The sequence below is a fragment of the Rhineura floridana genome, chromosome 2, assembly GCF_030035675.1.
Source record: "Rhineura floridana isolate rRhiFlo1 chromosome 2, rRhiFlo1.hap2, whole genome shotgun sequence".
Lineage (NCBI taxonomy): Eukaryota > Metazoa > Chordata > Lepidosauria > Squamata > Rhineuridae > Rhineura > Rhineura floridana.
Window position 1 is genome coordinate 141,618,819 of NC_084481.1, and position 72,089 is coordinate 141,690,907.

General features: G+C 42.2%; 1 protein-coding gene across 1 annotated transcript; it reads right to left on the bottom strand.

The window, feature by feature from the left end:
• Window positions 1–2,639: 2,639 nt before the first annotated feature.
• On the bottom strand, window positions 2,640–32,018 carry FGF4 (fibroblast growth factor 4). The gene is made up of 3 exons (XM_061610686.1): window positions 31,498–32,018; window positions 27,410–27,513; window positions 2,640–10,899 (listed from the first exon to the last, which is right to left on the bottom strand). The coding sequence occupies exons 1-3, from the start codon at window positions 31,829–31,831 to the stop codon at window positions 10,723–10,725; spliced, it is 615 nt and encodes a 204-aa protein (XP_061466670.1). The 5' UTR covers window positions 31,832–32,018; the 3' UTR covers window positions 2,640–10,722.
• Window positions 32,019–72,089: the final 40,071 nt, after the last annotated feature.

Genomic DNA, 72,089 nt, shown 5'->3' on the forward strand with positions numbered 1-72,089 from the left:
GGAGTATCATGCAAGATAGCTTCAGACATCTTTTGAGTGATTGGCCAATAGCCTTGGCTCATTCTTTTCTGTGAAGCTTCTGGCTATGTTCATCTGCTAGGATCATGCTGATGGGAAAACTACAGCACAGCTCACATATTGGCCTAAGTCTCAAGGAGTCAGCATGGGTGGGCTGTTATGTGACATAAAACCATCAACTCATACAATTCAGTTAAAGGCAAAATGCTTGTCAGCACCAGATATTTACAACAGGTCAATGCATCTGTTTTATTCATCGAACCTGCTAGGGCCACACTGTGTAACATGCATGCAGCCTGCATCTGCTTAGTGTCACTCATGACAGCACAGACCACCCCTCCCCCCGCTCTGTCTTCCTCCCCTCCTGGAAGGGTGTCTAGATAGATAGAAATCCTTCCAATCCAGTATAAAAACTGGACAATCCCCTAGTTCAGAAAGAAAGTTTATATGGAGGTCTTTGCCATGAGGTTTGAAGCATGTTTTGAAAGCTTTTAAAAAAAAATCCAGATGCCTTTTTATTATTAATTTCTGCTTGTGCTTGCTTATTTGATCTGTTCCAAGTTGTGATGGTCTTAATTGTCTTTTATTGTTTTGATATTATGGCTTGATTGTTCATAGGACAATCACCTGTAAGCTGCCTTGTAAGAATTTCCACATATGCATGCACAAAATGTGGAGTATAAATCCTCAAATCTGTATTTATTTCTATTTTCTGTATTTACAGGCCACCTTTCAGGCTTTTCCTTCTCAAATGTAACAAACAAAATATTTGCTATAGCCTGACAGGGGTCACCGTGGGCAGTCTGTTCCTCCTTGGTACCTTGGCTTCATCTCACCTATCTCCCTAAGGATCCTGCCAGGATGATGACACTGACCACTGTTTCCACCTTTGGGGGAGGGATGTATGCTCCTGATTTAGGGACAAGTGTGGACATGTCCTCAGGTTGAGCCAGGCAAGCAGGTTGGAATGGAGGGATTGGATTTGGTAACTGAGACACGGGATAAGGAAACCCGGCAGCCAGAAGAGGAAGATGGGTGTGTCCTGAGAAGACCTAGTACTTTGGGTAGGGGGTTGGACCTTGAGATAGGAAACCCTCAGGTACCTTGCCTGCTGGAGAAGGTACTTCTGCACTGTTCGGGCTTCTTTCCCTGGCCCAAGGGAGTCCCATTGAGACTGGGATAGGCTGGCCCCTAGTGGAGAGGCTACCAGCCAGGAGTACCCAATTTAACTCCACTGCCATTGCTGGAGGAGGAACCCAGGAAGACAGTGTGGCGGTTGCAGAGAAATACCATGGATTTAATTTCCATCCAAGGGTGCAAACTCAGTGAGGAGACAGACCATGAGGAAGAGAAATTTTTAGCTATGCCTTAAAGACTAAGGACTCAAAGATCAAACAGGTTGTGGATGTGTGACTCCATCCTTTGATAGCATTTTTCAAGGGTAGTTGATACTCAACAAGACATCTTGGGGTTCTTCTATATAATCCCCCCTTATCTCTAGTCACATCGATATTGTGTGTGATCTATTCAGATGTTTCCAGTCATATTTGTGTGCCTTTTCCACACAAACTTCATTGGCATAAATTGGTGCAGCCCCAGATCTACACCTTTCAGCACCTTTGCACCATCTTTCCTATGATTTTAACAGTAGCAAGCATCAATCATGCTGTAAAATGCCTGCAGTGTAGAACAAACATGTCACTTTATAATTGGAAGTTGCTTTGAGACATTTTATGTAGTAAAACAAATAAATGCAAACAGCAACAACAACTTTAAGGTATTTATGGAAATGCTGTTGCAGGCTTCTCAGATGTTCTTGCTTCACTCCTCTTCTGCTCTTGCTGCTGCCATGCCACTGGGAAACACTGGGCTCCTACAGGGTGGAAGAGTGGGATATGAATCCAATAAATAAATAAACAAGTCAGATCCAAACCCAGTCCAGTGGTTTGTTTCCACTAAACCATAAGCAGTAATCAAATAACAAACCTAGGTTACAGGCTGTGGATCCAAATGTGGGTTTGGACATCATGACAGTCTTCTTTCATGGTGCTGCAGCAAGGTTGGAGACGGAGCAAAGCAAGAACTTTTCAGCTGTGCGTACCAGTACACAGTACATTCACATTAAACCATAGCTTGTTTTTGTCTATAGTTTGATATGATATGCCAACCAAACCAGTAAGACTTGCTTCTGAATAGGCTTGCATAGGATTGCACTGTTAGAGAGTGCAATTGCAGCCATTCCCTGAAATTCCTTATAGCTGCATGCTTACCTAGAAGTAAGTTCCACATTTCTGTATGAGCATAAATTGTTAGTCATTTCATAAAATGATTAGCAGCATGATCCCATGCATGCTTATTCAGAAGAAAGCCACTCTGTGTTCAGTGGTGCTTGTTCCCTGGTAGATGTGTTTAGGGTTAGGGAGTAAATCCAAACGCACACAGCAGGCCTTAATTCAGCATAAAAATGCATAGGATTGTGCTGTAAGTGAAGCAGTCATTTTATGATACTTTTAAAATGGGATATAATCATTTTGTTTTCTACCTCAGGACATACAGGTATTTTAAATAATTTCAACCAATGCACCATAACCTTTGTAAACATTTATCTATTTATTATGCATTTAAATGTGCACAGCACATACACCACAATATTAAACAACACCTGTATAAAACTACAGACAGATCTGGTAAATGGTGAAAGCTTGTACCATGTAACATTGATATCAAAGTTTTATAACATTATCTGAACATTACAATATAAACTACCTCATCAAGGGTGAGGCTGTCAGCTGACAATTGAAAGAAAGTCAACAGTGACACTGAAGGAGAACTGTCCACATCCAATGGGTTTCTGGGTCAAGTCAATGCTTGTGATTGTTTTGATTTTTGAAACCTAGAAATACTTTGAGCTTCCAGATAGCCATGATGGCTATGGATGTGAATACCCACACATGAGGGAGAGAGAAAACAAGGAGGGAAGGATACAGAAATACCTCAACAGAAAAACTTTAGCATCCCATGTCAAGAGCTTATTTTACTTAAAACAGCAAGAACAGCAGCAAAATGGTTTGAAGGATGGGTGAATCTATGGCCCACCAGATGTTGTCGGACTCCAACTCCTATCAGCCCCAGCCAGCATGGCAAATGATCAGGGATGATGGAAGTTGCTGTTCAACAACATCTGAAGGGCCAGAGGTTGCCCATCTCTTGTTTAAAGAAACCTGGTCCTATATTCTGATCTCACTGATAAGTGGTGATAGATGACTTAGCTCTGTTCAAAATCATCTGATTTCCACTCCCAAACTATCTCAGATAATGCTTGGGGGAGCCCCTTTGGTTATTTCAAGGTTTCCCTGGAAAACTCAGAAATAAGGAACAGGAGAAGCCAAACATTCCCTTCCAGTCCTCCCACATTCTGAATGAAAAATCTTAAAAGGGCAAGCTCACCAGCAAAGGGAAAGGCCAACTTGCAGACCTCATCTTTAGTGGAAATGATGCTTTGCGTCATGTTCACAGGCTTCAGTTAGGTATGAGTTCTCTAGCAACCTCTCTGGTCTCTAGCAATGCCTCCCTACTGGCCAGTGATGCTGTTGGGACAGGACTTTGAGGCAGAAGTCCAGTGACCCACTCATCAGAATAGGCAGGAGGCTTCCAAACATAGCAGGACTGGCTTACCAGATTCTGAAGGGAAGTAATATACATTCCCATCCAAAGATGGGGAACCCTGTAAGAACATGAAGGCTATGTACAAACCATGCATTTAAAGGATATGATTTGCCCCATAGAATCCTGGGAACTGTAATTTACCCCTCACAGAGCTACAATTCCCAACACCCTTAACAAATGAAAGTTCCCAGGATTCTTTGAGGGGAATTAATGTGCTTTCAATATCCTTTCAATATATGGTGTATACACAGGATAAGTCCAAAATAGCAAATAACCTAACTGCACCATTGCCACCATTGATTACACCTTCCCCTTACTCAAGGGTAAGGGTTTTTTTTAAAAAGGGGAACTGGAGAGGGTAAGGTTTTTTAAAGAGAAAACTAGCTAGCAGCAGGGATGAGGCCAAACCCAAATTTGGGGTAAATCATCCAAACTGGAAGAGTTTGTATTCCAGACTCCCCAGATTCTGAATTTGCCTCCATCAGTACCTATGGCTAGCTTTATTCTTCAAGATCATCCATTAAGTACTGTATACATGCAAGTTATCTGTCAGTACAATATTGTATGTGTAACTAGTAATATACAGGAATGTAAAAAAAGAAAAGAAAGATGAACTCAGGTTTTCTGCAGTCTTGGCATTTTGCTGATGTACAAATTTACGGATCATTCCCTAAGATTACAACTCTTCAACAACCACTCTGGTGTGCTCTATTATTTTCAGTGGGGCTTCTAGGACTGCTGTGGAAGGATATGTCTGCAAGAACAGTTGTCCTGGGTTGATAATTCAACCTTGGATTTGTTTACACACTGAATCAAAAGCTGAAGTATGCTGCGGGAAAGAGAAAGAACAACCTCTGACGAGAACAGGCAGCTGGATTCACCTCTCTTTCCATCCTAAGAGATGTTGCCAGGTAAACATTGTTAGAGTTATTACTTCTGCTGGGAAGAGATGCCACCAGTCCATACACAGACACCTTAAAATTCCTTGTTTGTATAGAAAAGGATAATTATCTCTGGATAACATTGGGCAGAGAAACTGTGAAATTTGTTTGTGTAAATCAGCACTAAATTATCTCAAGACTGCAAATCTCGTCAACTGGCAGAATCCTTGATAGTGAAGATGGGATGAGAATAGCCTTTCAAGCTTATCCTTGAGCATATGCCTGAGATGATAAATGAGAGTGATATATGATGGCAATCCTATCCATTCAAGTAATCAAGTGATGGCTGCAACAACCATGTGATAAATATCAGCTACTATCTTGCTCTTAACATCCCTGACACTGAACATTTGTAACACTTCTATTTGTAACAAGACTGCATTAAAAGACCTAAGGGGTCCAACCCTAAATCATATTTGGGGGCATTCAAACCGCTGACTCCAGGACATAGGGCTTTTTTAGATGTCGCACTTAAAAACTTGCTGTGCATAACCTTGTATGATATGTTCTGGCTTGAACATTCCTTTCTCCCTTCTCTGTGGCTATGAGCAAGAGATTAAAAGTTTTTACTTTCACTTGTCAGCTAACCAGAATGTTCTGTTATGTCCAAACTTGGTTCATTTAAACTACCACTAGTGAACCAGCCAAGTTTATAAACCATAGTTTGATCCTGGCTTGTTCAAACAAATCAGAGTTTGAATAAGCCAGAGTTAGGAAGCTGCCTTATCTTCTGTTAAGCTGTTAGTAAGTCAGAGCACTGGTCCATTTGGCTCAGTCCATTTAGCTGCCTGCAGCAGCTCTCAAGGGTTTCAGATAGGGGATAATCCTAGCCCTACTTGGAGATATTGGGGACTGAACAGGGGAAGTTCTGCATGCAAAGCAAATGTTTTATCACTGAGCTACACTCCTTCCCCATGAATTTTTCCAGGTTTGGGGAGCACTGATTACTTTAAAAGCAAAAGCTTCCAATGTCCTCATGATGAAAGGAGGAAAGCAGAGGGAGGAGGGAACAAGCACAAGGCTCATGCATTAATGCTGCACCAGTATTACATCCTAAGAAAGGTGCTATTTCTCTCTGCTGACATGCTAACACAGGAACAAGTTCCCATACCTCATCTCAAATCAGTCCTTTATATGAACCTTTCCAAAGTCATTCATGTTGCCCTGCAGACGGGGCCACAGCAGTAGTGGAATGGCAAATTCAAAAGTGCAGGGTTCCTTCATCATAATCATAGTCACACTCTTCCCCCCTTTTTTGCTAAATGAGATCCTTGTTAATGTCTTCTCCCACAATAACAGATGTCCCTAGGAACCAATAAGCATGAAAGGGGAGTGTTAGCTACTGAAAAGAGTCTTCTCAGTGGCCGACTCACCTCCTTTCACTTTGATTGGCTCCAATCAGCAGGAAAGGACAAGGAAGTATGTTAGAAGACTCTTCTCAATGGCTAACACACTCCCCTTTCATACTGATTGGCTCATAGGATGCTGGGGACACAAGGACCCTGCTGGGACCCGCTCCCAAAAAAGTAAAGGGTCTAAGACCCCCTGGGACCCTGGACGACTACACCCCTGGGCCACAGTCAATCTTCTACTATCCTATGATGGACCCTGCCACATTCTTCAATGTGAGGAAGTTCAATAAAGCACAGCCTGGAGAACAAAGTAGGCCCATCCCAACACTGTAACTCACAGGAGGCTCCCCAGCTTGCTCAGTCTGTAGCACACTAAAGATGCTGGTTAATCCAGCCTTGGCCTGTCATGGCACTTCTGCTGTGATAATGACCACATCAGTGTCTCAGAATTTGTGACATTGCATTGAGGATTTAGTCGACAAGTTGCACCCCAAAGGCTCACTTGCACAGCTTGTCTTAGGAATGGGACATAAGGACATACTCAGAAGGATGCTTCCCATGTTCTTAGTTTAATGTTTTAACATCCACTTTAGAAAATAGAAACCTGATCCAGGGAAAAGAATGTGCTCTGTGCTGTGGCATCACATTTCGTATGCCAATATCTCCCTTCCAGACTGTGCAGGGCTACATGTCATGCACAACCCACATCGAGGGAGATCCTTTTTTTTTTTGCTTCATTTTGGGATTTGCGGAGGGAGGGGCAAACCACCAAACTAAATGAGGTAAGAGGGAGGCATGAAATTATTTGCTCCTTTTTAGGAGAAGGGAGAAAGTTACAATGGTGGTGTTGGAGATTACCTTTCTCCCCCTTTCTTTTGCAACATTTTAAAGCCAGGAGCAACTGGGCTCTGGATGCTGCCACCCTTCATTCCCAAAATACAGTCTCATCAGCTTTTAAAAGTTACAAAAGAAATGGGGGAAGGTAAGCCTCCACACACACACACTCCACACATTAAGCCCCTCTCCTCCAAAAAAACTTTCAGGGGCAAATTGCAAATCCACTAAAATGTTGCCAAAATGACCACGCCCAGTTTGCCACCTGCCAATGGGATGGTGGATCAGGCTCAGTCATTTTGATCCACCCTTCCCTTAGGACCCTGTGGGATGGGACCATAGCTCAATGGTTCAGCACCTGTTTTGCATGCAAAAGATTCCAGGGTCAGTTCCTGGCTTTTCTAGTGACAAGGGTCAGGTAGCTGTGGATGGAAAAGACCTCCGCCCTGAGGCCCTAGAGAGCAACTGCCAGCCAAGGCAGAGAATTCTAGGCTGGACAGACCAATGGTTTGATTTGATATGTCAGCTTCCTTCTTGCCCACCACATAAAGAGGAAAGGAAACAAGACAGATCAGTGGAAGCTGGTGGCTCCAAAGTCTGTAGAGCAGTGAATCTGCTCCAGATTGTAGTCCATACTTTCAAGGAGTTGTCAAAGGTGCTTTCAGCCAGCCACCAATGTGGCAGGCTATACACAGACACCATGCGACTCAAAGGTCCTCAAGTGCTCTAAATGCCTCAAATTGAAGACATGAACTTTGCATATTTACTCAAAAGAAATCCCACTGAAAGTCAGTGGAAATAGTTTCAGGATTCTGGTGTAAAGCAGCCCTACCAAGAGGACATCTTCGAGGGCATCAGCTTGCCCACTCCAATCATAAATCTTTGTGGCAGCAAGACTACCTGAAATAACAGCACCATAACATTGTATTTGAGATATTGCCCTGATGCAGCAACTAGCATACCTTGTCATAAGCCTTGATTTGCTCATGCCACAGGTCTTATACTCAAGCCATAACGGTGTGAACTACTACTAAAGCATCATGAGGCTTCCTAGATGTTGGTTTCACAAACATTATATTTTGCTTTTCAAATATACACTTTCGTTAAAAAAAAACCAATCAGCCAACAACTCAAAACTTAGCAGAAGTTTCAGACTTCCCCTTATCTCTCCTTCGCCATCTCCCTGCCATCATTCTCAACCTGCCTGTTCATTCTTTGCTTTAAAGACATGGTTTACATTCACAAAATATATAAAGAAAAATATAGGGTTACTGGATGACCATATAGTGCTGCAGCCTGACAGCTGTCTGCAAATATTTTCACCATGATTATCCTTACTAAAAGTAAATCACTGGGTAAAGATAGCACAAACGTGACAAGGCTCAAATTGGATGCAACCAACACTATCTGGAATACTTCTGGCTACATATGGAGGGGAAAAAGTAGGGATTCTGGGAGACCCCACATAATTTCCACATGGAAATTATAACACTGAATTAACCGGGTGGGTGGTAGGAAGAAAAGAAATGTATGCACCTTCCATACAGATTTTGTTAGGAAACTGGCTTCAAGAATGAGTGAGGTAGACATGAATCAGTTATGTCAGGGAATGAAATGCTAAGGCTGCAACCCATAAGCCTTTTATATCACAGTAGTCCAAAGTCAAGAAAACTGTATAGGGAATAATCCTGCACCTACACAACAAACAGACAGAGTAATCCTAAAGTCTATTTATACTTTGGGAGCATTTATGCGGGTGCAACACATCATATCCTATACTTCATCATCTCATTATAGGGGGCAGTTTCTCTCTCCACTGCATCCTAAAGATGGGATTTTCCTTATGCCTGCTCAGTGGTCCATGCAAAGTTGCACTGTCACTTGCAGCATGGTGGGGCCTGATGAGTTTGGCATTAGAGGTCTGTTTCTTTTCTGTCCCATTCCCTTCCTTTCCCATGCTCAATGCTGTTTTGGGCCTTGCACCAGCAGAACTGATGTGCCAATGTATCCATCCAGTTGCACCAGATAAATCCAGTAGCAAAGACATAATTGCCGATGCAGCAAGCTTCCACTTCATCCTGCAGCCCTTCAACTGGCATATCCTGACTGTAGAACTGCACTCTAAGCTGAGTTTGGTTTCCCCAGGCTTTCTCACAAAACTATAAAAATGATTAAGTTCCAATATACCCAGCTATATTACCTGCCAGAAAATAGGGAAAACTGTGTTTCAAGCTGCTAGTAGTGCTGGTGACGAGTGGTCATTGGAATGATTCATTTATTAGATTTATATCCCGCCCTTCCTCCCAGTAGGAGCCCAGGGCAGCAAAGCATACCACTAACAAGCCCTTTTCCAGCTAGAGACTGTCCATGTACTTCTCTGGTAATCATTCAGATGATCACATTGCTGCAAGCACAACTACCAACAGGAGCATCTAAGCCAAAGGTGGGGAACTGTTGGCCCTTCAGATGTTGCTGAACTACACCGCCCATCATCCTCGACCATTTGCTATGCTTGCTGAGGCTGATGGGAGCTGTAGTTCAGCAACATCTGGAGGGCCAAAGGTTCCCCACACCTGATCTAAGTCAATTTCTGTTGCAATGGTGCGTTCTGGCCTCCTATGGAAACATAGACACAGCCATAGTGGGTTATGGATTGCAACCTGAAAGGCAGCAGCATGTTTTCTTCTTCAAAATATTGTATTAAAAATAATACATAAATAAATAAGTAAATAGAGGAACTTCAGTCATCTGTCCATATCGCAGAGTTAGAGCAGCTAGAGAGACAGAAATCCTTTTTGATGACACACTCTTCAGACATTGCCCGAATTATGCATTTGGCAGGGAGGGGAAATGGAATTATCACATTGAAAAATATATAGTTTTCATTTCAAAAATCAAATGCTACTAGTTAATTGTGGCCTACTTGTTTCACAGTGTGAGAGTTGGGGGGACAGGGAACGAAAATAAGCAAACACTGTCCAGACTCAACCAACCAACCAGTCAAAACGTTTGCTTTTGTCCAACTTAAAAAAAAGTTAAAACACAGTAATAATCCTGGAGACTTAATCCTGGAGTTGTCTGCTAAGGGAACAATTCACCAAGCATTGCTGCTGTGCAGCCTTCAAGTTAGTTCAAATGGGTCTTTTCAGCCATATTACTTGGTGGACTGAGTCCCACGGGCTCCAAAGAGATTGACTGCAGGGAAGTTCAGAGTTCAGTAATAGCAGATATAAAACAGCTTTTCAGGGTGGTACTTCAACACTGCACTTTCTGCACCAGAAGTAAACTGATACCTTTTCAATGAAATGGCAAAGCTGCACAAAAGGAGGTCAGACATTGTATGTTGCGTGTGACAAGCTGGCATCAGAACTGAGGAAGGTTTGCCCAGTCTTTCTTCAAAGACTAAGTCCTTACCTGGCAATTATCATTGGTTTCTTTACAGAAAAAAGAAAAAAGGACAACAACTTCATGTTCACTAACACTGTACAACACAGAGAACAGTGCAAAACATTGTAAATATAGGAATCAGATTTCACGTTTTAAAAAACAACACATAATAGCAGCACACCTGTGATAACGTACCCAAAACAAGGTTAAATAAACCACAATGCAAAAGAGTCCTCTGTTGTTGCATTGTGCAACAAATAGCTTAGGCTGGAGGTTTTTTGTTTCATGCCAGGTCTGTCTTTTCTCTCTTTTTTTCTTTTTTAGGAATTTCTTTTTTAAAAATCAAAACTATAAATAACTTTCTGGCCATATATACAGACTTAAATAATTTAAATATCTTACACCTACTCTTGCATAAAACTCTCAAAGAAAAGTGCACCATAGATTTTCCCTCCTGCTCTCCTCCGCCTCGGGTCATGCCTTCTCCCGCACTTCCCTGAGGTTAAATCTGAAGGGACAAGCACTCAAATCCTAGGAAGAAAGTGTGTCACTGTCATGGTGGGAGAGACTCTGTTGCCTTTCTTTGTTCGTCCATTTTTGCTCAAGGCTATGTACATCCCTGGGAAGATCTGGGACTCATAAGCGTTGTAGTTGTTGGGCAGCAGGATCTCTTTGAATTTGCACTCATCGTTGAAATGGCTCTGAAATAAGAATTTGGGACAGGGAAGAGAAAGGGGGAGAATATGGTACAAGTTATTTTATAAATATAAATGAGAAGTTAGATATTTCTGTTGAAAATTAAGTGGGATATCAATTAACAGAAATAAATGTTCAATTTATTATTTATTTAACAGATCTCTTTCCCAAAGTAGTTTACAAGCCAAATTAGAGACTGCCAACTCCCCACCTCCACCCTGCCTCACCCCTTTTAATAGCTGCACAACAGGCAGAAAGTTAACTTTGCATAAGTGCTATTTGACACTCCAATTTATAAGTGTCTGTGCATATGTCCTGTGACCCACAGAGAACAGCAGCTCTTTCTTATACAACAGGGAGTTCGATGGGGAAAAAGCTTTTTGCAAAACAGGAGCAGGAAAGATCCACCTTCTAATTCCCTTTTCAGGCCCCCATTTTCGCTGTATATTTAAAGCATTATTATACTAATTTAAATAGCCATGGCTTCCCACAAAGAATTCTGGAAACTGTAGTTTGTGAAGTTGTTAGGAGCCCCTATTCCCCTCACATAGCTATAATTTCCATAGTGGTTTAACCATCAATTCCCTTTCCCAGGAAACTCTGTGAGGGGAACAGGTGTCTCCTAACAACTATCATCACCCTTAACAAACTACAGTTTCCAAGATTCTGTGAGGGAAACCATGGATGTTTGAAGTAGCATAATAGGGCATTAAATGTGTAGTGCAGATGAGGCCCAAGTTTATCACTCAACTGAGGAATCAAACAACTGTTTAGAGACAAAGACTATGATCAAAAGCCATAGGCTGTGAGGCAGGCTTGGAGGGTTGCTCAAGGATCTAGTCCATCATCATTTTTAAACAAACTGATTTGAACTTCTTATGGTAAATATGTGGATTGGAATGCAGTTATCCTTTGGTTTTTGCACTTCTCTGAATTTTGCAATACAATTCATGGCTCAAAAATACATATTAAAATACACATTAAATGTGTACTTTAGGTTGCAATACATTAAAATATGCATTTTGGAATGGGACAATACAAAAATGTGTGTTTTAGAGTGACATGTGCATGGATTTTTAAAAATTAATGTGAATTTTCAAGTGGTTGAAAAAACCTATGTAGATTGATAAGGAAATGGGACAGAACCGACTTATGAGTAAACATACACAAAATTGACATGGATCAAAAATAGACTAATCCATTCCTAAACCAGGAGCATTTCCATATGGGAGGGTTTTTGTTTTTACGTGTCTTGGACATTATTTGTTCAGGCTCACTCTTCTGATACTCACAAGCAACTCAAGAGCAGCCTGTCCTAATCTCCTGTTAACCACATGGTAGATGAGAGAATGCAGGATAAGAACGGGTACCTAGATTCCTGCACAGGGCCTACAGTCAGTCCGCAGTGGGTCCTCTTAAGTCAAAGACAGGAAACCTTTTCCAGCCCAGTGCCATAGTCTCTCATGGAAACCTCTGGATGGCCACATGTCAATGGTTGGTGTGACCATAAACAAAAAACAACAGCTGTGACTCTCACCTTTATACATTAGGCTGCATTCTAAGCACATAAAAGTCAGAGGTTTCTATGAATATGGACACATCTCTCCATCCTGGCATTTCACAGGTTAAGGATGCATTCCAGCCAGGAAAAGCACTCAAGGTGAATGTGGAGCAGGAGAAGTGAAGGGGTATGGCCTGGGAAACACATTCACTCCTGTCAAATCTGCTTTGCATTTCACTTTTTTGTGCCAATTGAGCAGAACAGAAGCCTGAAGATGTCTCCTCCGCAAAAAAAAAAAATTCATTGTAACTCCCTTGTCCCTTCATCTATTCTTCTGAAATTTTACAGGTTACTTTGCTAGTGGCACCTCTATGATGTATTCAATTTTCATACTAAGTTCATTGCCCACGAAACCACAGGGAGGGAACTCCTCCCCAAAAAATCAGTTTTAAAGGCACCTAGCACAAAATCCCTAGACCTATCTATCTGTAAGTTGGCAGGTTTTTTACATAGGAGCACTACATGATATATGCTATATTCATACAAATTGCCCACAAAACAACAGAGGAGATTGAATCCTTTAAAAGAAAAGAAAAAAGAAAAAAAACTGCACTTGCAGGAAAACTGCTGCAGCTTTCCTCCTGAAATTGGGCAGGATTTATCCATGGATAAGTTGCTAGCATGTCTGCAAATTTTATCCACTTCTGCCAACAAATAAATAAAATATATAGTTTCTTTTTAAAATAATAATAAGTAAGGTTCCTACAATAAAAAAAACTATGGACCTATTTGTCTGTAATTTAACAAGCTTTATCTACACAGAAGGGGATATTATGCCTCAAACTTTCATCCAGTTCTGTCAAAAGGCTATTGCCATTTTTTAATTTCCCCATATTAGCAAATGGGGGAGACCTGAAGCTTCATTTTTCTGAACAGGAATTCAGATTCAGACCCGAACGAAATTGGTCAGCCTCCAAAGTACTTCAGACAAAATTGGACTGTTTTCCAAAGTGCCAAATGGGGGCCTGAACTTAATCTTTCGTTTGGTGCACACCCCTGTCTCTCACTTCATGCTGGTTACATGAGAAGGTTAGAAGCAGCACAAGAAAAATCTGCATTATCTCCAACCTTTTCAGCCTCTTCCTGGTGGTATTCCATGTTATGTGTATGGTCTGAGCTGTGTGTGCCCAGTGTGTGTATTTACCTAAGAAGCAGGCTTTTACCCTGCAATTAAATAACTGAGACTTAAGACTTAGTAAAATAAGAAAAAGCTACTTTATTTGTAGAAATACATAGTAGACAGGAAAGACATACCTAGTTCTAACTAACTAACTGGAGTTGGAGGCACAATGCCCAGATGTGGGTATTGCCCTCATGGTTCAGGAGAGAGAACAAAGACAGAGATGTCTCCTCTGTCCTTGGACAGTCAAAGAAGAAGACAAGGAATAGGATTGCCAGGGCAGAAGCATCCCAAACCCTGAGATTTCAGGGGCTGGGTCCTAGTGATGTCACAGGATGGGGTGGGCCCCTAGTGATGCCATGGGCCAGGGCCCTAGTTATGTCATTAAGCATGATATGTTAAGCATCAACCACAGTTGCTTGGAGCATACCACTCCAACAAAAAAAATATCTGATTGGAGATTAAGATAGAAATCTTAGCTAAATGAGTGTGTTCCCAGGTCCAGCTGAAGTGATGGGGTCATTCCTTCTCACTTGTTTAGGGAGCCTGGGTAGAGAACATTTAATCTAGCCTACTTGCTTCTGACAAGAAGGGTTTAAGTGTCCTCAGGCCAGGCCAGTCACCAGAAGGCCATTGTAGGAAGAAAGGAGCCTAGTGTTGTGGAGATGTTAGATGGGAGCACACAGGAGTATAGATGGATGTCCCTGAAGGCTGCAATTCTAAACACATTTACTAAGGGACTAAGCCCCATAGAACTCAACAGGACTTACTTCTGAGTAGATATTGTTAGGATTGTGCTGTTGGTAAGGCTTGACTAGGGATCCTCTGCAACAATATCCATATTAAAGCAGGGTTGGCAACCCCCTGCCTGGAATGCTCTGCCTGCCTTTTAACATTGCTGTTCCAAACCTTTTTGCAGACTTGACCCTTCACTGCAGAGAGAGATTTGGGAAATGAGTAAGAGTTAAGAAGTTTCTCTACCCTTTCCGGCTTAACCTGTGAGCTGCTATGAACTCACTTTGACAGCCAACCAAATTCCAGTGAGTAATAACTGAGAGAGACAAAATACACATGGTTTCATCTAGCTTCACAGGCAGTAGCTTGGAAACAACAGCAATTGAAGCCACACTTCCCAGTATGTGAATTCTCTTTTACCACTATTAGGCAAGAAACAAACCATCATGCAAACAACAAGGTGCATCATCAGTGGATTTATGAGGGTTGAGCTGAGCACACGGAACCACTGTTATTGCTTGTATGAATGTAAGGGCCTGAGGTCAGAGGTAAATGAAATGCAAATAGAAAAAGAAAAACAAAAGACAGTGATGATTTCCTAAATGCAATACTACACTAACTACAACAAGATTCCTGTGAGTAAGGCTCAGCATCAACTCAGCATCCCTCAAACAGTCAGGGTTCCTAACCAAAAACCAACACTAAAAAATCCTGGCAGCCAGTCGGCCAAAGTCACAGAAATCCCCATGATTTCTGACCTGGGGGCTACATTTAGTGGAGAATGTTGCCACACGATTGGTGACATGAGTGAGACTCTGTCAGCACATAACCTCTGCTCTGAAATCTGCATTGGTTGTTGATTTGCTACCAGGCCACAGTCAAGGTGTGCTTTCCATGTTACAGGTGCCACATAGTACTTGTTTGCCTATTATAAGAAATTGGTCCTTTAGTGTGACAGCACCTATACTTTGGAACTCCCTGTCTATTGACATTAGGCAGGCGCCTTTATTGTTCTTTTTTCGACACCTGCTGAAAACCCTTTTTGTTTAGGCAAGCCTATGCAGGCATGTAGAAACTATTGTACTTTTTATCTGTTTTTAACTCATTGTTGGCTTTGCTATTTTGAATGTTTTTGAATACCTTTTTAAACTGTTTTTGCCATTTAATTTTATTGTTTTAATTCTTTCGGTAAACCTCTTTGAGATTTTTACAATAAAGTGGTATAGAAATGTTATAAGTAAAATACATAAGTAAATTTCAGAGTCACTGTGGCCCTTGGGTCTCTTTTCTCTTTTAGGAACAAAGGAATCTGCCTTATACTGACTCAAGCCATTTTGTACTATCTAACTCAGTACTGATGACATAGACTAGCATTGGTCTCCAGGCTTCCAGGCACTAGTCTTTTCCAGATATTGGATTTTGGACTTTTGCATGCAAAGCATGTGCCCTACCTCTAAGCTACAGCTCTTTCCCTGTTTAAAAATTACCTTCTAGAATTCTTCTTTTCAGTTCACTAATGAATGCACAACATGCCTAGGACAGATCCACACCATGCATTCAAAGCACCTTCAACATACATTTGAAGCACATGAATCCCCTGGGAACTGTCATTTGTTAAGGATGGTGGGAACTTTAACTGTGAGGGGGAAATTACACTTCTCAGGATTCTTTGGGGGAAGACATTATGTGGATCTGCATTACTTCATAAACTTTGCCTGCATATAAGTCATTTTAATTAATTTTTAAAATGGCAACCAGCTACAAAGTTTACTTGGTGACCATGGGCTACTCACCATCTCTCAGCCTAATTTGCCCCTCAGGGTGAAAATAGTAGAAGGGGACTATGACCACCCCAAGGAAGAAGGGCACACTTAAAATGTAGAGGAAATAATAATGTAAAACTATAATGTGAAATCAGATACATATCGAGCCACAGTATGAAGAAATATTTATATTAGCGTGCATGTCAAGGATGTTTATTATTTACACAACCTGTAAAGATATTGATAGTGCAATCCTATGCATGTTTACTCGGCAGCAAGTCCCAATGTATTCAATAGGGCTTACCCAAACAGGGAAGCGTGCACAGGACTACAACCTCAAATGATAAGGACCTTCGCTCATCCAACCCCAAATTCACAATCATGCCACATTAATCTGTTTTGCAACTGTTTTATACTTGTTTTATGGTGATTGGATTTTAAATGGCTTTATTTCTTGTTGTGAGCTGCCTTGTTTCCAACCCTACCTCACAGTGTTGTTGGAAATATTCCATATACACACACACTGGAGATGTAAAAATACATACACCCCCTATAATAGTTTATTGTCAAAACCAGTTGGCCATTGCAGAACATTTTGTTAAAAAAACAAGTATTAGTTTCCTGCCAAATAAAAGCATTGACCTTTGAGTGAAGGGCAGGTATTTCTAATTCTAATAATTCTAGAATTCTAATTCTAATAATAATTCTAAGTAAGCTCTGCCTAGTTGCTTTAAAAAAAAAGGTTTGGAGTGGGAGAGAAAGATTTACAACACAATCCTGTGCTATGTTAACTCAAAAGTCCCACTGAGTTACAGCACAATCCTAACCATATCTTCTCAAATGTAAGTCCTACTGAATTCAGTGGGGTTTACTCATGTGGGATTAGCATTGCAGCTTTACTCTCAGAAAAGTGGGTATAGGATTAAAGCTTCATATGGGGAAGGTTTTCAAAACAGGCTATGAATTAAACAAATCAACTACCCTCTTCAACAGTCCAGTAAAATTTAAATTTGTTTGACTCCTTATAAGTAGAAAAGTATAACATATTTTAATGGCATCAGCATGTTCACCTTTTCAAATTTCTGTTCAAAAATTATTTGAAAGATAAAATGTATAATATGCTATTTTTGCAAGTAATTAAAAAACCTGCATATACATTTTTATTATAATCATAATAACTGAAATTGTTTACTGTGTATGCCTACCAAGATCCTGCTGTGATCTTCAGTTATAGATTTCCTGGTATATTATTGTAGAAAAGTAATATTGCTGCTGCTGCTGCTGCTGCTGCTGAAAGTTTTACACTCACTCAACTTCTGATGTGCAGACAAGCAGGAAAAGGAAACTATTTTCAGGATTTGCAATGGGTTCTAGCTATTGCCTGGAGGTCAGCAAATCTCTTGTCAATCACAACCCTGACTTCACTTATTAGCTCAAAACCTGAAAAGGCAGGGATTAGAGCAGCCAACTTCTAACAAGTTGGGGGGGGGAGAGCTGACATTTTGCTGTATATCTCTTGAACCAGACCACCTAGAAATTTAATTTGTTTTTAAAATGAAAGCTAAGAGTCCTGAGATTGGGGGGACTCACTTGGAGACATGGAGAGGACCCCAAAACCAGAGTCTCTGGGTGAAAACTGGAGACCTGGCAACACTACAAAGGAAGGAGGGGCAGGTCAGCTACCCTGAGCATATCAGTTTACAGTGGAAGAAAGTTAGGTAGAGAAGAGCACAGGTAAAGGTAGGAAAGCCTAGCTAGCTGGTCAGAGTATGGGGCAAGGTCAGTTATAGGATTACAGGTATGCTGTGAACATGGCTGATTTTTAATTAACAATGATGAGTCCACTGACAGAAAAAAGCCCAACAGGGGTCTGGATATTTTTCTCTCTTTTTACACTTTGAACTCTCAATTCTCTCTGGGTGTTTTGTGTATCACCATGAAAACACAGAGGGTTGTTTAAGGAAGAGTTTCTGAGTCCAGGAGTCTAAATTTGTTACGGGTTTGTTTTGAAATGAGCTTATGGGAAGCAGCAGAATGGCATGGGGGTATTTTCAATTTAACATTGCGGAATACAAAAAATCCATGCTGACTGTAGTATACAGCCACTCTCCTGGCTGTATAATTGGAGTTTTTAAAACTCTAAGGAAACATTGTCGGGAGGGGGACTGAGGAGATGCTGCATCTCCTCCCCCTACCGCCTGACTGAGAACAGGAGGGTTCAATTCTGCAGGGTGTTACAAAGATAAGAACCTAAGAGGAGCCTGCTGGATCAGGCCAATGGCCCACCTAGTTCAGCATCCTGTTCTCACAATTGCCAGCCAAATGTTTATGGGAAGCCAGCAAGCAGGATCTGAGCACAAGAGCCCTCTCCCCACCAGCGGTGTCCAGAAACTGGTATTCAGAAGCACATTGCCTCCGACTGCAGAGGCACAGCATACCATAATGTCTGTGAGCCCTAGTGTTATGAGAGAAGGAGAAAAATTCTCTATCCACTCTCTCCAGGCCTTCTATCATGGCCTCTTATTCACCTTTTCTCTAAACTAAAAAGTCTCAAATGCCGCAACCTTTCCTCATATGGAAGTCGTTCCATCCCCTTGATCATTCTGGGTGCCCCTTTTTGAACCTTTTCCAACTTTACAATATCCTTTTTGAGGTGAGGTGACGAGAATTGTACACCACAGTATTCCAAATGCAGATGCAGCACAGATTTGCATAACGACATTACGATATCAGCAGTTTTATTTTCAATGCCTTTTCTAATGATCCCTGGCATGGAATTTGCCTTGTTCATAGCTACCACACATTGGGTCTTCATCAAATTATTCATTCGTTCCTGGTCATTCCTGGTCAGTCACTGCCAGTTCAGACTCCATGAACATATATGTGAAGTTAAGATGTTTTGCCCCAACATGCATCACTTTACACTTGCTCACGTTACATTGTATTTGCCATTTACTGCCCCTTAACTCAGTTTGGAGAGGTCCTTTTGGAGCTCTTCGCAATCTCTTTTTGTTTTAATGAGCCTGAACAATTTAATGGCATCAACAACCTGAGCCACCTCACTGCTCACCCCTAACCAGACCATTTATAAACAAGTTAAAAAACACAGGCGTTGCATGTTTGTGAGCTCCTTCCCTGCAGAGAAGCCTCTTGTGAAGGAGCAGCAACTTGCACCCTGCAGGACAGAATCCTCTGCTGACCAGCTGGTGCTGCTTCTGGGAGGCAGGGCACTGGTCAGGAAGAAGGAGAGATCAGGCAGGAAAGCCTCATCCCACATCCAAAGCCATCCACTCCACATCCCCACCTTCTCCTGGGAAGTTGCAGCTGGTCAGGTAGGTCCTCCCTAATTCTCTCCTTCTTGCCTCATGCCTGGCTCTCCTTCCTGCCTACCCTGGATTGCTCTGGGCCGTTTGACCCAACCTGTGGTGTTCTAGGGATGTCTCAACCCGACTCAATCAATGTCCAGATCCCCCTGAATCAGCCCAATTCAATTCAGGCCTCAGCCAAATTCAGTAAAATGTAAATGTACTGCCTTCAAGTGGATTCCGACTTATGGCGACCCTATAAATAGGGTTTTCATGAGGCTGAGAGGTAGTGACTGGCCCAAGGTCACCCAGTGAGCTTCATGGCTATGTGGGGATTCAAACCCTGGTCTCCCAGGTCGTAGTCCAACACCTTAACCACTACACCACACTGGCTCTCAGTACACAGCCCTATATTCCAGCACCTTCCATCATGTTTCCTTCCAGCTATACTGCACAAACTACAAATATCCTTTGCTGTCTTCTGATTTTCTGGGTAGATTTCAAGTGATTGGATTCATGGTGACTCCACTACAGAATTCCACTACAGACCTCCAACTTCATTTATGCATTCTATGCATTTAAAAATATACGCTAATTCATACATTAAACTAAATTAATTTGCTATTTGAAGAGTATGGTTGCATACATTCGTCCGTAGGGGAAAGTCTCCTCTTACACTTGCAGCTGTAGACCCTCTAGGATCTGTGCAAGCATGGAAAATCTTCTGGCAGCTGCCTTAAAAATGAAGTGGGCGGGAGGCCTCTTTCCATTACATTAAGGATGTTTCAAAGAAGACAAATCATGTGCTTAATCCTATTAAATTGTGTGAAGGATACCATTTTGGATACAGATTTAGAAATGATTGTGACTCTTAACAGTGGCAAAAATTGAAATTGAAAAAAATTGGAAACAACCTAAGCCACCTCTAGCTTTAGACTGGTTCAACGGTATATGGGATATTATGAATCTGATAAAACTTAGATATTATCTAAGGGGGGGAAATGGGCAAGCAAATAAATAAATAGAAAAATTGGCAATTTTTGTCTTGATGTGGAACCAGAAATATCGGGAGAAAAAGTACCCTGATGAATTATTTTCATTAATTTAGTAAATGTAATGTATTTATTTTATTAAACATAGTTGTGTCTTTCTTAGTTGTTAATATACAGTATGCTGCATTTTAATCTTTCTTTCAGTTAAAAAAAACACATAGGCTCAAAGGGAGATTTATATCAGGGCAGATGTGCACTCCAGCGCTTGAAAAGGAGATTTCTCAGCCCTGAAGGACTAAACTGAAATGCATAAAAACAATGGGCTGTATAATGTGGTGGGACATTGCTGGGAGAGGAGTGGGAAAGCTTTGCTTGTGCTCCCAGTATTTGTCCTAAATATAACTGCTCCCTGGCATGCGGAAATAGTACTTTTAAAAGTTACAAAATGGCATAGGGAAGGACTTGTGCTGCTGATCACCATACACATCACAGGCAAAATCTGACAGGTGACCAAATGACACCTGCACTACCACATTCCACATGGCAATCCTAATTGCATTGATACACTATCTTGGGTGGGGAGGGAGACAGAATGGTGTTTTCCCAGGTACAAAATATATAGCACACCGAATGCTGGAAGGGTGGGGGGAAAGGGAAAACACCCATGAATCTCCCTGCCATACAAGGCTGAGCACCACAAACAGCCAAAGTCAGAACTGTTCATTTATTGTATTAAATCAATTTTCTGAATTTTCTGAAACTGACAGCAATCCTCTAAGCAAACAGCACAGAGTTAAAGATCGGAACAGCATATTTATTATTAAAATTACTCAACCTAATTGGTAGGTTTAGTAACATGGGAAGATGGCAGAGTTGCTGACAGGAACACTATTCTGAGCCTGCTCCGTTGTTTTATTTTGCCTCATCTCCTGGAATGTCAGGTCCCTAGTCACTGACACACAGCCCCTCTCTGTCCTCACAATAAGTTCACCCCTGTCTGCTAGATCTGTTATTATTATTATTTATTTAATTTGTATCCCACCCTTCCTCCCAGCGGGAACCGCGGGGGGCAAACAAGGCACTAAAAACACTTTAAAACATCATAAAAACAAATCTTAAAATACATTAAGACAAAACAGCGTTAAAAACATTTTAAAAAGGGTTAAAAACATTATTAAAAACATATTAAGCAATTCTGACACAGACACAGACTGGGATGGCTCTCAACTTAAAAGGATTGTTGAAAAAGAATCTGTTAAGTAGTAAAGCCACCAACTAGCTGATCTTGGCTGTCTTTCAGTTACATCGTTCTGCAAACAGAAACATCCCAGCTGGAGGACACATTATTAACAGGCTACTTTAGCTTGTGGGAGACACTGCAAGAAAACACCTTGCACCATTCAAAACCTCCTTTGACCTCAGCCTTCTCTGCATTTATTTCACATGCGTGCTAACTTTATAGTGCAATCCAAAGGCTACATATGTCATCGCTCAATATACTACTTAAATGCGGTTGGGACACCTCAAGGGCCTTGCAGATCATATGTTCAAACTGTCATCCCCAAAGGACTTTCTCCAACTGAAACAATGTGGGTTGCATGTTTGGATTATTTATAATCTTACGTTCTTATGTGGAATGTACTGCCACAAGATGTGGCGATGGCCACTGGTTTTGATGGCTATAAAAGAGAATGAGACAAATTCATGGAAGATAAGGCTGTCGATAGCTACTAGCCATGCTGGCTATAAGGAATTTCCAGAGGCAGTTAAGTCACTGAATGTCAGCTGTTGGGGAGCAACAGTGCAAAAGGGCTACTGAATTTTTGCCCTGCCTGTAGGCTTCCCAGAGGTATCTGGCTGGACACTGTGGGAAATAGAATTGTAGATTAGAAGGACCTTTGAGCTGCTACTGCGGGGGTGGTTCTTGACACAGAGCAAGGATGTAGCCTTTATTCAAGCACAAAAATTTATAATAATGCAAAAGGGAAAGGGTAATTGATGACAAGTGCCTATAAGCACAGGAAACAAAAGGAAGCATCACACCCAGTTATAGCCCCCCAAACAAAGTGACGAGAAAGAATTTTAGGTTAAAGACTTTTACAGTGAAAGCCTTGAGCCCTTTACATCCATAGACTTATCCTCAATTATTTTCAGGCAAGTCAGCGTGCAAGTGATCTCTTTGCAGAATCATTGGGCTAAAAGTTCTGCCCACACCAGCTTATACAAACAGTAAGGCCACAAGAGGACAGCTGGAAATGACCATAAACAAGACTTGTATTATTTTTAGTAACCAAGTGAGCCTCAAGAAATAAAACGTGTTTGACTATTTGTTCTCAAGATTGTGTATATTTTTTAAAAAAAATTACAGATCCTCTCCAAACAACTAAGTCTTTCCACAAAAGATCAGATGAATTTATGTGTATCTGAAGTGTTTACATCTTAGTTATCAATAAGAGGTTTGCTTTGTTACTTAATCAAACAATGGCCAGTACGTATATGGTGTGATTCATCACCAGACTACAGTACACTGTGTTTTCCTCGCTTTAGATAACTGAAGTACACTTCTTTTTGAATTAAAATTGGACACACAGCTTCACACTGACTTACAAGGAACTGAATTCGTGCTGGAAACAAATATTATTAGATTTTATATTTTCAAAATATGGGAAGTAGCATGTATTTCTTCTTTGTTTCAGCAGCTCTTTGTGCAATAGAAAATCATTTTTGAACTTTGCAGAGATCAGTCTAATTAATGGTACTTGGTGCTACCAGACCTCTGGCCAGGGAGGGGGCTCTGTGTGCATGTTTGGCATATTAGCTTCTACACATTCTTGGGGTTTTTTTTCTGTCATGAATCTTCATTGCTGTTCTACTGCTTATCATCCATACTAGTGGGTGGAGCATAATGGAATGTATCCATTGCCTTCTACTGTTCTGGGGCCTGCGCATAGGTATTTCTGTACATGTCAGTGTGCACCTAAAATTCCCAGAGAGCACACAAGAGCAAATGTTACCAGCCTTAATGATCATATTTCACAATTGGCAAAGTGGAGAACTAGTATGGAGGGTGGTGATGGAATACTGATTTCCATTTGTGTTTTTGTTTTGTTTTGTTTTGTTTTGTTTTTAATTAATACTGAGTGCTCAAGGCTTCTGTATTTTTTCCCTAAAAAGGCTGATTATGTACTGCAGTTCCTGACTCCAAGGTAATCCCCAACATGTATAGTGTGGAGATTTAGAGAGAATGTCTCCTTCTTGCTAGACTGTTGCAGTGTGAATGTTCCTTCAACATGCAGCAATTGGTGGAAATAGGCACGCCACTATCATTTGGGCCAGAAAATGTACTCAATGAGGACAAAATGGAAGTACAGATGTAGTATTAGAGGCCACCCACAGAAACATCACCACACATGTGACAATGAGCTTCCACCTCCGCAGTGACTGCAGATATAATGAGTTATTTTTACTTACTGGGGAAATGCAGATTCAATGTAAAAAAATATGGACCAGCATTTTGATGATGACATCATGTGAGCATTGCAAAAACCTGTGTGCATGAGCAGCACCAATTCCACAATAAACTCCCATCAGGACCCTCCTTGAGTCTACCTGAAGCAGGGATGGAGAACTTTTGGCCCTCCTGGTATTGTTAAACCCCAATTCCCATTAGCCCCAGCCAGCATGCAAATGGTCAGGGCTGATGGAATTGGGAAATATCTATTTTTTTTTACAATAATTTTTATTCAAATTTTCATAAAACATACAAAACAAAATCATAAAACATTCAAAGACAAAAAACAAAAGAAAACAAAAATGATTAAACAAAAAAATAAAATGTTGACTTCCCATTTGTCGCAGATCAAATCAGTTATAGGTCTACAATATATAACAATCCTGTCTCTTAAATTATATTATAAAATCACTTTCCTCCAGTAGTTATCTTAATTAATCATCAAATCTCATAAACATTACTTTATTCTTTCCACAAAAAGTCAAAGAGAGGTTTCAATTCTTTAAGAAATATATCTATCAATTTTTCTCCAAATAAACATGTCGATTAATCCATCTCGTTAATAATAATAATAATCTTATTGTCATAACCATAATCCAAATAAACATATCGATTAATCCATCTCATCAAAATCTGTTAAGTCCAATAATTTCAATAGCCATTATTCCATTATCCATATTAATTCCATCTTCCATCTTCAATAGTCCTGTTAAGTCCAGTAATTTCAGTGTCCAATCTTCCATTATCAGTATTCCATAATAATCTTGCTGTCATAGCCATAGTCATATAAAAAGAGTCTGATGGGAATTTCCTCTATCCCAAATATTTTCTTGCCATCAATTCTGAATAAGTTGCTGAAATATTGTTGTAAAGTCATATCTCTGTTCTTCTTTTTTACAAAATGCACTGGCCCATCTCTTGAGAGTTTTTCCATTGTCACATGGCTGCAGTTAATTCCATAGATTTTCTCTATATCAAGCTCCATCATGTCATTCCAGTCCAGAAGATTATCCAAGCCATTGATAACTTTATCTCTAATATCTTCATTAATTTCTTCAGAGATAACATTAAATTCCAAACAGTAGATTTTATTTCTAATATCCATAAACTCCAGATCTTTTTCCAATTCCACATTTGTTCCAATCTCCAAGGCTTGTATCTTCCCTTTATTTTTTCTTTTCTCATCTCTGATCTCATTCTCCTCCTCTCTCACAGGATCCCCTATTTCTTTAAGCTCCTGCATCATTTTGCTCAGTTCAATTTTCAGCTCCTTACTGCCCTGTCGCAGGGTTTGTTTCATTATCTCAATCTCATCCATTATTTTCTGAAACATAATTACTTCCAGATTCTCAGCCACTTTCTTGATTGCCATTTTTAAAACCACGAAAACAAAACAAAACAAAAATAAAGAAGAACCACTTCTTATTTCAGCAACAATTGGGTTAATATTCCAGGCTTGATGACATCACAGTATAAACAGAGCAGCCTGCCTTATCTCTCTATGTTCAAGAATACAAAACAAATTTAGTTCCCAGCATCAAAACAGTTAGTGGCATCGTGAAGAAGCAGATTTGTCAAAATAAAATAGACCAAAAAGAGAATAGTCCCAGACAATATAATGTTCCTCGGAATAGAAATCCCTCTTCTGTTTATATCTTTAGAATGCACTTCCAGGACAGCTTTTTGCAATAGAAACAGAGATAAGCTGTTAATTTCGTGAATAACAGAGAAGAGTTATAGCTCACCCAGAAGTTCTTTAAAGCTGATTCATTTGACAAATCTCTTTTTGCTGCAACAATTTAAACCAAGTAAAAAAAATAATAGAAAGAAGGGTGCTTGCCTGTTAGTCCGTTTTCTCTTTGAAGAAAAGATAAATGTATCGCATTAATCAGATAGAGCTTGTTCGGAAGTCTGTCCGGCATTGCTGGCTGGACCTTTTCTCATAAATTAATGAAATCCAGTCCTCCCAACAAAAACAGGCTTTTGAGGTTGATCTCTACGTTTCTCCCTGCCCGGGAGAAATTTCATCAGTCAAAAAAAAAATGTTCTGACTGATTTATATCTGAATAAGCTTCTTTTGAGGCAGGAGCCCGTCTCAAAAGCAGGCACAAGCGAAGTCACCCTTCCCGGAAGTCGGAATTGGGAAATATCTAGAGGGCCACATGTTTCCCCATTCCTGGCTGAAATCTTCCTGCACTCCATCTTAAGACTCTTACTAACTGCAGACTTTGGCAATCTTTTCCCCCTGGTTTTTCCCTTCCACTGTTGTACTTAACACCCAGCCAGAAGAAAAATGCCAGAGAACTTGAACGTTTCCTCTATTCTGTAATGTTTTGGTTGGTCTGAAAAAAGCAGGGATGGATCTTGCGTCCCTCCATGGAGTTGGTGTCCAACAACATGCCACTGTTCTGTATATACTTTCTCAGAGATCAGATCATTCTGCTGGACCTCTGTATTTGAATGATTGATCTAATCACACCCTAATTGGAAGAAGATAAGACCAGAGCTACAGCACATGTTGAGGCACAGGCTGTAAGCACACAAGTCGCCTACAGCAAAGCATTTCTATTGGCCGCACCTGGAGGGGGAACAGGTTGATCTGCCGATCAGTTGTGAAATACCTTTGAAGCTTTTTTATAAAAAAAACTTGCACTCAAGCTGATCCCCCCAGATTTTACAGTACAAAGGGGTGGTGTTTGACTAGCATTGTGTGCCCCCATTTTCAGAAAAGAGGTGGAGACACACTGGAACCAGCAGAACAGTGAGTGTGTCTCTACCCACAGTGGACACACCCTCCTCTCTTTACAACTGCTTTGACCTCATGGGAGATTCACAGTACAATCCTATGTGTGCTTACTTCAAAGTAAATCACACTGTGTTCAATGGAGCTTGCTCCCAGGTAAATGTATACAGGACTTCATCCTTAATTTTTAAAAAAGCTGATTATGCAATAACACCACACAAATGTGTTTCTGGAACAAAGTTTAGAATTTATTTTCTATTGCCTTGTAAAAATGTGTATAAATTGATGCTCTTTATATTGTCCTTTAACTTGCCAAACTAAATTATGACTGTCCTTTTAAAGTTTTTTTGTGCATTGTATGGTGCAATCTGCAAGGTGAATGTGGAAGTGTTCTAGTGGGAAAAGACATTTCTAGTGCTCTACCACAGACCTCATCCAGGATAACTAAACAGCTGCCACTGGGGCTTGCTCAGTAAGGAAACCTAATCTGATTATTAAAATATGCATTTATTAAAATATATAGCATTTTAAAGTGTTGGTCATCAAAGCAAAGAAAAAATGCATTGGTTGACACAGTAGACCCACTAAAATCAATAGGCTTAAAAAGCTTTCACTGGATTTACTCTGAGTATGGTTTCCATGTTTCATTGGTTCCCTGTTTATATATTTTGAGAGGTTTCTATATAGGGTTGATGTTTCCATTTTATATAAAGCGAGCACTTCAACACTTTAAAGGGGTGGTGGTGAAAGGCACTTAGCAAAACACTTTCATAATTGCTACTTACAGATCCATAGAGTTTGCCTTTACTGTTCATGGCTACAAAGAGTCCACTTTTAACACCAAAGAGGCTCACCACTCCTCTTTCCACAGGAGAGATTTCAAGCAGACCTGTAAGAGGGGAAAGTGCATAAGAAGTCAGCTAAGAGATATATGCATGTAGCTATTCCTGTTCTCTTAAATCACAACTACCTGTGACAGAGAATAACATCTCATACATCTAATGAAGTGAACCATAGTCCATCAAAGCTTATGCCATCCTAAAAACAATAGCATTTAAGATGCCGCAAGACTCTTTGGATTGTCACCTTGTAGTGGTGAGTGGTCTTGTGTCTTCCAATGAACCCTGTGAGCGATGCCCGTCAGGAGTCATGTACTTCCAGTAGGGTCACCCCTTGCAGTAAGGTCAAGGGAGAGAAACCAGACAAAGAACAATCCAAGGATGTCCTCAACGGCAGAACAGGCGGAGGATAACAATGTGTATGTTACAAAGGCTGTGAAGGCAGATAAAGGCTGCCATTGGATCAAAGCCTTTTTCTGTCAAGATTGTGTGTTGATCGTTGTGTGCCGATCTCCCCACATAAAACAATTTCACGCGCAGGCATATTCCAACATTTTGGAGCCAATCTTACTTAGTCACGAGTGATCGCCACTGAGTCTCAACTGCTTACTATCACACAGCAAGCTGTAAGGAGCATGCTTGGTGTGATTTTCTTCAGTGTGTGTGTATAGTGGAGTGCTGAATGCACTACCTTATTGCTGCCAGTGTGTGATGACAGAAGGGGGGGTAGAATGGGGACATCCTGCTGTCACTGGAGACGTTGCTTGGTGGTGATGCAAGCAGGGGCTGTCCCATGATACAGGCTCAACTACTAGAAAGTAGCTTGCAGCGCCCCACAAGAGTGCAAGCTAATGACACAATAATGCTGGCCAATGGTAACCAATCTAGGTGTTGAGCCTGCTTTCTGCAGCCTGGGACACTCCTTGCCTCCATCAGTGTCAACCACCATTCTCCAGTAGGGCAGGGCCACTCTCCACCCAGTTATCAGTCACTCAGTGGCTCAGTATAGCCTTTCTGTCCCCATATGCACCTACTGCATGCACCACCAATGGTTTCCTCCATGACAGCACAGACATCTGAAAAGGAATGATTTGTGTGGACATGGACAAGCCATCTCTTCTAGATGGCCATGTGAATGACTTACCACATGATAACCCCTGCATGTAGATTGGCTGAAAGTGGTTCTGTGTAGTGGTTGCCATGTGCAGAGTAGGTTGGTTGCCTAATGATCAATTTTCAGTGGCAATCCTATGCATATAAGTCCCATTGAGCTGAATGGATTTACTCTCTGGTAAGAGCATGTAGGATTCCTATGCAACCCCATACACATTTACCTGGGAGTAAGGTCCATTGAGCTTGGGCTTACTTCTGAACAGACATACATAACATTGCAGTTAGTGTTCAGTCCATAATCTTTTGCCTCCACGAAGCTGATTTCAGATGTGCTGAGCACTTTAAATCTTTTAGATGCCCTCCATTCATTAAGTGACTGTATAGAACTACAAAAGTATGCAGATATGCTTAAAAGGACGTTGTGGCGTTTTTGTTTTTTTTATGGTTAACAGCGATCCCCCACATTGCTCAGGTTAAAATAAGTAACAATGTGTTTCAGGACACGTGAAGCATTTGTCATGGTACTGTCTCTAACCCCTCCTCCCCAGCCCTATTGTTTCAGTTGGATTGTAGTTAGAATTAGAGCCACAGGGCCACGGGGTTAAGTCACTAACAGATGCTTTTTCTAGTGGACTGCCCTAACGTCCTGGCAGAGTTGCTGTGGGACCTGAAATCCCAAATTAACTATTTGCAACCCTGTTACAAAAGGAAGGAGGGGCATTTGAGTAGCTGCTCACTGCAAACCTGGAGGCATCCAGGGGTGACAGTGAAACACACCTGATTCCTTGGGATCTGCAGATGCAGTGTTTGAAGGCTTGAAGCCCATTCATAATTTGGTTCAAGAAAGCTTATAGTGATCAGAGTGGGAGTGATGTAGCTTTTTATTTCTATAGGATCAATTCCTGAACTCAGAGCTGAGGATGAGCAAGGCATTGATTTTCTCTGAACTCCAATAGTAACATCTAATGCAACCAAACTGCCAAATAAATGATTTTGGAATACTGTTTTAAAACATTTGTGTTGCTGTCCTTACACATCTCACTCTAGAGCAAGAGTAGCCACAGAACAAAGCAGCCTTCCTCAACTTGGTGCTCTAGAGACATCTGTGCTGGCTGGGGCTGATGGGAATTGTAGTTCAAAACATCTGAAGAGCATCAGGTTGGGGAAGGCTGTTATACAGAACATAAAATGAATGATCCCCAAGGTGGCACTTTTCATTAGCTAGTTAGTATTTCATTAGCTATTTTAGTATTTAGTATTTCATTATACTTTCCTCATGCAATCATGAGGACTAGTAGCTTTTTAAAACGAACATATTCTTTTAATTTATTTATTTATTTGTTTGTTTGTTTCATTTATAGACCGCCCATAGCGAGTGGCTCTCTGGGCGGTGTACAAAAAGGTTAAAATACAAAATATCAACAATAAAATCAGACAACAAACAATAAACACAAGCAGCAACTAAAGAAAAAATAAAAAATAAAAAAAATAAATTATAACATAAACGCTTAAAATGCCTGGGAGCATAGCCAGGTCTTAACCTGGCACCGAAAAGATAGAAGCGTAGGCGCCAGGCGTACTTCTTCGGGGAGGCTGTTCCACAGTTCGGGGGCCACTACAGAAAAGGCCCTAGATCGAGTAACTGTCCTCCGGGCTTCTCGATGGGTTGGTACCCGGAGGAGGGCCTTAGATGCTGAGCGAAGTGACCGGGTAGGTTCATAGCGGGAGAGGCGTTCCACAAGATATTGCGGTATAATTTGATCATACTCTTCTGTTATGTATGAATGTGAGGTGGCTATGGTTTTGCAGAATGGGTATAGAAATAGAATTCCCTAATACAGCCCATTAAAGAGCCAGTGTGGTGTAGTAGTTAGAGTGTTGGACTACGACCTGGGAGACTAGGGTTCGAATCCCCACACAGCCATGACACTCACTGGGTGACCTTGGGCCAGTCAGTGCCTCTCACCCTCAGAGGAAGGCAATGGTAAACCCCCTCTGAATACTGCTTACCATGAAAACCCATTCATAGGGTTGCCATAAGTTGGGATCGACTTGAAGGCAGTCCATTTCCATTTCCATTTCAATACAGCCCATTAAGGGACACTTCACACATTACAATTTCCAAAAAAAATCTACACACAAAATCCCCAAAGGAAAAGCTCTTCTGTACTGGAAAACAGCATGTATCTGACATGCAAATCAACATGTGTTATTATCACATGCATGCATTTTGCTGCATGTGCGCCCAGCAGTCATGCAACACACAGTAAAATCGCCACACCTGACAAACCGCATGCCTCCCCGCCCCCCTCTATGGAAGAGTTTTCTAGGCAGAGAATCCTTACGAAATGCTCTTTAGATACACAGATTTAACTGAGCCTTCTCTGAAGTTGGTTGCTCGAAGAGCGCAACCCTAAACTGTAATTTGCCCTTCGGGAGGCTGGATCAATACTATCGATCTAAGTGACTATCACCTAGGTCGAATCTAAAGCAGTGGAAATCAGCTGTACTTTGACCCTGCCGTCTTTTTGAGCGCTTGGCTAAGAAATCGGGGCTTCCGTCTAGACAAATGTGTTCAAGATGGAACTGATGAGAGCATATTATTATTCCCACACCCTTCCGTGGGTCCCCGGAAAGAACTGTCAAGTGAGCCCTGAAGAGGCAACGTTTCACCCTATCACTAGAGGAACGCCAAAACTTCCCCAGAAGTTTCTGCGGAAAGAAAAGGCAAGAGGGAATTGACGGGGGGGGGGGTTACATTTACCACCACCACCTCTTCTGTCTCCCAATGAGAAGGCTCCAAAAAGATCTCAGGTCACCAGAGGGAGGCCACAGCCGTCGTCTCCGGTGGCTTAGCTGGCGCTCCTGAAAGTGACAAGGTGGGCGAAAGTGGCGGAGGCGCCCAGCGGCCGCGGACTTACTGTGCCGATTTTCGTTGTGAATCCCGTTGATTCGGCCGTCTGGCAAGACCTGGATGTGAAACCCGATGCCGACGTTGCAGTAGAGGCGTCGCAGCCTCTTGATGCCCAGCAGATAGTCCCCGTCCCGGTTGGGCTCCTTCCTTTCCCCGGGGAGCCTGGCCATAGAGCGCGAGAAGAGAGTCTCCCAGCGCCACTCCAGGGTGTCGTTGTGCTGCTGGTGGTGGGGCTGGGCCAAGGCGGGCATGCAGCGCCCCGCCAGCCAAAGCGAAAGCAGTCCCAGGAGCAAGACTGGCAAACAGGCTGAAGAGGGGCCAGCAGTCATCCCGAGCAACATGGGCAGCACACGTGGTTCCAAGCAGGGAGGCAATCGCTCTAAAAATATACCCTCTCCGCGCAGAGAGCTCCCACTTCGGACTTAGATGGGGGGGGGAGAGAGAGAGAGAGCCAGAGAGGAGGGCAAAAGAGGGAGCGAGCGAGGGAGCGAGCGGGGCAAAAGAGAGAGCCAAAGCCGCTCAGTCTCCCAAGGAACTGGAGACGCTCTGGTCAGGTTGCATGGGCGAGGAATCCTGTGAGCAACGTTGGGAAGGGGCTGGACGAAGACCCAGGCAGGGGGGCGCCAGGCAGAAGGGGGGAGATCGACTCAGCTGGAGCGCCGGCTGCACTTGATCTCAGTCCCAGAGGGCTTCTCTCAAGTGGGGATCTTCGCCTCCCGCTGCTCAGCCGTAAGCCCCTTGACCCCCCTAAACGACGACATTTATATATTCGTGGGCCTTGGTGCACCCATTACATCACCACCTACTGCTGGAGGCAGCAGCGGCGTCCCGGGGAGCCGAGCTGAACTCGACGCGATCACCCCGAGATGATCCACCACCACTGCCAAAGGGACCTTAGCAGAGAGGGAAGGAGCATTTTTTTAAAAAAAAAGAAAAGAAAAGAAAGGTAAACTTTTAATAAAAGAGAGGGCTTTCCTCCTCCCTTTTTTAAAGAAACAAGCAGCGCCCTTCCCGTTCGCGTTCAGTCTATGCCCCTTTCAGCATTTTCCCAAGTGGGTGCAAAAGGCGACGAATGTCCCCAAAGATACAACGACCAAAGAATGCCCAACACACGCCTTCCCTCCTCCTTCCAACAATGTCGTACTTTGTGGAAATCTTTGGAATTTCAGCATCTGCTCTTCCCAAGCATCATTGCTTTATAGAGTTTGCGAAAATAAAACAAAATAAATTTTAAAAATTCCTGCACGAAAGGCCGAAACAGTTGTAGCATGGGAGGTTGAAAACATTATAAAAGATAAAGGAAACTTCCAAAAAGATTAGGAGGGAAACCCCCTTTGAAAAAAGGGAGATAAAAGTAAAAGGGCTCAAGTGCTCAAGAGAGACGAAATTAAGCAAGAATCTAAACAGGACCTTTAAAACGGGGGAGGGGGAAAGCGGGGGGGGGAGGACAGAGTTTGGGTCAAAACTGCACTCTAAGAAACGAACAAAAAATGCACTCGCGCATCAGAGGGTAAGGAGGCAAATTCTCGAGCGATCAGCCGGATACATTGGAATGGTATCTTACAGATACTTTTGGTATCTATCGTTTTAGGTTACACAGACGCTTCTTCAAGTGTGAGGCTAACAGCCCAATGGAGGAGCTGTTCTCTGGTTACATATATGCTCCTTGGAGTCATTTTTCTGCCTATATGTATGCATATATATATATATATAGACTACTGTATATATATACAACTCTGGTAGCACGATTCCAAAGACATTTTCCTTGGAAGTGAATCCTATTGATTTCACAAGGCCTTCCTTCCACGGAACTACGCTCAGGACGCTATCTCGCTACGGAGAATAAGAGAAAGGTCTACACGGCGAAACCTTTCTTTCATGACAGCGAAACTCTGGCATTTCCATTTACCCGCCCCTTAATTCTTAGGTCCGCCAGAATCGGAGCCCGAGTATGGTGGGGAAATGACGGAGCCGCGCGTTTCAGACTGCCGCCGTTATTACCGGAGCAACCTCATTTGGTTCCTGGTGGGCGAGCAGGACGATTTGAGTTCTGTGGTGACTTGCTTTGGTTTTCACATGATAAAACATATCTGGAGTAACCCTGACTGTGGGCGCACTTGGAGGCTGGTTTTGGCACGTTGATGTGGGCTGGGAGTAGTAAATGGAGGGTCATATCTTCAGGAGTTGGACTAAATCGCCTTTCCTAGTTTGTGATCCAATGATACGACACTTTTAATAAAGAAATAAACGATTTCCCCCTCCACCGATGTGATACTATCCGCCATTCAGTAGTTGTGAACCAGAAGGAAGACCCCGATGCGAATCCTAGCCTCGGCCTGGAACTCCTGAGGTGGCCTTAATGCAAGCAATATGGGGATAAGGACGCTGACCTACCTTACAGGGTTGTTGTAAGGACTATGTCTGTCAACATTTTACATCTCGATAAATTATTCTCCTCGTCACCACCACCAATGGAATTTCATTCTGAGCTGCAGACCAGTTCCCTTGGAAGCAAGGGGCGGATCAGCTCTTTCTTTCCCGTCCACCTGCTGAGGATGGGGGAGGGGAGCGTCTAGGGTTCAAGGACCAGGCTACACCGCCACGGTCAGAGCAATCCTAGGAGTGCTTACTCGGAAGGAAGGAAGTCCCCCTGCGCTCGACGAGGCTTAGGCTGCAACCCTCGATACCTATTTCCCTGGGAGTAAGCCCAATTACACGCAATCGGGCCTTGATCATGCCTCTTCGGGAACGCGTAAGAAGAGGCCTTGAGGATCAGGCCAGTGGCCCATCTAGTCCAGCATCAGCGGGCAACCAGATGCCCGTGGGTGGGTAGCAGGGCACGAACACAACAGCCCCTTCCTCACCTGGGTTCTCCAGCAACTGGCATTCAGAGGCATAGCACCTTCGATCAGTAAGGTCAGAGAAATCAAATTGTTTAACTAGATACTGCTTTCCCAGTTCTAATGGTCCTTTACAAATACTACTACTACTACTAATAATAATAATAATTATTATTATTATTAATAATAATAATACTAATAATACTAATAATACTAATAATAATACTAATAATAATACTAATAATAAATAGGCACGGATGGATGAGAAGGGAGGCCAGACTCGTCCTTCTTTCCCTTCAGAAACCATAGGTGGGAGAGTCAGAATAATTCTGCACTGTGTGAGCGGCAGGCCTTGCTGGCTTCCAGCAGGCTTTCGTCTGTTTCACGCCAGCGAGGTTCCCCGCTGGTCCAGCACAGATGCGAGAGGAGAAAGGGAATTGCCCATAGGCAGATGACAGCTCACCTAGGTGCGAAAATCTTCGACCTGCTCTAAATCCCCGCGCATAGCGATGATCCCCGCCTCCCACCCCCCTCCCCCGCCCTTGCTGAACTCTACCGCTGTGTGACTCAGCATCACATTTCTTTTCTTTATCGCCCAGGATTCATACTCTCTTTAAAAAGTCCGTGCACAAAGTAATTTTAAAAAGAATTTCTTGATGCAGATTATTTCTGTTTCTATGATGAATTTTAATTGTTCTTATTCTTTGTATTTTTTTTAAAAAGCACGTTTTATGTACACCTTAGAAATTCTAAATATTAAGTGGTGAATAACTACCTGAAATAAACAAATAAATATTTAGAAGATTTATAAACCAGCTGATCAAAAGAACTCTCTGAGCAACGTACAAACAAATGGTAGATTAGTTCTCCCTCTTGCGCTACCCTTTTACAGTGGCGCCGCTCATGTATTCAGTGGAGTTAAGTGGGGATTCATTAGCAGAAGAAGTGATCCTGGCTACTAACATGAACAGCTCTTTCTAAAGATTGGGTCTATCGATGGTTTTATTAGCCATGATAGCTAGATGTGTAGAGACAGCCAATCCTGAGGACGACTCATAGATGATGGCTATAGTCATCCTTGCTGGCCTGCCAGACTTCTGGTTGACTACTTTTTGAAGCAGGTTTTTGCTAGTTTAGATCAAATTTTTGGTCTGAAGGAACGAGGCAATTTGAAACCTTAATGACTGAAGGTTCCAAAAGTTATATCCCTCTCACTCCCACATGAATTAACAAGGAGATCAAAACTGTGAAGAAATGTGTAATCTAAATCTATTGGTATATGTAATCCAGACTAAGCCACAGGAAAACAAACTGTTACCCCAAATCTATTGAGAGGTGCCAGGCTGATAAGGTTATTCAATGGTAAGTGGAAAATTCTCTGCACATGCATCAAGGCATTTTCTCTTTTCAGTGTTCTTACTTCACAAGCTTCAGAGCTGCATCTTGGCATTTATCATAGTCTGTGGGTGAGCCCTGGCTGACCATGGCTGAAAGACTAGGATTTGGATGGAGATATGTTCCATGTGGAGTTGAGCATGCAATCAAGCAACCTTTTTTATGATGTGCTGAATTCTGGACAAATCCACCACAATTTATTCAGCTACCTTTGGGAAAGGCAAATTTAGAATGGCTTCAACATGTTAACAGAATTTCATGAGCTCATATCTGTATACTGCTAATATTGGTGGTACTCTTGTAAAATAAGAGAGCTAAACAATTAGAGTTTCCAGTTATATAAACACACTGTCAAGAAATGCTCTCATATGGAATATGTGTGTTCAACTGTACACACACACACACACAAGCAAACATACCTAATACATAATTCCCACCAGTTAGAATCAGCGTAGGGCTGTATTTCAATCTATATCAGATGTGGGTAGCCTGTGGCCTCTAGATGTTGCTGGACTACATGCCAAGGATCTGCCTTACCACTGAATTAGGCTTCCTCCATAAGAAAATAGCACACATCTCCAGGGCTGGGGACCAGAAGGGGACATAGCCCAAGGTACAGCACATGCTTTTCAAGCAGAGTGTCCGGAGTGCAGTTCCTGGCATCTACAGGTAGGGTTAGGAAATATGCCTGGAGAGACACCATGGAGAGATCCTGCTAGTCAGTGTAGACCAGAGTTCATCAACCTTGAGTCGCCAAGTGTTGTTGGCCTACAACATGCATCATCCCTGACCAGTGGCTAAGCTGATTGGGGATTACGGCAGCTGAAATCCAACAATATCTGAGAACCAAACGTTGAACAATTCTGGTGTAGGGAAAACACAATAGTAAGCTAGTTTGGTGTAACTCCTATATAGACAGCTTCCTGTATTCCCAGATAATCAGGCAAGTACAGCCGAACAGGCTGCAAGTAAACACCAAACCTGGCTATTCCTGAGGGGAGGGGTGTGTCAGGAGAAGGAACTGATACTGGTTAATATTTATTAGTAATTTGTACTGATGTAACACTTGTATATGTAACTTCGTGTATTTTTGTACCATTTGTCTGTTTTGGTTTTGCGTAAACTTTTTATATATATTTTTATAAGTATATGAAATGATATTCATTAATTAATTAACAATAAATGAACAATATACAATATTCAAAAGCAAAAACTGAACAGCCCACTATATAAAGTGAACCATGCAGCCTGGAAATAAAACAGGATAGTTAGAGAGTCACATAACCAAAACCATAAAAGTCCAGTGGTTCCATCCAGTTTCTAAAGACCAAACCGCTTTTCTAAAGAGAAAGGCCTTTGCACTGCTGCAACAGGGCCTTCAAGGAAAAGGCAGGGCAAGTTTCCTTGGGCAGGGAGTTCCAGAGGCTCAGTCACTGACAAGGCTCTCATCCTCGTTCTAACTGAACATGAGTTTGGGATAGACAAGAGGACCTCTGATGATGATCTTAATATAGGAGCAAGCTCTTACAAGGTCCTTCAGGTACCTAAGTCTAGGTACCTAGGTTTTAAAGGCCATAACCAACACTCAAGGGAGGGGGTCCTCAGGCATGGTATTCTCAGTGGGGACCCCTACCCTGGAAGAGGTGGAACCTGCAAACTGAGAATTCTCTTAGGTGGCATCCACGCTTTTTGGATCTTCTGTGCAAAGTGTTAATGTTTGCATTATTAGGGCAGTGGCCCCTCTTGATGGTGTTGGGGCTCTGGCAAGTGCCCAGTCTTGCCAACCTCTGGTACTGGTCCTATTATGGCCCCACCAGCAAGGAGAAGCACAGCATGGAGATCTTCCTTCCCCTTCATAATGTTCCCATATAAACCTCTTATATACATGTGAATCTGTCCATCAAAATGAGGGGTTTGTGTGCATGGGAGTTCTATATTCAAAGAGCTGTATGGGGCTCTGGAGCAGACTGAGCAGATACAGTTTTCTGAAGACATGCAAGAGGCTTCAGTAAATGATTCCGAAGCTCATCTATGAGTGTAAATGTCTAAACTTTGCATTATCTGCCTATCTATTACATGCCAATGTACAGTGTATATATTGTACAGTATACTATCATCATCACACACAGACATTTATCTATACTGACAGTATTTTGAGTTCATTTTATTGATTATTCACTCTACTTAATACATGCTAAATTGACACACTTTGTGAACTCGGAGACTGAAGGGAGAATTGTCCCACTACCCTTTGATCTGCCTTACTGAGGCCAGTGGGATAAATGGATCGACCTTTCGTTAAGTACTTTGTCAGACAGATTCCCCTCCACCCTATATTTGTATGTAACTAGGTCAATGCAAACAAATAGGTCCGTTCCTTGGCTTGCGCCTCACAGGCCCCGTGTTGCACACGCCTCTTTTGATGATTGTCGTATGAGAAACCACGGAGCAGCAGCAATCAGTTGAAGAGACTCGTCTGCCAAAGCTTTCTCACGTTCACGTCTGACTGATTCTCTATGTTCAAGTGGTGTGTGTGGCTGGGAGAGGAGAACCAGCTGGAATGCAGACCAGTATTGGGGACCCAATGGCTAGCAAGGGTCACTCGAGACCCCTCACCAGCTAGGCTTCAGGAGTCTGCACCACCTACAGATGCACAGGCAGATTCCCGCACATGCCGACAATCTGGCTATATGAGCACACAAACTCCCTTTCTTCCTCTCTTCCACGCCGCCGTCCTATTTGATCTCTGTGCTTTTGTTGCCTGCTGTTGTTAATGTCTTGCCCTGATCAAAACCGTATTACTTTGGTCGACATTGCACTGTAATATGTTGGACAGGGGCAGTGGAGTATAGCAAGGGCCCGCCACAATAGAGCACTGAGCAAACAGGCAGCAATAACATCGACAAAATATGTTTAAAGAAGCACAACGCCTTAATGAGACTGTCTCTCCCACCCACCTCCCCCTTTTTTTGTAATGCATATAGACAATCTTCAGTAGCTATTACCTCATTCTTTGCCTTGGTGAAACTGAGCAGGTGCCTTTAAAAGACATCAGTTATCAAGGTTGTGGAAGACTAATCTGTCTCTGTGTATTTCAAAGCCCTGTCTACATGTTTAGTGACTCTTATAAACGTATTGGATGGTACACAACGCTAGTTCTACTCAGATCAGACTCGTTTAAGTTAACAGACATGACTAACTTGGGTTTATTAATTTAATGGGTCTATTCTTGAGTAGGACTTCGTTGACTTGAATTCATCCCTTACAGTTTCATTAGTAAGGATGCTACTCTAATGTTTTGCTGCCTGAATGAGGTGTGAGGTGACTTTCAAGCCATTTTAAATATTCTTAGTGATGCCATAGAAAGTTAAACAACTGCTAAGGCTCAGCCAACCAACACAGGTGGGAAGCACTAGGCCTAGGCCAAATTTTATGGCCCATCATGTGGTCTGATCGTAAGCATGCTCCCTCAAAAATAAGTCCTATTGGCTTCAGTGGGGATTATTCCCAAGAAAGAATACACAGGGTCACTATGCATTCTTTGCACTATGTATAACCTTGCAGCTTGGTCAAAGTAATTGCCACTGCACTGAGTAGGGCTAAGGGTTGAAACTGCAGTCAGGAAAATCAGTTGACATGATCATCTTAGGATTGTCTGTCCATGCAATCAATGTCTCTTATCTACATCCATCCCACCTTCTGCATTTGCTTTGTCTCATGCTTTGAATAAATTGTTAGTGTGGGCACTGGCCTAGGTACATTACGTCTGAGGAGAAAAGTTTGGAATGAAGGGTTTCCACATTCCATTTTTCATTAGATCAGTTCGAACATATTTACACAATGGCTACCATTTAATCTTCTCTGAAGAGGGAAGTCAATAAAAGATAGGGAATTGTTTTGGTAAGGAATGGCATGACAGGGCAACATGGAGTTGATAGCTTAGTTCATCTGTGATCATTCAGTTTCTGATTGTTTGTTCTTTTCTGGCTATTTCTATGTCTATTACTGTTGTTGCCAAGAGCCCTTCTAGCCTGTATTTCTGTTATGCAAGAATACTCAAAGTGGCTAAGAAAATTAAAAGTATTTTAATTCAAAAGTGTATTTGTTTTTGGACTCTGTGCTACAAAATATGTCATTTAAATAAAACCCACCAATGAATAACTTATTGTGTAGTAAAAACAAAAAACAAAAAAACCCAGCAAATGCCAATTACAGCCAAAGAAAAGGGTATCCACTCTTGTTCTTGAAAAATGAGGTGGGGTGGTTCCTGCTATGCTTGATCTCTAAACAAGAAAAAAGGTGGATCCTATTAGTCTTGCTGTTCAAAGAGAAGGATAGGTGGAATCTATGAGTCCTCATTTCTAAAGAGAAGCTGAGGAGGCTCCTGCTATCCTTGTTCTTGAAAGAGAAGAGAAGATGGTTGCTGCCACTCTTGGTGTACAACATCTGCTCATGTGAATGTACTAGTTTAATATTCACAGAGCATTTCAGGCAAAAGCTGTGAGGCAAATTTTACTTTGGGTTGTACTATGAACTACGGTTATGTTTCTGTTTTTCATATTATTATTTTAACTTAAAGAAGAGACCTGTGATATTTTATTGTTCCACTTAATTATGGGCATAATTCTCTAAGAAGTTCCACTGCATAGGCGCCATTGAAATGGATGCACATCAGTTTCCTTGCAAAGCTTCTATACATTTCAATGCTACAGCAGGAGAACTTCCCCATGGATTGTCCTCTTGGTCAGTTTAGTTCTCTGAAAACAATAATTTGTTCTTCAGATCTGCTTAATTACTACTTTGTTGAAATAGTACAAAAAAATCTGTCCTCCAGATGGCATTTTATGAAATACACTGTCAGGAGTGCAGCCCTGTATCCAGCCTTCCTTGTTAAGTGGGACAGCCACATTTGTAGATGGGGTATTTGGGGGCAAAAGGCACATAGCACCAGCCAATCCCCCCCTCACTGATAGAGAGAATGTGAGGGTTTGGCCAGGGCAAGTGAAAGGCAGTGATTTTCCACATCACTCCTCTATCCAGAGAGTGTGTTAATTTACATTAATGAAGTTTAATCTGTTGAATTGACTCACCCTTTTTTGAGACATCTCCAGGAATAGCAGACTCAAAAGTTTGGCTTTCCCTATAATTCAGTCCCCTTTCACCTGTGGTCTGTCCCTGTGTTCTGACTCTTCATGAACTGAACTACTTTTGGCAAAGACAGTGAGCTCCTGAGCTTGGCTATGACGCTGCATTAGATATCTCAGTTTTAGATTCCACCTGAAAAACAAACTTGTCTGTAATACATGTTTAGAGAAGGGCAGAAAGAAAACAAATACTATAGGGTATGCTTGTTAATTGTTCCTTGAGAGTCCCTCCTTCTAGTCTTATTCCTGGCCTTTAGATTTTCCTTCAAGTTGGACAATCTGGGGGGGGGGATTAATTGGATGCTATATAAAGGGCAAACTAAGCAATTGGAAACTATTTGTGGAAAGCAATTGGTTTCTTTTTTTCTGGTTGCTGGGTTGGTTTTTCTGTCCAGAAACTCTGAAAAGGTCTCATGCTGAGCTATACATATTGGGGAAAATCAGAAATTAGGCTTGAGTTACAGTTTAGGTGTCCAGTCATCCAGTCAGCTAACTGTAGTGTACACAGCAGAGTTTCTATTCCTCTAGGGCTGTTTTCACCTTTTGCCTTAAAGTAATCAAGAAAAATAAGGGGAAAATATAACCAACATGGGATGCCTTATGACAGAATTCTATCACATATTGACAGAAATCACCTCTTGCTTGGAAGACAAACAGAAAAAGCAGCCTGCGGGACAATTATACCACTTTCTTTCACCACTGTCCCAGCCGTTCTTGGGTTCCAACAGAAGGTCTGCTCTGTTCTTCTGATGGACTTTTTTGTGGGGGACCCCGAGAGCAGGAAACGAAGCTTCGGAGGCAATCCCGACGTGAAAGGCGGATCCGCGGCTAGACCTCCATTTTCAACCCACCCCCTTCAGGACGGGGGGGAAAGAGAAGAACGAGAACAGCAGCCCCCTCTTCCCCCAGGCACCTGGTTGGCCACTGTGAGAACAGGATGCTGGACTAGATGGGCCACTGGCCTGATCCAGCAGGCTCTTCTTATGTTCTTATGTTCTTATGTTCTTATAACCACTATGATTGTGAGTATAACGAGTGTTTTTAAAAAGTAAATGATAGCCATTTTTCAGATGCCTTTAAAGTATCTCTTTATTTCACCTTTTAGCTATAAGTACCCAGTCCTGCTCTGCTCATTATAATAACTGCAGAATAAACAAACTCTTACTTCTCACTGCAGGCAAACAAACATGCTTCTTTTTTGCTGACTTGGTAGACAACACAACTGAAATTGAACACAAAAAGCAGAGCAAATGAAAGTCTAAGGGGCGGAGTCTAACTCTAGCCTATAATACAAAGCTCTAATATTTAATTCTTCAAGGGTCATGTTACTATACAGGCTAGTTTTTTTCAGGATCACTCAAGTAATTATAGCGTGATTGTGATCATGAAAAACCCACCCTCAATCAGGACAATTCTTGAATGAGCAGACTTTTGGGAACTCTCCCAGATGAGGCTTTTGTTGTGCACTTGCCCTGCCTTATTCACTGAATTTTTGCCGCCCTGGGCTCCTACTGGAAGGAAGGGCAGGATATAAATCTAATAAATAATAATTTTTCAAAGGGTCCTATCCTTAAATTGCTCCTGCTCTTAAAACAAGCTATCATTCTTTAAATTGGAGTTATTTTCTGTCACACCACAAATTAAAAAGAAACAACAACCCCCTCCAAAACATCCTTGGGGGGGAAATCACAGCTTGGGCGGGTGCCCCCATTTGTCCCCACTGTCTACAGGCCTGATGGGGTGTTGTTAAAGGTAGGGCCCAGGAGCATGAGCCTGTTTTTTTTCTGAGTGTTTCTGAGTGCGTAATGAATTCAGGGGGAATGAAACTGGGCTGGGGTGATCTGAGTTACTAGGTAGCACATTAATTTGGAACAATAATTAAGATGACTACAGATTATTTGGGGGCCAATGCAGGGAAGTAATTGAAGGGAAGCTGTACTGATTTGGAGTAGGATCTGTTGGGAAATTAGTCATTTATTTGATTTCTGGTGAAGGGTGGATTACAGCTATTTAAAAATACAATATTTAAAACAGTTTATGGTCATGAGAACAGGGCAGGTCCTAAAATATATGTCTTAGGTGTCAAAGGCAAGTGTAAATAGGTTCATCTTCAGCATATGACAGAAACTACATAATGAAGGTGCCAGATGTACATCTGTGGGGAGGGAATTCCACAATCTACCAGCAGCCACAGACAATGCCCCTCCCAACTTCTGAAGCTGGAGGAACTACCAAGAGGGCCTTCTCTGCTGATCTTAACACCAGAGATGTTGGCAGGCTGGCTACGAGCCTACAAACCTGAGAGACAGCCCACCCCAACATGGCTTATATGACTTTTAAAATGGTTTCAGTTTGGTTCACTTTGCAAAGAGGCTGCTTGAGACCTCTCATCTGAGAGGGTGTTGCCAGTCCTATGCAGAGGACATGGCCTTTGGCAATCCAATCAATGCAATCCCAAAAGTAATTGTAAAGGTTTGCCCCTCAGGAAAGGAGCCCCATTGTTCAAATCTGTATCTTATCAAGCTAGCTAAAAAATGAATGCCACCACCTGTCTTCACAAAAGAAACGCCCATTACCCTGACCATATGACTCATAATATGTATGGAAATTAAGGAAGGACACCTGCCGGGTCCAATCAATTCTGCATTCTCCTTTGAGGCTTTTGTTCAGAAAGGTATAAAAACTGGACTCCTAGAGCTGTTTCGGTTCTGGGTATGATTGTCAGGTCTCCGGGTTCTGCCTGGAGATTCTGGTTTTTGGGGGTCCTCTCTGGGTCTCTGGGTGAGTCACCTTAATCTCTGGACTCTTAGCTTCCATTTTTTTAAAAAATTAAGTTTCTAGGTGGTCTGGTTCAAAAGATATAAACCAAATTTCAGCCACCCCCCTAACTTCTGTTAGTACCAGCTGCTTTAATTCCTGCCCTTTCAGGAGTTTAGCCAATAAGTGAAGTCAGGGTTGTGGTTGATAAGATTTGTTGACCCCCCAGGCAGAGCTTGGACAAGTTACTTTTTTTGAACTACAACTCCCATCAGCCCCAGCCAGCATGGCCACTGGATTGGGCTGATGGGAGTTGTAGTTCAAAAAAGTAACTTTTCCAAGCTCTGCCCCCAGGCAATACCTAAACCCCATTTCAAGTTCTGAGAACAGTTTTCTTTTCCTGGTTGTTTCACATCAGGAAATCTAACTAGTCTTCTAACATGCTTCCTTGCTCTTTCCTACTGATTGCAGCCAGAGTGAAAGGAGATGAGTCAGCCAGCACTCTCCCCTTTCATGTGTATCGGCTCCTAGGGATATCTGTTGCTGAGGGGGGAAGGCATTAGCAAGGATCTCATTTTCAACCCAGCAGCCAAAAAAGGAGGAGGGGGTGTGGCTGTGACTGTCATGAAGGGACTCTGAACTTCTGAATTTGCCACTACACTACTGGGTATATCTTGCTCTCTATCCTGACTTCTGGAAATCTTTTACCTACAAATTGTAGCCTCGACATCTGCTCCCTCTGCCTATCTTTGGCTGTGTATGTGACTGTGTTTCAGAAGCCATATTCTGGTCCTCCCTGCCCATCTGCACATGACTGAGGCCTAGTCTGCAAAGTGAGCCCAGAGAGAGAAAGGGCAGGCTAGTGTGCCTTCCTTAGTTGTGCTGAACTCATTCCCCCCCCATGTCCTCTTATGTGCTTTGTGCTTGAATGTTGAGTATATGTGAGTTCAGTTATGAGTAGGTTTTAGGGTTGCCAGGTTCCTGGCCTGAGACTGATCCTGTATCTTTAGGAGAAGAGAAAGTCAGCCAAGTGCAGGTGTTCTTGCAACCCTGTAATGGGAAAAACCACAAGGTGGAATTCTCCCTCCCCCCTGCACAACTTTTAAAGATACTGTATCTTTAAAAGTTGTGCAGGGGGAAGGGAGAATTCCACCTTGTGGTTTTCCCCATTACAGTGTTGCAATAACACCTGCATTTGGCTGACTTTCTCTTCTCCTAAAGATACAGGATCAGTCTCAGGCCAGGAACCTGGCAACCCTAGTAGGTTTATTTAGCTAATTCCCTCACACGTATTGTTACTGAGCTATCCCCACTGATGTCAGTAGATATGTACTGTTACTGAGCTATTGCCCATTGAAGTGTTAAATGTGTATATTTTGATTATGTGTGGGTATGCTCAATAAATATCCCCATGTTTAAGACCTGTCTGAGTGTAAGTTACTGGGTAAATCTGCCAAGACACACTATTGCCAATGTCTAAAGATCTAATTCACAAGACTCCTAGAACGTGTGAATGTGAAACACATCTATGGAGGAGCAGTAATATAGTGGCAAATTCAGAAGTACAGGAGCCATACCCCTCCCCCTTTTTTCTGTGATTGAGCATGAGATCCTTGTTAATGCCTTCTTCTACAATAGACATTCCTAGGAGCCAATAAGCATGAAAGGGGAGAGTGTTAGCTACTGAGAACACTCTTCTCAGTGGCTGACTCATCTCCTTTCACTCAGATTGGCTCCAATCAGCCGGAAAGGTCAAGGAAGCATGTTAGAAGATTCTTCTCAGTGGCTAAGACACTCCCCTTTCATGCTGATTGGCTCACAGGATGCTGGAGATACAGGGACCCTGTTTTTAGATGTTTGGGATCTAAGTTGTTTAGGGCTTTAATGTAAGTACCTTAAATTGGGCCCAGAAACAAACTGACAACCAGTACAGCTGTTTTAAAATGGGTTATATGTGATCTAAATGGAACCCCAGCCGGTAATATAGCTGCTGCAGTTTTGGACCAGTTAAAGTTTTCAAGTTGTCTTCAAGGGCAGTTCCATGTAGAGTACATTGCAATAATCCAGTCTGGAAGTTACCAGAATACTGTGGCCAATGATACTGCTTAGGAATGCAAAAAATTAAGTGGTATATAAATGTTTTGAATAAATTAATAAATAAATAAAAATAAAAGAATTGATTTGGGGTGGGATGCAAATTAAGTGAAGAATTTATATGGGGTGATTTGGATGAGAAATTAATTCGCTCTTGCTCTCTTCAACATTTACATTCCAAATGTGCATGTATATGACATATGCACATTTTATGCAAATTAGTGTATATGAGTCCATGTCCCAAATCTTAAATATCTAACAAGGAAATGTTTCATAAAACGCTAGTCTGGAGGACAGGTGTTGCTCTTTCCCCTGGATTTTGCAATGTGTTCTGTTTGACACAATCTCAGAGGCGTCACTACCGGGGTGCAGAGGGTGTGGACCGCACCCGGGTGACACCCTGAGGGGGGTGACACCCAGAGCCGCCCTGCCCCGCGCTGTTGGCCAGCAAAGGAGCCGAGAAGCACTCCAGGTCGGTGCAGCCAACTCCTCCTCGGAGGCAGGCGGGCGAGACCAATAGCAGGCGCTCGCCCACCGGTGGTGAAGACGGGACGGCCTTCCACCACCAGCCTGGAGCACGTGGTGTGTGTGTGTGTGCGCGCGTGCGCGCACGCGCCAGAGGTCCACACCCCCCTGCATTCCCGCTAGTGACGCCGCTGCACAATCTTTGTAATAGCTCATTACCATATTGCATTAAAAATGTGCTAACTCCTCTTAGCATTACTGCTGATCCTTTTTTTAAAATGTCTTGTGCTTATGTTCAGTGCTTTTCAAACTTAATAAACAATTTCTGAATGAAAATATGCATTCAGCTTTATTGCCAGCTTATAAAATATATTCTCTTCCTGATCTGTTACAGCAAGAAAGTAAGAAAAATAATGTTACTATTGTTGTTGGAAATAGTGATCAAAGTTAGTTTGGTGAGATTTATTATTTTGCAGGTTGATCTTACAGTACAGCATCAGGTCCTTATACAAGTGGCATTCTCCACATGGGATGAATGACTCATCTTTTATGACTCATCTTCATATACTTACACAGCACACTAGCTGTTGTAAGCAAATGACGTGTATTGCAGTTTTAAAAAAACCTGCACCATATAGCTCAATGTATAATCTGTCACTACACATATAGAGATAACCATGGAATTCATAACCATCTTGAACACAAAAAAAGATTCTGCAGTTGACATTTCTTGCCACAGACATGAAAAAAACTAAACTGTTTTTCATTTAAATTTGCCCATCCATCCATGCATCCACCTATCTTTTAGTGCTGTTGCAGGATTAGCCATAAATGCGCTATACAACTGAGAACTAAACAGCCACAATGCAGTCCAAGGATCGTACAGGGGCTCTGATTTCGAGATAGTGATCTCAGAAGTTTGTTTGTGTATTTATTTATTTCACAAAATGTATATACCACTTGATCAAAAAAACCTCAATGCTGTTTACATAAAATGGTATTACAATAGCAATAAAACAGACTGTAAAAATAGTAGGCATAATAAAATTATCAGCATACAGATAAAGTTAACACTTTTTAAAAAAGAAGCATGCATAATAAATGAAAAAATGGAAATGGACTGCCTTCAAGTCGATCCCGAATTATGGCTGCCCTATGAATAGTGTGTTCATGGTAAGTGATATTCAGAGGGGGTTTACCATTGCCTCCATCCGAGGCAAGTCCTCCCCAGCTGGCTAGGGCCTGCTCAGCTTGCCACAGCTGCACAAGCCAGCCCCATCCTTGTCCGCAGCTGCCAGCTGGGGGGCAACTGGGCTCCTTGGGACTATGCAGCTTGCCCACGGCTGCACAGGTGGCAGGGCACGTAACCCCTGAGCCACTCACTGTGGGGGTGATCTTTAGCTGGCCCTTTACACCCAGAAGACACGAGCGGAGATTTGAACTCACAGACTCTGGACTCCCAGCCAGGCTCTCCTCCCCAATGTGCTATACCAGCTGCTGCGTAATAAATAGGGTTGCCTAAACAAAAAATGTTTTTAGCAGGCATCAAAAACAATACAAGGAAAACACTTCCTAATTTTAATAGGCAGGGATTTCCTGCAACACTAGCTGACCCTCCTTAGTTCAGTGTTGCATAGTGCCCATCAGGCACATGGACAATGGTGAAGGAAGCAATAGTGGGGGAGCATCTGCCTTGCATGCATAAACACACATAAACATACACAGGTAACCAAAGGGGAATAGAGACAATATAACACATAGTGAACAATCTCTTCTGTCTCTCTGGTCACAAATGCATAAATATTACAGCATATCTCCCCTCCAAAAAACAACCACTGTAAATGGCATGCCTTCCTCATCACACCAAGAGATCATTTCAAATAATAGTCCAGAAGATAATAATCAGATTTAACAGAATAATAAAATAGTGAGAACGGCAAAGTTTGAAATTAGTATCTAGTTAAGAACAGGTCCCACTCTTTAAGTCTATTTTGAATACGCTGTTCTGCAGCTATAGGAGTAACAGCCTTAAAGACATTGGTTTAAAGGCATACACTAGCCAAATTTTATACAGATCTATTAAAAATTTGTTCCAGATAGTGTTATTTAGGCACCTTATGTCAGTCCTATGCTATCATTTGACCCAGTCTGAATTCAGGACAATACTGAAGAAACCCCAACCTCAAATTTCATCATAGCAATAGGAGTGCCATGTGGTAGGTTTAAGAGCAATCTCAAAAATAAATTTTCATTTCTATCCCAGAGTATAGTTCTCAATCAAAAATATTGCTTGCTGTGCATTTGTTTGTGTGAATAAGGGGCAAACTACATGCTACACTGCAACCATGTGCATCAAAGCTCCAGTGGCCCCTTCTCCTTTTCAGGGCTCCTTCAGGAGGGCATGATTTGCATTAGAGAACAAACAATATAGAGAAGGAACATAGAAAACTTCCTTACACCCAGTGGTGCCTGGTGGTTCCATATCAGTGTGGCAGTGGTGACTCCATGTCAGTGGAGCAAGGAAATCTGCTCTGTGTTTTAGTCTGAACCTTCAAGGAGCTGTTCAAGGTGCTTCAGTTTGAACTTAAACCCAGAGGGGATTCTTCTGCCACACTGACATGGAGCCACCAGCAGCCACCACTTACATCAAGACAGACAACCGTTGGTCCATCCACCTCAATACTGACACTGGTAGTGACTCTCCAGGGCTTTCCAACCGGACCTGGAGATGCTGATGGCTGAATCTGGGGCCTGATGCCCCACCTCTAAGTGAGCTGCAGCTCAGGGGGATGGGAGAAAAGGGAATGTTTAACCCCTCCTCTGCCAGTCATGTTTCCCCAAAAAGTTCCCTTTATTGCTTTTACACCTTGCAAACATGGGTCTGGAAGTCCATGGAGGTAAATCATGATCAGGGTATATTTCAAGAAATACGCAACTGACAAGGGCAAAATAAAGCCCTGCTGTTTCTCCTCTGATGTCAGACTCTTGATCCCAAGGATCCTTTGCAAGGGAGAAGAAGCTGCCAGAGCATCACTACATGTGGTTGCAGTGCAATGCGCAGTTTGCCCCTGATCCAGTAAGTATAGCATCTGAACCTGGTCCTCAGTTCGAGCAAATCTCTATGCACAATTTTTGTCCATTGCTGATATGAGTCATGTGCCTGGGAGAGAGGACTCAGAGCCAAGTGGGGAGATATGAGGGGACCCCAATTACTGTAGCGATGGGTAGAGGGAGATATGGCATTGTGAGGAGGACTTGCCAGGTAAGGGGAATACGGCCCAGGCAGTTAACGGCTATGCCTTGTTCCGGTCCTCCCCACACCCGCAGGTTTGTTGGTTGCCCTATCAGCCAGCTCTCAGGCCTCCGGATGCTGCTGCTAAATGCCAGATCAGTGCATAATAAGATCTCCCTCGTTCATGATTTAATTGTGGATGAGGCAGCCAATCTGGCATGTATAACTGAGATCTGGGTGGGTGAGCAGGGAGGAGTCAGTCTCTCCCACCTATGTCTGCCAGGGTACCTGGTCCAGCATAAGGGTAGACCTGAGGGTCAGGTCAGGGGGGTTGCTCTGGTCTATAGGAGCTCCATCTCCCTCTGGAAGCACCCTGTCCATGTGACTACTGGTCTGGAGTGTTTGCACCATATGTTGGGTCAGCGGGACAGATTGGGGATTCTGTTGGTGTACCGCCCACCCTGCTGCCCAACAGACTCCCTAGATGAGCTGACAGAGGTGGTCTTGGGTGTACTGTTGAGATCCCCCAGAATGTTGGTTCTGGGGGATGTCAACATCCATGCCGAGGCCGCCTTATCCGGGGCGGCTCAGGATTTCATAGTCTCCATGACAACCATGGGACTGTCCCAATATGCCATTGGCTCAACACATGTAGCAGGGCATACTCTAGATTTGGTTTTTGCATCTGGACATGGAGTTGGTGATCTGAATGTGGGGGGCCTTACATCAGTCCTTCTGTCATGGACAGATCACTGCTTGCTGAAGTTTAGATTTACAGTGGCTTTTCCCCTCTGCAAGGGTAGGGGACCTATTACGTTGGTCCACCCAAAGAGACTAATGGATCTGGATGGTTTCCAAAGGGCTCTGGGGAGTTTTCTGGCTGATAGGGCTGGTGCTCCTGTAGAAACCCTGGTTGAACTGTGGAATACAGAAATGACCCGGGTGGTTGACATGATTGCTCCTGAGCGCCCTCTCCTGTGTAGAGATCATATGGCTCTATGGTATACCCCAGAGCAGAGAGCGATGAAACAATATAGGAGATGGCTTGAGTGCAGATGGAGACAAACTCCTGGTGGATGCAATTATACATTGGTAAGTGCCTATGGTAAGCTGTATTTAGGGGCAGTGAGGGCAGCAAAAAAACAATATTTTGCTGCCACTATCAAATCATCAATCTGCCACACAGCAGAGCTCTTCAGAATTGTCCGGTGGCTATTACACTCTGGCTCCAGGGACATGATAGAACCATCTGAGGCCCGCTGTAATGAATTTGCTAGGCACTTCCAGGATAAAATCTTTAGCATCCACCAGGACTTAGACTCCAGTGTTATAGCACGTGAATCAAGCGAGGTATCCAGAGCACAGCCTTGTCCCGATTTCTTGGATGAGTTTCAGTTGGTGCAGCTTGAGGACGTTGACAAGGTGCTTGGACAGGTTCGTGCAACCACTTCTGTGCTGGATCTTGCCCTTCTTGGCTAATAAAAGCTAACAGGGATGGAACAGCCGGCTGGGCCAGGGAAGTGATTAATGCCTCTCTGCGAGAGGGGGTGGTCCCTGGCTGCCTGAAAGAGGCGGTAGTGAGACCACTCCTGAAGAAACCCTCCCTGGACACAGAAAATCTTAATAACTGTGGGCCGGTAGCAAATGTTCCATTCCTGGGCAAGGTCCTTGAACGAGTGGTTGCGGGCCAGCTCCAGACACTCTTGGATGCGACTGATTATCTGGATCCATTTAAGTCGGGTTTCAGGCCTGGTTTTCACAAGGAAACAGCCTTGGTCACCCTGTATGATGACCTTTGTCGGGAGAGAGACAGGGGGAGTGTGACTCTGTTGATTCTCCTTGATCTCTCAGCAGCTTTCGATACCATCAACCATGGTATCCTTCTGGGGAGACTAGCTGAGTTGGAAGTGGGAGGTACTGCATTGCGGTGGTTCTGCTCCTACTTGGCAGGTTGCCACCAGAAGGTGGTGCTCGGGGAACATTGCTCGGCACCCTGGACTCTCCAGTATGTGGTTCCGCAGAGGTCAGTTCTGTCCCCCATGCTGTTCAACATCTACATGAAACCGTTGGGTGCGGTCATCCAGAGCTTTGGAGTGCGTTGCCATCAGTATGCTGATGACACACAGCTCTATTTCTCCTTTTCGTCTTCTTCAGGTGAGGCTGTCAATGTGCTGAACCGGTGCCTGGCTGTGACAATGGACTGGATGAGGGCTAATAAACTGAGGCTCTATCCAGACAAGACTGAGATGCTGCTAGTCGGTGGTTCTTCTGACTAGATGGTGGATGTCTAACCTGTCCTGGATGGGGTTGCGCTCCCCCTGAAGGAGCAGGTTTGTAGCTTGGGGGTTCTCCTAGAACCATCTCTGTCACTTGAGGCTCAGGTAGCCTCGGCGGCACGGAGTGCCTTCTACCAACTTCGGTTGGTGGCCCAACTACATCCCTATCTGGACAGGGATAACCTGGTTTCAGTTGTCCATGCTCTGGTAACCTCCAAATTAGATTACTGCAAATTAGATTACATGGGGCTGCCTTTGAAGATGGTTCAGAAACTGCAGCTTGTGCAAAAATGCAGTGGCCAGATTGGTAACAGGGACCAGATGGTCCGAAAATATAAAACCGATTCTGGCCCACTTGCATTGGCTTCCTGTATGTTTCTAAGCTCGATTCAAGGTGCTGGTTTTGACCTATAAAGCCTTACACGGCTTGGGACCACAATACCTGATGGAACGCCTCTCCCGATATGAACCCACCCGTACACTACGTTCAAGATCAAAGGGTGCCTACTTGGGGGGAAGCTGGTAGGCTGGCAACAAGGGAGAGGGCCTTCTCAGTGGTGGCCCTCAAATTATGGAATGCTCTCCCTGACGAAGTGCGCCTAGCACCAACACTGTTATCTTTTCGGCGCCAGGTCAGGACTTTCCTCTTCTCCCAGGCATTTGAGCATGTGTTTTAAATTGTTTTAAATTTTTAAATTGTGTTTTAAATTGTTTTTAAAAGATGTGTTTTAAATTTGTATATTTGTTTTAATGTTTTTGGTTGCTGTAAACTGCCAAGAGAGCTTCAGCTATGGGGTGGTATATAAATACAATAAACAAACAAACAAATAAAATAAATAAATAAATAAGAACTGAATTGTTAAGAATCACTGTAAAACATTGCAAATGATGGTTTAATGAAGCAAAAGTTCCCTGCTTAGAGAATTCAGACCAGTGATGGCACAGTCACTGTTGTGTTATTTGCTACATGCTATATACAGGCACGCTGCTGATATAGCGCAATGGGGAGGAGAGCCTGGCTGAGAGTTCAGAGTCTGTGAGTTCAAATCTCCTCTCGTGTCTCCTGGGTGTCAAGGGCCAGCTAAAGATCACCCCCACAGTGAGTGGCTCAGGGGTTACGTGCCCTGCCACCTGTGCAGCCGCAGGCAAGCTGCATAGTCCCAAGGAGCCCAGTTGCCCCCCAGCTGGCAGTTGCGGAGAAGGAATGGGCTGGCTTGTGCAGCTGTGGCAAGCTGAGCAGGCCCTAGCCAGTTGGGGAGGACTAGCCTCGGAGGGAGGCAATGGTAACCCCCCTCTGAATACTGTTTACTATGAACACACTATTCATAGGGTAGCCATAAGTTGGGATCGACTTGAAGGCAGTCCATTTCATATACAGGCACAAAATATTCCACTCAGGGACATGAACAGAAAAAGCACTTTGAACCCCAAAATCTCATCATAGTCTTAAATAAGTTAAATGTACCACTCCTTCTACCTCCCAGAAAACAAACAGTGGTAACCCAGTTTGTTCAAAAAGAACAGATTACATAGGTTTTATTCAGCTATATTGAGACTGGAGCAATCCTTTTCAGAAGATAAATGCCTGGGGGGGGAGGGAAATATTGTTCTCAGTGGTCATACCCACATGCAGCTAAGCATGGAACGTCAGTCAATACTGGTTTGAATAACTTAAGATCTTGATTACAACACAGATTGTTATATAAAAGGCTGCTTCCAAATTGCAGCGGTTATTGGTTTTTGCCTCAGGGCTGCATGTCAGTGGTGGGCAGGATCAGAGGCAAAAGTGAGTGGAGTAACAGCTGTGACTCTTAACTGTATACAATCAGCTACATTCCAGCCATGCAAAAGCCAGAGGTTTCTGCACATAAATACACGTCTCTCTCTTTCCAGGTAAACAAGAGGCATTACCACAGGTTGAAGTCACTTTCCAACCAGGCAAAAGCACTAGATTAGAAGATGGTTGAGAGCAGGCTGGTGAGAGGTGAAAGAGGGGGTGTGGAAAGAGGGGGTGTGGCCTCAGAAGAGTCAGAGAGGCCTGGAGGAGCACATTCTGGTCCTGGATCTGAGGGTCCCTATCTCTGGTTTAGAAGAACCAGTGATGAAAATATGGGAATAGATAATATCTAGTAATGAATACTGGTGTGAACTTTAGCCATAGAATACTGTGGTTTTAATATTTATTTTATTTTATTTATTTAATTAAGCTTATATACCGCCTGACTAGCAACAGCTGTCTGGGCGGTGAACATTAAAAATACAATGAAAATAACACAATACAGTATATCACAATACAAAGCTGTACAAAAAACTGTACAGTCTAAAATCAAATTATAATAATTTAAAATTAACAGGAATTAAAATGCCTCAGAGAAGAGAAAGGTTTTAACCTGGCGCTGAAAAGATGATAGTGTCAGTGCCAGGCGCACCTCCTCGGGGAGACCATTCCATAGTTCGGGGGCCACCACTGAGAAGGCCCTAGATCTTGTCACCACTCTCCGGGCTTCCCTATGAGTCGGAACCCAGAGGAGGGCCTTCGCAGTAGACCGTAGTGTACGGGCCGGTTCATATCGGGAGAGGCGTTCCGACAGATATTGTGGTCCCGCGCCATATAAGGCTTTATAGGTAAGTACCAACACTTTGAATCTGGCCCGGAAGCATATTGGAAGCCAGTGCAAACGGGCTAGCACAGGTGTTATATGCTCAGACCGCTTAGTTCTTGTTAGCAGTCTGGCCACCGCATTTTGCACTAGCTGTAGCTTCCGAATCGTCTTCAAAGGTAGCCCTACGTAAAGCGCATTGCAGTAGTCCAGACGCGAGGTTACTATAGCATGTACCACTGATGTGAGGTCCTCCTTACTCAGATAGGGACGTAGCTGGGCTACCAACCAAAGTTGGTAGAACGCATTCCGGGCCACCGAGGCTACATGAGCCTCAAGTGTGAGGGAAGAGTCTAAGACTACAGAGTGGGCAAAGACTCTCATATAAATAAAAATAAATAGTACCATTATAAGCTGGATTCTTTTCAGGACCTTTTGGCTCACTGATGTACACCGGCTCACTTTGTTCCTTGGGTATTTCTTACAACATTTTTGCTGTCAGTTACTTAACTGGGGAATCTGCATGTAGCTAAATATCATAGCCCTTTTACTCTAGCCAGATTTAATGTACTACCATCCCTAATGGTTTAGGGTAGAAATGCTGATGTTCCTCTCTCTGTGAGGGTATGTCCTTGTAACAACCAGGAGGTAGAACAGGTGGAAGCTGTCCTTGACTTCTGTAATTTTTATGCTGGAGTTCATCAGCAAATGACTGGCTTTTTACTGGACAAACTGCCAGGAAAATCAGCTTAATTCTATGTTAAATTTTACTGAGAGATCAAATCCCATGGATATCATTGATAGCGGCCAAATTTCTGTTAGTAGCAGTGAGGAGCAATAAGGAGGCAAATAACCACCAGAATATTTGAACTTCAGGGGGATCGCCTGAGGTTATTTGTTATTTTATATATAGCTGGTACTATGTTTCATTTTTTTGTATTTTATTCTGTATATAGGATTTTGATGTACTGTAGTTTATTTCTGATCATATTTCTAGTCCATTGACCATAATAAACCAATGAAGATGACTATAAGCAGAAGGCATCAGCTGTGACTATGGCTGCCAGCTAAATCTCTAATGTTACCTGCCCCTGTTGCCTTGAATTCTCTGCTACTTGGGCTGGGTTTATATCTGTAGAGATTCATCAGGGTGAGGATAACTGCCATTTGGGGAGGGGATCATTGCTAGAAAGAAGGATTAAACCTTCCCTTCCTGCATGCTGCAGTCAATCCCCAGCACCTACTATTTTTTAAAAAATCCCCTGACATAATTTTTAACTATGTCAAATAAAGTAACATTTGACTTACCCTCAGTAGAAATAATAATGATCTGCCATATGGGGTAGCTGTGAAAACAAATCCATTGATTCTGGGAGACTACACAACTGAGTACACAATTCTAGGATGCTCCATTCTGAATTGAATATCTGCATTTCATTATGGAAAGCCCTGTTGATTCAGGTTTGTTAGAGAAGAAACATATTTCCTTTGAAGAAAGCCAAGCTACTTAAGAGCACATTAGGAAATAGATTTGAACATAAGAAGTCCAGCATCTCACAGTGGCCAACCAGATACCTATGGGAAGCCCAAAAGCAGGACCTGAGCACAAGGGCACTCTCCCCTCCGGCTGTTTGCAGCAACTGGTATTCAGAAGCATACTGTGTCCAACCATGGAGGAAGAGCATAGCCATCATGGCTGGTAGCCGTTGATAGCTTTAGCCTCCATGAATTTATCTAATTGTCTTTTAAAGTCATTAAAGTTGTATTGGTGGCCATCGCTGCCTCCTGTGGGAACAAATTCCATAGCTCAACTATGTGGTATCTGAAGAAGTGCTTTCTTTTGACTGTCCTGAATCTTCCAACATTCAGTTTCATTGGATGTCCATGAGTTCAAGTGTTATGATGGAACATAATTTTATACACTTCTATTATGTCACCTCTTACTCTATACTAAAAAGCCCCAACTGCTGCTCATAGACGAGTTGTTCCATCCCCTTGATCATTTTTGTTGTCCTTTTCTGAGCCTTTTCCAACAGTACAGCATCCTTTTTGAGGTGAGGAAACCAGAACTGTACACAGTATTCGAAATAGTCATACCATAGATTTGTATAATGGCATTATGATATTGGCAGTTTTTATTTTCAGTTCATTTCCTAATGATCCCTAGCATTGATTTTGCATTTTTCACAGCTCCCGCACACTGGGCTGACATCTTCACTGAGCTACCCACTATGACCACAAGGTCTCATTCCTGGTCAGTCACCGCCAACCCCATGAGCATTTATGTGATCTGGATGTAGGGAGTTTTACATCTCTCCCTTTGTCATGGACAGATCACTGCTTGCTGAAGTTTAGACTTACAGTGGCCTTTCCCCTCTGCAAGGGTGGGGGACCTATTAAATTGGTCCGCCCCTGGAGACTAATGAATCCTGAAGGTTTTCAAAGGGCTCTGGGGGATTTCCCGGCTGAGAAGACTGGCGCTCCTGTCGAAGCCCTGGTCGAACTGTGGAATGCGGAGATGACTCGGGCTGTTGACACGATTGCTCCTGTGCGCCCTCTCCTGTGTAGAGCTCATGCAGCTCCATGGTATACCCTGGAGCTGAGAGCGATGAAACAAAATAGGAGACGGCTTGAGCGGAAGTGGAGGCGAACTCCCGATGGATGGAATTATGCGCTGGTAAGTGGTTCCACTAAGCTGTACTTAGAAGCGGTGAGGGTAGCGAAAAAACAATACTTTGCTGCCACCATTAAATCATCTCTTTCCCGCCCAGCGGAGCTCTTTAGAGTTGTCCGAGGGCTACTTCATTCTGGCTCTCAGGACATGGTAGAGTCATCGGTGGCCCGCTGCAATGAGTTTGCTGGACACTTCCAGAATAAGATCCTATGCATCCGTCGGGACTTAGACTCCCAGTTTATAGCAGTTGATCCTATTGAGGTGTCCAGAGCGCAGTCTTGTCATGTTTTATTGGATGAGTTTCAGTTGGTTCAGCTCGAGGACGTGGACAAGGTACTTGGACAGGTGCGTGCAACCACTTCGGTACTAGATCCTTGCCCCTCTTGGCTTATAAAAGCTAGCAGGGATGGAACAGTTGGTTGGGCCAGGGAAGTGATAAACACCTCTTTACAAGAGGGAGTGGTCCCTGGTTGTCTGAAGGAGGCGGCAGTAAGACCACTCCTGAAAAAACCTTCCTTGGACCCAGAAAATTTCAACAGCTAAAGACCAGTAGCGAATGTTCCATTCCTGGGCAAGATCTTGGAACGAGTGGTTGCTGGCCAACTCCAGACGCTATTGGATGAAACTGATTATCTGGATCCATTTCAATCGGGTTTCAGGCCCGGTTTCGGCACTGAGACAGCCTTGGTCGCCCTGTATGATGACCTATGTCGGGAGAGGGACAGAGGGAGTGTGACTCTGTTGATTCTCCTTGATCTCTCAGCGGCTTTTGATACCATCGACCATGGTATCCTTCTGGAGAGGCTCGCGGAGTTGGGAGTTGGAGGCACTGCTTGTCAGTGGTTCCTCTCCTACTTGGCGGGTCGTCTCCAGAAGGTAGTGCTTGGGGAACATTGCTTGACACCGTGGGTTCTCCAATGTGGGGTCCCGCAGGGGTCGGTTCTGTCTCCCATGCTTTTCAACATCTACATGAAACCGTTGGGTGCGGTCATCAGGAGCTTTGGAGTGCGTTGTCATCAGTACGCTGATGACACGCAACTCTACTTCTCCTTTTCATCTTCTTCAGGTGAGGCTGTCAATGTGCTGAACCGCTGCCTGGCCGCGATAATGGACTGGATGAGAGCTAACAATCTGAGGCTCAATCCAGACAAGACTGAGATGCTGCTTGTGGATGGTTTCTCTGACCAAGTGGTGGATATTTTCCCTGTCCTGGATGGGGTCACGCTCCCCCTAAAGGAGCGGGTTCATAGTCTGGGAGTTCTTTTAGACCCTTCCCTGTCACTTGAGGCTCAAGTGGCCTCGGTGGCTCGGAACGCGTTCTACCAACTTCGGTTGGTAGCCCAGCTACGTCCCTACCTGAGCGGAGAGGACCTTACATCAGTTGTACATGCTCTGGTAATCTCACGATTAGACTACTGCAATGCGCTCTATGTTGGGCTGCCTTTGAAGACAGTTCGGAAGCTACAGCTTGTCCAAAATGCGGCGGCCAGATTAATAACAAGGACCAAGCGGTCGGAACACATAACACCTGTTCTGGCTCGCTTACATTGGCTGCCAATATGCTTCTGGGCCAGATTCAAAGTGTTGGTTTTAACCCATAAAGCCCTACATGGCGCGGGACCACAATACCTGTTGGAACGCCTCTCCCGATATGAACCTGCACGGACACTGCGCTCTACATCGAAGGCCCTCCTCCGAGTCTCGACTCATAGAGAGGCTCGGAGGGTGGTGACAAGAACTAGGGCCTTCTCAGTGGTGGCCCCCGAACTCTGGAACAGTCTCCCCATTGAGGTGCGTATGGCGCCGACGCTGCTGTCTTTTCGGCACCAGCTTAAGACCTGCCTCTTTTCTATGGCGTTTTAATTTAATTTTTTTTAAAAAAAATTATGTATTCTGATTTCTGCACTTTATACGTTTTTGTAATATTTATTATGCAATTTTATGAGATGTATTTTGTATTTTATGTTGTACACCGCCCAGAGAGATATGCTAGTGGGGTGGTATATAAATCTAATAAATAATAATAATAATAATGTGCGGAATTAAGATTTTTCAAAAATCAGTTTTGAAGTATTGATTTGCTTCAATACATAGAATCATAGAATTGTAGAGTTGGAAGGGGCCTATAAGGCCAATGAGTCCAACCCCCTGCTTAATGCAGGAATCCAAATTAAAGCATACCCTAGAGGAGGCTGTCCAGCTGCCTCTTGAATGCCTCCAGTGTTGGAGAGTCTACCACATCTACACACTTAGGGGGTTGTTTCTAAATGTAAGTGTATTATTACAAGATTAGGGCATTTCCAAAGTTTCAATTACTTTTGGGGTGGGGACTGAGCAATCATTATGAAAGCAAAATGCTTCTTTCTTATTTAAATTCTTAAATTTAAATAAGCACATTTCCCCTCCACATTGTTGTGTACTATTCTAGCCAGCATGTATGACATTCGCACAAACACACTATGAAAAATATTGTATTAATATACTTTGATTGCAATGAAAATTTGATTTCTTCACAATAAAAATATTTCTCGGGAGGATGGCTGCCTCCCACACAACAATTTCAGGAGGAAGCTGAAGAGGAACATGGCATTTGAGGAGAAAAGAGTGCCGTATCCATACCTACTCTGTAGACTCTGGGATATTAAACATAGGATAATTGGGTTTTTTAATGGTGCATTATTCACTGGATTACATGTGCTGATTGTATCTGGTATCTTCGGTATGTTTACAGATGTGTATTACGTCGGAATTTCTCTCTGTTGAGATGCGTAGCAAAGTTGCATAGCACTGCGGAATGGAGAGTATTGAGAGAGCTGTGTGTGTGTGTTTGAATCTTTGCTAAGATTCTACCTTCCCTACAAATTAGTCAGACAGAGACTTTAAGCTTTAAAATAAGAAACAACTACTTTATTCTGGAAGTACATGCTTGATAGGAAAGAGTTCTATATCTAGCTTAACTGGCTATGCTGGAGCAGCAAACACTGGTCCCAGTACTCGCCCTCATCCTGGTTGAGAGGAGAGACAAAGAGATGTCTGCTCCCCTCTGGAGAGAAAGAGAAAGAGAGAGGCGGGAAGGAACTGAGATCAACATTCCTTTGCTTATCAGCCTAGCGGGAAGGGAAGAGACAGCAGGATCAAAGGGATAGGTATAGCCTCAACCAGCAAGAGGTCTCACTCTCTAGCTACCCTTATTAACCCCCATGCAGCCTCAACCCACCAAGTTGGAGTTGAACCTCATACATTCCAACATATTATGCCTTAGTAGATTGATATTTTTACTGATCACCTACTTGGTTTTATATAAATAGCTCTCCATTGCTCTGTTTCAATGCAATCAGTAAAACTTTGATGGAAAGGCTACCTATTAACATCCTTCACTAAAATCTATTGCCTTAATAGCACTGGGTAGTTTTCCAGCAACCTGCAACAGTTCTGAGATCCAAAAGAGCAGTAAGGAGGTTAGCTGAAGGATCATCTTCACCCATATCAGCCTGCCCGCACTTTAAGATCATCAATCCGATGCCCTACCTGTCTACATGCCTGCCTGCGAGAACAAATAGATCAATGAGCACAAGGGAAAAGGCTCTTTCAGCAGCAGTCCAGCGTTGGTGGAATGTTTTGCCAACGGGGTTACGCCAGGCTCCATCACTGTGGGCCTTTAGAAGGGCCCCCAAAGTTTGCTTGTTTTCTGTTGCATTCTCTTAAACAGAATTTTATCACATTGAATTTATGAAATGTTTTCCAGTTATATTATTTATTGGATCTTAGTGCTTTTACTAGATTAGATGTGTTTTTAGTGATTTTTGTAGTTCTCACCAGTTTTTTCATTTTTAGAATTGTATTTTTTTATTAACTTAATTGTTATTTATACTGTATATTGATTAGGTTTTTAGCCTAAAATGAAGCTTATAAATGTAATGATGATGATGATGATGATTTCTTTCCTGCCTTCACCATAAGGTTATAACAATAAAAAATACAATGTGAAAAAGTACTTCAGATTGATTTCAGTTGGATAATTATTTGTGAAAAACAACATGTTAGGCATAGTTCCTTTGTTATGGATTTGTTTTGCTCAGCCTTTCAAGCCCCACCCCACTGTTGAGAATCTATTCAGTGCCAGAGTCCAGCTTTTTCCTTCCCCCATCCTTTAGTACTTTGCACCACATCTGCCCTCACAGAACCTCAGATCATTGTCTCATAGTCATGACATGCTGCACAGCAACTGAGTGTCCCATATCTTGGCATGGTCCTCCACGGTTGCAATTCAGAGAGAATGAGCATTGCAAATTTCCCAAGACCATAAGTATTGGATACTTGCAAGATTAGGAATGAAACATTGTCCCTACTAAAGTTAGAAATAAAATTTGCCTTGAATGTATAGGCCAAGAGTTCATCTTAAAATCGCAGTTCTGCTGTCAGCTGCATCCATCCACCCATTCCTGCTGATTGCATCAGGGTGGCACAGGTGTAACTTGCGGGCAGAATTCAGCTTCATAAATCATCCTGGAATGAGGCTGAAGGCTGCTGATATAGTGTTGCTTAGAAACTTCCTGTGTGAAATAGCAACTGGGATTGTGCTTTTTGTCTGTCTTCTGCAACCTTCCGAACTCAGTAATGTTCCTGCCCTCTGCTCTGCCCGGTTACTTTTGATGTTGCTCATTAAACAGCACAGGCCTATTCCAATGCTGAGATCAATCTTCATTCTCCTCATTCCTGGGAACTTTTGGAGCTGGACTTGTAAGCTATTGAAATATCATCTCCCTCTCTTCTATCTGTTGCTATTTGCAAAAGAAGAGCTCTTTTTATTTTTGTGACCCATGGAATCTGAAAAAACAAAAACAAGGAAAGCTGTTCATAAAACGGCTGAGTCGGAAAGTACTAAACCGAACATCCATTAATGGCGGACAGGCTATGGCAGACTTCCACTCCATCAAGAGAGATCTAGCTGTTCAAAAGTGAATGCACACAGACAGTAGACTGCTTTGTAGTTTATTAGTGCAATGTCTTCATCAGCTCATTGCAGCAGAACATAGAAAATGTAAATGTGAGAACTTAGGAAGCAGCCTTTTATCGAATTAGCATCTAGCTTAGCATTGTCAGCACTGACTGGCAACAGTTTTCCAGGTTTCAGGCAGGACAGGGGCCTTTCCCAGCTCTATCTAGAGTTGTAAAGGACTGAGTTTAGTGCCTTTCATATGCAGAGTATGTGCTCTGCCACTGAACTACAGCCATATCCCCTGAGAACAGCATCACAGACCAGACTTCTAATGACTCAGCAGTTACTGTATTTATTATTTACAGTTCACAGGAGAAAGCACCAGAGCAGAAAGGTTTGGGAAAGACCCCTACCTGAAACCCCGCTGAACCGTCCTGATTCACTGGCTCATGAGGCTCCAGGATTGTTCACCCCCTAAGAAAACTATACAGGCCTAACTAGTCACATAGGCCAGGGGTCTACGGCAAAAGTGAAACTATTCAAACCCAGTTCTCTCACATGGACTGCTCATGCTTAAACCTGCTGGGTTTAGTTCCTAAAAGAGGCAGTGCACAACAGTAGGAATCTGTAGGGCGACCAATGTCATATAGAATTGAGCTGTCCAGAACAGAATCTGATTATATGGATCAGGGATGGCAAACCTGTGGCTCTCCAGATGTTGCTGGACTCCAGCTCCCATCAGCCTCATCTCTCACAGACAATGGTCAAGAATGATGGGAACTGGAGCCCAACAACATCTGGAGGGCTACAGGTTCCCTATCTCTTTTATATATATGTCCACACATCACAGGAGGCAATTGATGTGTGTGTGTGTGTGTGTGTGTGTGTGTGTGTGTGTGTGTGTAGTCCTTTCTTTAATATGGAGCAGTAGTGTAGTGGGCAAATTCAGAAGTGCAGGGTCCCTTCACAGGCATCCCCCCTCTTTTTGCTGCTAGATTGAGAAAGAAATCCTTGTTAATCCCTTCTCCCACAACAACAGAAGTCCCTAGGACTAACACTCTCCCCTTTCATGCTAATAAGATCGTAGGATGCTGGAGACATAGGGATCCTGCTCCCAAAAAAGTAAAGGGTCTAAGTCACACACCCCGAGATCCCAGATGACTACATCCCTGATGACAGAATTGCAAATCCCACCCCCTGCACAGCTCTCTATACTCTCCCTCTCCTTTGGAATGATTTATCTGCTGTAGCATCTAACGGAAATGCTGAGGATAAAAATTAAGGTAGGCTTGATTAGATTTATCCTGCCTATTGCTACTCTAGAGCTGGCAGTAGCTTCCTGGTGACATTAAGTTTTATGGGATGTTTCCAAGAGTATTGCAGCAGTTACTTTCAATGTTTTTAAATTGCTTTTTAAAAATGTGTTTTTAAATTTGTATATCTGTTTTTAATGTTTTTAATTGTTGTAAACCCCCCAGAGAGCTTCGACTATGGGGCGGTATACAAATGCAATAAATAAATAAATATTAGATATTAATACAGGCCTTGCTCAAGTTCTGGTGCAGAAAAAACTTCAGCAGATGTGGTATTATGTAGGGTTGTGAGATGGTTAAACTGGCCTGAATAGAACAGAGCAGCATAATTAGCAAATACATCAAAACTTAAAGCCGTGTGTATCAACATTCTTTTATTGAAAGGGACTGAATCTTGACATATTTCTAGCTGAGTGCTCTTCATCAGCAAATATTCCAAATAATTTTAACATGGTTCTGTGGTGGAGTGAAGAAAGTTTGTGTCCACAGAATTGATACTTTTTATACTTGACAGCAAACTTTACATCTCATATTCATGCATACTTAGTTGTCCATATTATTTATAATACCGATGGGGGGGAAAGAGGCTTATTTCATTTCAGTGTTCTTCCCACAAGTGGAAATGCATTGACCCTTAGGATGTGAGCATTTATTTAAACTGTGCTCTATTTTGTAATTGTTAGTTAATTGTTGTGAAATGTTGCTATATTTTATTCTGTATGTTGTTGTGAGTCGCTTTGAGCATGGCTTTACCATGGAAAAGCAGCATACAAATTGATGGTGATGGTGAACGTGTACCAGGATGGTAATCTTTTTAGGGCCTCTACATCATTCTTCCCCGTTTTTCTCCATAAGTGAGATATTTACCAAAGTTCCGCTTAACATGTACAGGTGGCTCCAATGTTCTCAGCATTGGGATTAAGACAGAATCAGTATGCGCAAACTCTACTGAAGTGGCATTAGCTTTCCTTAATTCTATCACCCAGGTGTTTCTGAGTTCCTGTTTAGGAGCACTCAAGCAACACTGAGAAGTTCTGTGCCTCTTTGACACTCTTTCCTGCATCCCTCCTTTAGTTTGGGCCTAAAAGAAAATTGTCACAGTCTCATATTCTTTACAACAGTATTTGCATAAGGTTTTTACATCACTATGAGGTCACTTCCAGACAACCCGTTTAATGAACATTCATTCTATTTGCACAAAGTTTGTGGGGAGGTTATACAATGTCAACTGTCTATTGGGCATTCGTTCTGATTTGTTTGCAGGGAGATTACATAACATCATGTCAAGCAACTGTTATCTCATACTTTCCTGTGCATTTTCACATCACTTTCCTTACCACAAAAAGTCCTAGGTAATTTTTTTTTGGGTGGGGGAACGGGTTTATTGTGCAGGAGCTCAAATCGACTGTAATTGTGCAACCTGAATTTGCTGATATGTGACTGAATCTTGCTTGCAAAATAGTGACATTCTGGAAGTGCCCTGAAACCATAGGTTTTGCTAGAACTCCTGACATCAGTAATATCCTTGTTATTTTGGCTTCAGCAAAAAGAACACTGAAGCCAGAAATCATGAGTGGGAGTCGAGAAAGAATTTCCCTCAGTGAGACTGGCTAATGACTCTCAGGATTTGCCTCTCCGCCCTGCATGCTCCCCCTGTAGAAAAGATCTAATATACCCTATTACGCAAGTTTTCCCAGGCGGTTCCTCTCAGTTTCTTCTGATTGTTTTATTTGAGGGCTCAGATAAGGAAATTACTGAGCAAGTGGCAAAATTCTTGAACTTGGCCATTTTGACCAGACCCCGTATGATTGTTAATAGTAATTAAACTGAGTTGTTTTTACAGTCTAGTATGCTGTTGGTTGCAGTTTGTGTTACAATGTAGTTCCCCCCCCCAACATCTAATATTATGTTTTTGTATTTGTGGTCAGCTGACTGTAAACAAAGATTTGATTTGATTTGATGGTGGAAGGGAATGTTGGAGAGAATGGAAGGTTGGTAGGGAAGCTTTTGGAATGGACCAGAATTGGCCAAGATTTCAGAGAAATCTAAGGAAAAGCCTGAATTTTTCTGCAAATTATCTGGGAAAGGGTTAAAAAATAACAAGATCATTCCAAATCACTAATCTGTTCAAAAGATGCAAACCTCTTGCTGGAAGAATAATCACCTCCGATGTCAAAGGATGTTTGTGTTTTTCATATTTTTCTGTACTGACTGTTAAATAGCTGCAAATGTGGCCTGCTTCATGCATCTTTTCCTACACACTGATAGGAAAAATATTCTTCTGTATAGGAGAGAGGAAAATACAACTTCATGCAATAGTAAGATACTCAAACTCTTGTTGAAATCCATGTAAACTGAAGGCCTCTTAATACAGTACAATCATTTAATTTACAACTCAAAAACATAAAATGTGAAAACAAACAAACAAACAAACAAACAAGGCTTCCTGGTTTGGTGAGGAAGCAGGATTTGCTCTAGATCTATTATGAGTATGCACTCAGTGGCAAACTCTATGACATGTTTAAAAGAAGCCCAGAATGCTAGCCATGTTTTGGAGACCTTTCAGGCAAAGTGTCTTTAGTGGGGGCCCTCCTCCTCACTGATGTCCCCACCACCCAATCACTTTCCCTTTCCCTTTGTGCCCATTTGCACAACTGCTCAGAGGGAGAGCGGAAGGCATGTGAAGGATGCTGCGCTGTTTCCTGACTCTTGTGTCTGCTTGCATGCTGAGAGAGCGCAAGTGAACAGCCAGTGACAGCAAGGAGACTCTGGGATTTGACAGTGGTGCCCAACAGAGGTGTGGATCAACAATGCCTACCTCTGATACCAGCCCTGAGACTCACTTTCAAAAGTGCTTTCAGAAATGGGAATAATTTCTTCCGGATAAGGAAGAAACGTGAGATTTCCCACACAGCTTTGTTTTGATTGTTGGAGTCTGGAATTCGTCAGAATTGTCTGTCTTCCAGCAGCTCAGACAGAGCGAGGATTTTTATGCTAGCTCAGCTGGATAAGTGATCGGGTTTTTTTTACGGATTAACAGGCAAACATCCTCCTGTCTACATTCATCATTTTCTTATCTATACAGCTAAAGAGATTTGTCAAAGTAACAGCAATTGAGATAACCTAGGTGAGGTAAGACTTTCCTTTTTTTTATTCACGGAACTAAGGGGGAAGAAAATATAAATAGCTTATCTTTTTTTTTATTGCAAAAAGCTGACATGGAAAATAGCATTTTAAAGATTACAACGGACGGGAGATTTCTGATTGGAAGAGATAAGAAATCTTTTTGATTTATAAGACTTTTGTGTAATATATGGCTGGGACTATTTTTCCTGATCTACTTTTTTTTGTTGACGAATCTGCTCATTCTCTCTGCTACTAGTTATTTGGACGCTGTGAACTAAAGCCGTTCTTACACTTCCGGGTAGATAAGAGATAAGGGCTGTCTAGCGTGTGACGTTAGTTGGTTGGAAAGATTAACTCCTTAGTAACTGGTTAAAGAAATAAGCTGCTCTTTGTTTGGGACATTGAAAATTGAAGGAGTTTTGTTCCTTTGGCTTTAAGAATGACAATTAAGAAGATCATGGATGTACAAGAAGGGACTTTATCTCTAGACATGTTTCAGAAAATAATGAATGGGATTAACTCAATAAAACAAGAACTGAGAAATAATAGACAAGCGTGGAGAATTGAATTTCACGAAATGAGACAGGAGCTGAAAGAAACTCAGGATTCTATGAGAAAGGAGAATAAAGATAGATCTGGAAAACAAAAAAAGGATGAAAGAGAAATTAAAGGCAAGGTTCAAACTATGGAGATTGGCTTAATTATGGACATGAAAAAAGATTTGGATTTCCTGGCTGTGATGGATCCTGGAGACAAATATTACAGTTTGGAATTCAGCGCTGTCCCTGAAGGAATTGAAGAGATTGGAGATAAAGATATTATCGGTTCAAAAAAATTCCTGGACTGGAAGGATTTGATGGAACTTGAAATGGAGAAAGTTAACAGAATTAATCCCTGTTTTGTGTCAATGGAAAAATCTTCAAGAGATGTACTAGTGTATCATGTGGAAAAGAGGAACAGAGATGCGGCTTTGCAACAATACTTCAGTGATATGTCTGGATTTGATGGCAAGAAAATATCTGTGATGGAGGAAATTCCTATCAGACTTTTATTATATGACTATGACAGCAAGATTTTTGGGTGCGTAAAGATGGAAGATGGAAGATGGACCCAATATGGATAATGACAGAAGAGTGATTTAAAATTACTGGACTTAGTAGATTTGATGAGTTGGATTAATTGATATGTTTATTTAGTAAAAAAAATTGATTGATATATATCTCAAGGATTGGAAACTTCTCTTTGACTTTTTGTGGAAGATTAAAATGATAGGATGTTAATGAGATTTGAAACCAATTAAGATAACCGCTGGAGGAAGGTGATTTTATAATCTATTAAGAGATAGGTTTGTTATACATTATAGATTTATAGCTGAATTATAGCGATTTGAAATTACTGGACTTAGTAGATTTGATGAGTTGGATTAACTGGCATGTTTATTTAGAAAAAAAATTGATTGACATATATCTCAAGGATTGGAAACTTCTCTTTGACTTTTTGTGGAAGATTAAAATGATATGATGTTAATGAGATTTGAAACCAACTAAGATAACCGCTGGAGGAAGGTGATTTTATAATCTATTAAGAGATAGGTTTGATTTATATTATAGATTTATAGCTGAACTATGACAAATTGGAAGTCAATATTCTTTCTTTTATATATATATATATATATATTTCTTTTTGTATTGTACTAGTTATTGATTTGTGTTGTTTTCTTTTTGTATTGTTTTGGTTTTGAAAATTGGAATAAAAATTAATTGCAAAAAAAAACACAGAAATGGAAAGCAATGGTATTTTGTACAGTGGCATATTATTCAGGAAACAAGCTAGCTGAATAAAGTGAGGAGATCCTAGAGCCATTCATCCTATATGCCTTGCCTTTAATTTTTCAGTTTCAGAATATTGTGGCCTGTTCTGCTAACATTTCAGCCACTCTCTTAAAATAGATGGACACTGAAGCCAGCTGAGCTTACATATCAGTTTTGTATTGTCTTGCAAAAGTTAGACTACTAACTTTTACAAGTCATGTATGCATGTTCTCCAAGATCAAAGCACTATAAGGATGTATGCACATGATCCATGTATGTTTTTAAATGATTTTTTGTAATAGGAGCAGACATTTTGTGCTGATTTTAATATTTGAGCCTTGCAGGGCTTAAGGCTCTCAAACCTTAAGAACTGTTTTTCCCACCAGTCAGTTGTAGTCTAGTCAACAGACATTTCTGGCTGTGCCATCTTTGCAGCAAGTGTGAATGATGGAATCTCCTTCCAGAAGAGGTAAGGTACCCCTTTGATGGTATTTTGGAAGGGATGCATGGCATGCACAACCATACCACCAGGCTTTTGGCTGACAGTTTGGTGTGGCTATTTTGATGCTGATGTTGTGTTAATATTGTACTGAATTTTTGTTTTTAAATTGCATTTATGTTATGATGTATCCCACTCTGAGCTATTTGGGAAAGTAGTATATAATTATTTTAATGATTATGTCAAAAAGTAACTAAAATGCAAGCAGAAAACGGATAATTTTTTTGTGAAAGTTGATTACAGATACCATGCCAGAATACACATACTTATAATATCTCATTTCCATGCCACTTCACACATGCCACATCACAACCATTCATACACCTGCACATCACACATGTGCCACATCTCACACATACATTCATACATACCGCACTGTGTCATACACACTGTGTCACATACTTAAACCATGCCATGCATGCCATGTCACATACATATATCACCACATGTGAATGAGTGTGACACAGCATGTGTTTAATGCAGTTCATGTGTTTAATGAGTGAGGGGGGTTCAAATTATGTGGTGCACTGAGTATGTGCTTCGAGGTATTAAACGATTATCTAGAAATCAACACCTTTCATATATTAACTGTAGAAATTGTCATCATATGAGTTAATTGACTGTAATGTTCATATACTGGGACAGGTCAACCACAGTAGTCCAGACATTAATGACGTCAAGATTGGATTACTGCAATACATTCTATGTGGGGATTTCCTTGTGTTTGGTCCGGAAACAGTTAGTGCAGAATAGTGTAGCACAAAAGCTGACAGGAGTGAAACCCTGTCAGTATATTACACCTCTGCTCAGAAATCTGCACTGGCTGCCAATTTGTTACCAGGCCATATTCAAGACATCACTGATAGTACCTAAAGCCCTTAACAACTTAACAATCTAATATATTAGATTAACTTGTTTTTCATTCTTTTATCAATAATTTTAATGTATATTTTACATTACAACCACTTAGAGGTTTATACAATTAAGTGGCATGCAAATTCTGTTAAGTAAAGTAAGACAAACTGACCATCCTTCTACAGAGTTTTCAGTAATATAGCATTATCACTGTATACCTTGTATCCTATTTATTATATGACAGCATCTGATTATGATGCATTTTAAAAATAATTTTATTGTAATTATTTCTATACAGTTTTGTATTTTAGTACTTGGAGATTATGCATAATATATTTATAGTTGGAGACGCCTGTGTATAAATGTATTTATTCTATTCTATGCCTGTTATGCTTTCTTTCCTCTCTCTCTCTCTTTTTTTTTGCCTGTACAGGAACCAATTTTAACATACTTTTGCCCCATTAAAATGATGTCAATATAAAATCCTTTGTGGCTGATCCGGTTGATCCTTTATGTGCACCATCAGATGTGCACAAGTCCCCAACAACCGTACCTCTCTGCTTGATGGAGGGCTGATACTATGGAGATGGGCCCAGCATCAAGGAATTTCTGCACATGGAAGAGCATGCATGGGAGTGGAGTGTGGAGCATCCAGTAGGCAAGTGGATTCTGCTCTTTGTTTTCAACATTTTAAAATGATTAATGATCATATAATCTATGCCTCAGTAGTCATAAGAAAAATTTCCAGGAAAATATTGTGATCATAGAGTAGTTATCTTTCATCACTTCACTTTCAGCCATAACAAATAGGGATCTTGAATAAATATGTAGTGTTTTTTTCTTTGTGCCAGAAATGGATATTAACTATTCGGAATTCCTTCCATCTCCATAATTTAAGTGAGCATCTGCCTTCTTCCATTGCATTTCCCCCCCTTTGTTCCTTCTGTACCAGGTCTTATAAAACAAGATACCCTAGGATTTCATTCTAAAAATCTTATATTACTGCCTTGTGGTATACTGGACACAGATTCCTGCGTAATAATACTGTCTTACAGAATTCCTACATGGTAACTGAATCCCAAGAGATTCCTTCCTGGTAACCATATCTCTCTGGGCTTCAGCAGCAATGCTTCCCAAAGGATATCCCTAACTCTACCAGATGACAAGTTATGAAGCTTTCTTACCATTTCAAATATAGTTTAACAACATAAGTAACATGCACACAAAGGAATTGCATCATGGTCACATTCCTTCATATATATGAGCGCATTAATTCAAAAAATGTTTTGTTTAAATTATATTCAAGACCTGGACTAGGGGATCAGTACATGAGGAGGAGCAAGGGAGCAAACATACTTGCCTTGCTATGTATAATGGATCCAATGCTCATGCTAAGTTATGTGCAAAACATGTGGAATGTCCTGATGGGAATTCAGTCATATGTAGCCTCCAACCACATGGATAAACCCAGTATGACCAACTCTCCATATCCCCAGATTGCCAAGTAGTAGTGAAAAGGGTGGTTAGCTGAGCTTAGCCACTTTTATAGTGCAGTCCTAGACTTGCCTACTCAGAAATGAGTTCCAGTGTGTTCAAAGGGATTTATGTCTAGGTGTGTGAGTATAGTCTTTCATCCTTAAGCACCTGTAGTGCGACTTCTGCATAAACTTGACTCTGAAGAGAAATTCCCATACAGGCAAATCTGAATGTATGAAACAGAGTTCTGGAGAGTTCTGGCCCATTTTCTTGTTTTTGCAGAGATGGGGAACCTGTGGCCCTCTGTATATTGTGAACTCCAACAACCTGTCCTGGATGGGGTTGCACTCGCCCTGAAGGAGCAGATTCATAGTTTAGGGGTTCTCCTAGAACCATCTCTGTCACTTGAGGCTCAGGTAGCCTCGATGGCACGGAGTGCCTTCTACCAACTTGGGTTGGTGGCCCAGCTATGCCCCTATCTGGACATGGATAACCTGGCTTCAGTTGTCCACGCTCTGGTAACCTCCAAGTTAGATTACTGCAATGCGGTCTACATGGGGCTACCTTTGAAGACGGTTCAGAAGCTGCAGCTTGTGCAAAATGCAGCAGCCAGATTGGTAACAGGGACCAGACGGTTCAAACATTGGCTGCCTGTATGTTTCTGAGCTTGATTCAAGGTGCTGGTTTTAACCTATAAAGCCTTACACGGCTTAGGACCACAATACCTGATGGCCCGCCTCTCCCAACATGAACCCACCCGTACACTATGCTCAACATCTAAGGCCCTCCTCCAGGTGCCTACTCAAATCGAAGCTGGTAGGCTGGCAACAAGGGAGAGGGCCTTCTCAGTGGTGGCCTCCAAATTATGGAATGATCTCCCTGACGAGGTGCACCTGGTGCCAGCACTGTTATCTTTTCGGTGCCAGGTCAAGACTTTCCTCTTCTCCCAGGCATTTTAGCATGTGCTTTTAAATTTTTTTAAATTGTGTTTTTAAATTTTTTTAAATTGTGTTTTTAAATTTTTTTAAATTGTGTTTTTAAATTTTTTGTGTGTTTTAAAATTTGTATATTTGTTTCTAATGTTTTTAATTGCTGTAAACCGC

What these genes read in the sequence shown, in the direction of transcription:
- FGF4 (XM_061610686.1), bottom strand. Translation starts at nt 31,831, where the DNA reads ATGTTGCTCGGGATGACTGCTGGCCCCTCTTCAGCCTGTTTGCCAGTC. An exon ending in TCACAACGAAAATCGGCACA is followed by an intron (nt 27,514 to 31,497) that starts GTAAGTCCGCGG and finishes CCCCTCTTACAG; the next exon opens with GTCTGCTTGAAATCTCTCCT. An exon ending in AAGGCAAACTCTATGGATCT is followed by an intron (nt 10,900 to 27,409) that starts GTAAGTAGCAAT and finishes TTCTTATTTCAG; the next exon opens with AGCCATTTCAACGATGAGTG.